At 35.0% G+C, this 72,089-nt stretch overlaps 3 protein-coding genes and 1 non-coding gene across 4 annotated transcripts; all 4 read left to right on the forward strand.

The window, feature by feature from the left end:
• The first annotated feature begins 1,085 nt into the window (after positions 1-1,085).
• On the forward strand, positions 1,086-7,154 carry LOC131596401 (cytosolic Fe-S cluster assembly factor NBP35). The gene is made up of 4 exons (XM_058869044.1): positions 1,086-1,219; positions 2,705-2,747; positions 2,833-2,934; positions 6,023-7,154. Exons 2-4 carry the CDS (start codon positions 2,711-2,713, stop codon positions 6,949-6,951), a joined length of 1,068 nt encoding a protein of 355 aa, XP_058725027.1. The 5' UTR covers positions 1,086-1,219; positions 2,705-2,710; the 3' UTR covers positions 6,952-7,154.
• Positions 1,099-41,972, forward strand: LOC131596402 (cytosolic Fe-S cluster assembly factor NBP35-like). Its single transcript, XM_058869045.1, has 4 exons — positions 1,099-1,219; positions 40,622-40,664; positions 40,750-40,851; positions 40,996-41,972. Exons 2-4 carry the CDS (start codon positions 40,628-40,630, stop codon positions 41,922-41,924), a joined length of 1,068 nt encoding a protein of 355 aa, XP_058725028.1. The 5' UTR covers positions 1,099-1,219; positions 40,622-40,627; the 3' UTR covers positions 41,925-41,972.
• Positions 41,973-44,371: 2,399 nt separating this feature from the next.
• Positions 44,372-46,872, forward strand: LOC131596403 (zinc transporter 4, chloroplastic-like). The gene is made up of 2 exons (XM_058869046.1): positions 44,372-45,327; positions 46,356-46,872. The coding sequence occupies exons 1-2, from the start codon at positions 44,608-44,610 to the stop codon at positions 46,809-46,811; spliced, it is 1,176 nt and encodes a 391-aa protein (XP_058725029.1). The 5' UTR covers positions 44,372-44,607; the 3' UTR covers positions 46,812-46,872.
• A 19,085-nt stretch (positions 46,873-65,957) lies between these two features.
• On the forward strand, positions 65,958-66,029 carry TRNAD-GUC (transfer RNA aspartic acid (anticodon GUC)). Its single transcript has one exon. It is a non-coding gene; the product is annotated as a tRNA-Asp (tRNA).
• Positions 66,030-72,089: the final 6,060 nt, after the last annotated feature.

Consider the following 72,089-nt stretch of genomic DNA (forward strand, 5'->3'; position numbering starts at 1 on the left):
ATATATATATATATATATAGCAAAAAACGAAAGGTCCAAGAGTAAAATGGAAGCATATAAGCGCGCATATTAAGTGAACGTATCCCCCTTCAGAGATAGACGATTCCACCCAAAAGAACTTTACTGGCCGCTCAAATCAATTTGATGGTTGATCGCGATCCACACCTCACTCCACTCTTTTAGTTGTGAACCGCTTCTCCTATTTAAGCAAAGGAAATGCGCCATTCTCATTTATTCAAATCAATTTTCATTCCCATACCACTTTTCACTCTCTTATTTACTTAACGTTGAAGTGCTAACATTGCAGGTCAATCTCTTTTTCACTCCATCAAAAGCACAATACCACCCCAAAAAAGCTTCGTCGTATTGTTTATCGATCATCTGTGGTTCCACTACGAAGCATTTACGTAGTTTCTCCATCACTTTCCCGAACTCAACTTCCTCTTCGTAAGTTATTTCATTAGATTCTTCAACTATGACAACCTCAAAAGCCACTCATTCTCCACCCAAATTATATATATATATATATATATATATATATATATATATATATATATATATATATATATATATATATATATATATATATATATATATATTATTTCTTACTCCCTGCGTCTCATAAAAGGTGTCTCATTTGTATTTTTTTCATATCTCAAAATAAATGTCCTTTTAGAATATTAATACAATATTTATTATTTTTTCCACTACTATATCCCTATTTATTAACTTTCTCGTTTTTCAACAACTTCACTAACTATAATAAATAGGGATATTTTAGTAAATATTATTAATTTTATGATTAAAAGCAACACATCTAATTATTTTCTTAAGAACCGCGCAGAGTTCACTAAGATATTTATTATGAGACGTGAGACGAAGGGAGTATTATTATATTAATGCATAGGTGTATTTAGAAATGTCCAATTTTCATTTCTTGTAGGTCAAGTCCAACCATAAATAAAAAACCCATTACTACGACCTGGTCCAAGAGATCGTCTCATATTATACTTCGACGCTCTCATCTATCGCTTATTTTCTTCCCTTTAAACCTCTGCCGGCAGCCTAACCACCGCCGGTCTACACCCACGACAAGACCACCATACCGTCCCGATTCTTTCTGCCTAACGCGCTACTTCCGGTCCACCGTTGCCCACAAAATCTCAACCGCCTTTCTCCAATCTACAAGAGACCATCACTCGACAGACCAGCAACACAGGTAACGAATCTCACATCCTTCATGCTCAGTTTTGAATTTAGGATGCATATTAAAGAATCATATTTCTTGATGCTTAATTTTTTGTTTGATTTTTGTATTTTATTGTGAGATTAATGATTAATGCCTTTAGGTTTTGAGAGTCAAATTTTTGGTTTCCTGGAAAAAATGGTGAAAATGCGGTCATATTTTGTATTGGAAAACACTTTTGCCTTTTCCAGTCTTGTAGAAGATGTGATAGCGCTTTTACTTCACCGATCATTTGTCGAGTTACAAAGTTTCTAAAATAACTTCACCATGTGTAAATTTGTTTGAATGTGTCTCCCGGTGATGGGTGCTTATGATATGAAGGATTACCAAAATACTAGGAAATGAACTTAATATGCTAGATTCCAGTCTGCTACTCTGTGTTAGTTGGTAAATAATTTATTTAGAAAATTGATGTTTCTCCTTCTGATTTCACTTTTAGATACAGTTATCTGTACAACTACATGCTTACTGTTGGAACTAATATTAGTATTGGAAGTGATAGCAATTATTTCAATTTATTATACCTAGTTAGCCATTTATCTAGGGATTACTCCGATTGATGCACTTTATCCAGGGATTATTAATATATCTTACTATATTTTGTGAAACTGCTATTGCATTACCTGCTTTCTTTGTTTAATATATCTTAGTATTGGTAGATTTTTAAGCCCATATTCTATTTGGGCTTTTTGGGCTCGACTCTGAAAAGCACGAGACCTGGGTCGTCCTCTTTAGGGCCGGATAGTCCGTTTTGACAGCTCTAGTTTCCACCCTTCTAACTGTGGGTGTATGACCACTATACAAATAAGGATTATTTTAATCTAAATCTTTATAATGTCTTTTTTGTTTCAGTTAACTATTAATATCTCATTAAAATTTTTAGTGGATATAATTAAATGATATGGCCTATTTGATTAAGCTGATGTCATACATATTCACTAATAATTATAATTATAATAATAAAAACAAGAGAGTTTTACAAAACCCTAAAACAAAAAGACTCAGCAGCTCCATAAAAAATCTTACCGCACAACTCAATTGCTCAGAAAGCACCGTCGGACTTGTCATTGGGCGCCATAAACTGTGAGAAACAATTCTAGGTTAACTTTTTTTCTCTTCCTCTCTCGCCCAGCACCCGAGGATGCAATTCCAGTGTGATCCGCGGCCTCTACAAAAGGCATCTCACAAGGGAATTGCTTCGCATAGTATGCTGCACAATTCTGCACTTAAGTTTTGCTATTGATAACATATGTGTTCTTTTTCTGTTAAATCATCAGTCGAGCAATAAAATCAGTGTTTTCTTTTCTCTATTTCCGTAGTTAGTTTAGACACGTATAAACCTATTTATGCTTGTTCATGGTGTTTCCTTTGATTCTTTTTATATTCTCTTTAATTGCGACAAAAATGTACCTCCTTTGTTAAAATAATTGATTTTTTCCTTTTTTTACACATGAGAAGAGCTTCATGGAGCAAGGAGATATACCCGAGGATGCTAACGAGCGTATGGATACATTTTATTATTATGTATTGGAAATTTTCTTTGATAATGCATATTCTAATGAATATGATTCTTGTGGCATTTACAGATTGCCCAGGTCCTCAGTCTGATTCTGCTGGAAAATCTGATGCATGTGAAGGATGCCCAAATCAGGAAATTTGTGCTACTGCCCCTAAAGGACCTGACCCTGGTACTTGCTACTTTTATCTTATGCTTTTACATTTCTGACCAACAAACAGTTTAATTAAGCCCTTGTTCGCTTATCATTTTAGTGCTTATATATACGCTATTTCTATAACATGAGATATAATGAAGTCAAACTGTTTTCATAAGCTAGTCTGAAGGTTTATGTAAATAAGTTGAAAACAACTTGTAGACGTGTCATAAACTGTTCCCGTAAGCTCTCTCAAATAGTCTCACTTGTCATAAGATAAAACTACCTCAGCGTGTGCTTGATGATTAAACGCACAGATGGAAGTTTTTCGTCCTTTTCAGGTTTTTCTAAAGCCGCAGTAACTGTGTCTTCCTGCTAAGCCGTGTACTGAGTACCGTCGTCACCCATTTCATCCTTGACCACTTCACTCATCAGCACTAAGAGAGCTTGAGTGGCTTCGTCATGGTTTAAATATTCCAGATTCTGGCATTTTGTATATTATATCACTATAAAGCCGCTTGTCAAATACTGGAGCCTAGATAATAAGTTTCCCTCTGATTGTTCTATGCAATCATAACCTATTTAGCAATCCAGCCCCAGTTTATTGGCTCGCTGCAACGCGACCGCAGTTACCTCCGTTACGTCTGTCTCAACATTCAACAAGCTTATCAGCCAGTTGCTGAACTTGAAGTTCTTCATGCTTATGTGTCTTTTCATCAGATGATTATACCACAGTATATCAGGAAGATATCTGAAGCCAACTCTAGATAACCCATCTTGACCTAATAAAACTTTTGCGAACCAGAACATCTGAGAGCTGTAGCTTTCATATACCTCACCTTTCTCTTTCAACTTAAGCCCCTCCTGTTCCGTCAGCAGTCATTCGTACTTCGTAGCAATCCTTAAACCTCTTTGCTTCTGATATGCTTTCTCGAATGCTAGCCAAAGTCGACTCTGTCAACATAGCCCTGGCGAAATGTCATATCATTGGATGCGTTGACATAGCTTTCCTCAGATTAATTAATCTAGAAAATAAGTGCTCTGTACATGCTCGCCAAACGTCATTCACCTCTTCATCATCTTTGTTGACAGGCCTTATCCCGTACAAAACCATAATAGGAACCAGAGTGGCCATGTTAGCTGATATGTAGTCCCTAGTGCTGTCCATACCACCCAACAAAGCAGCTTCCAACTTTCCTGCCCATGCCACATCTTGTAAGGCCATTATTTCTTCATCAGGCAGATATCTGACCCCTATAGATCTGCTGCCTGCGCTGAACAGACAGCATTTTAGCCGCAGTTAAGCCAACTTAACCAAATACGTCCATGTCTACAGTAGTAAACTCACCAGCACCTCCTCTAACAGGCATCAGTTTAAGAATATACCTGCAGAAGAAGCCTTCTACTTCACAGTTGAAGCTGAAGGTTTTGACTCTAGCAGCCGCTAGTGGCAATTTCATATAACCTACCATATTATGATGAAAGGCAATTGAATTTAGAGTATGCTTCAGGCTTAAAAATTCATGCTGTTGAGCTAAAAATGCTAGATTGCTTTCTAAGGCTAACCCATAGATAGCTCTCAGGTAACCAAGATACTCTCCCATGCTAAAAATCTCTACCATAGTATTGTGCGCATCCGACACTAGCGGCCTAATACTGTTCATTAGGGTCAAGCTTTTATGGTCACTCCATTCTGACCTCAGCTGGTTTCTTACGTCTTCTTTGACCGCTTTGTTAGTCAAAGGCTGCCTCATTAGTATTAATCTATCATTTTCTTTCTTGCCCACAATGGCGCTTTGAGAGTTGAATAAAATTTTAGAAAACAGTAAACACAGCTTCCAGCTTAAAGTTTTCTCGCATTTTATGTCAGTAGTATAGCTTTCCTAGGTTTCGCCGAAGGCAGTTCCTCTAACTGTTACCTTTTTCGGAAGCCAATCTCGCGCTTCTCAGTCCGTAGAATCCGTATCCTGAACTGACGAAATTTAACATGTTAGCTATTCTTGTCAATCTGTTCACTAGTGATTCAGCATGCAACAGTTTGATGTCACTGGAATTTCCTCTGGTCACCAATGCATCGAACTTGCGCATCTCAACCTGATCAGTCATTGAAGTAAGGTAATAAAAATTGGACTGGACTGTTCGGTTCATCTGGGAACCAAACCTACTGCCGGTTCAATTAAGACTGAAAGCCACTCTATCAGCAATTGGGATACAAACCATTAAACCGGTAAAAAGTCGGACAAGTCTGGCGGTTGACGTGGTTCCGTAGGTTGGCACCCATTTTGGTTTACCTCCAAAATTTTACACATCTGTTGCTTTTATAACAATGCTAAACTACTCATATTAACCGATGTGGGACCTTGACAGTCTCTTTTTTCCATATAGGCGGCTATCACAGCAGAACTAATATTACTTTGGTGCACAAAAATATGAAATGATTACACAAACAAGTCTAAAATCTAATAGAATACAAATGGATTAATCTGAAATAATCTAAAATTTTATATTACATCATAATGAATCACATCAAGCATGAGCTACAAGTGGATTAATCTGAAATAATCTCAGGAAGCATGGCTTGCACCAGAAAAGATAAATAGGAAGCATGGCTTAGCTGAATGTCATGGCACCAGAAATTCAGAGTAGCAGCATGCCAGCATCTATAAACCACCAATACATGAATTTCCTTTAACAAGTCTTCTCTTTTCTACCTGATAGTAGGCAACTCACTTTGTATTTTCTTTTTTCTCAGAGGAGTAGATGCTCTGGAGCTTCTCTGGGTGTTGCGTAGAGCTTATATGCAAAATTGGTTTCCAGAGAAAGACTCTTATTTTATTTGTTTTTAGGGCCAAGTCAAACTATACTAAAACTTTATAATTTCAGACTAAATTATAATTTTAATGTTATAGAATTACAAATACTTTATTATTATTTTTTAATATTAATTTTATGAATTATGAAAATATCTTTAACTACTACCTGTCGTGGTTCGGTACGATCATCGGTGTAGGCACCCGTTTAATGTCTAGACCGGTTTTGATTATCTTGGTTTAATGTTGAGTAATTGAGTTATCTTCACGTTTAAGAATATTGGTCACAGTATCTTTTACATTTATTGTTGCAGATTTGGTTGCCATTGCAGAAAGAATGGCCACTGTGAAACATAAGATATTGGTCTTATCAGGAAAAGGAGGTGTTGGCAAGAGCACATTTTCTGCCCAACTAGCATTTGCTTTAGCTGCAAGGGATTTTCAGGTTGGTCTTCTTGATATTGACATTTGTGGTCCAAGCATCCCAAAGATGCTTGGTCTAGAAGGTCAAGAGATACACCAGAGCAACCTTGGGTGGTCTCCTGTCTATGTGGAGTCTAATCTTGGGGTCATGTCGATTGGGTTCATGCTTCCTAATCCAGATGAAGCTGTTATATGGAGAGGTCCTCGCAAAAATGGGCTTATCAAGCAGTTTTTAAAAGATGTTTATTGGGGTGAACTTGATTTTCTAATTGTTGATGCTCCACCTGGAACATCTGATGAACACATTTCAATTGTTCAATGCCTAGATCCCAATAATGTAGATGGTGCAATCATAGTTACCACTCCTCAACAAGTCTCTCTCATTGATGTGAAAAAAGAAGTGAATTTTTGCAAGAAAGTTGGAGTGAAAGTTCTTGGGGTTGTAGAGAATATGAGTGGCCTGTCCCAGCCTATCTCAAATCTCAAGTTTATGAAGGTTACAGATAATGGTGAGATGAAAGATGTAACAGAGTGGATATCCGAATACATGAGAGAAAAAGCGCCTGAAATGCTGAATCTAATTGCCTGCAGTGAAGTATTTGATAGTAGTGGCGGTGGAGCGTTGAAGATGTGCAAGGAGATGGAGGTACCCTTTCTTGGTAAGGTTCCTTTAGACCCGCAGCTTTGCAAGGCAGCTGAAGAAGGTAGATCATGTTTTGCAGATAAAAATTGTGTTGTGAGTGCTCCAGCGTTACAAAAGATAATAGATAAGTTGATGGAAACTAGTGGGTTGTCAATGACGGTAAGCAATGGAGTGTAGGAGATTTACTTCATGTTCATCTTTGTAAATTGGAACCTTATAGACAGAAAATTCATTTTTCTGTCTTAAGCCTGGTAATATTAAATTATACTATGGAGTTAAGGCAATTTGCGAGCAGGGCTATTGTATTTTAGACAGCTATTTTACAATGTAGTTTACATTACTATTTACATTAAAATAATACCTTCAATTTGTTTTTTGCACTGTTGATTCTATTATATTGTTATTATACTTTAATGCCTTGAGTGTTTGAAAGAATATCAGTGTATTATAACTAAAAGCGATTCAATCTGTCACTAGCTGTTAACTATTGAATTTGTATATATAAAAAAAAGAAAAACCATTCAATTTGTCACTAGCTGCTAGGGATGGCAATGGGCAGGGTTTGGGCAGAACCCGTCCCCATACACGCAGTTTAAAAAAATCTCCGTACCCGAGCCCAAACCCGCGTGGGTATCAATATTAATGCCCGTATCCGTACCCTATGGGTACCTCAATGCCCATACCCGTACCCGTTTACCCGCATTTATAGTAAAATTAAATCGTTTAATTACAAAATATCATATAATTTAAGTCTTTTTAACAATATTAAAAAAATTATGTATGTTATTGTTGAGTTAAGAAACAAATAAACACTTTTATTAAAATGTGTAATGATTTAATAGCGATATATTTTTAAAAAAATTTAGAATCATGCATTTTTATATAACAATATAAATGACATTATAGAAATATGTAGTGTGGGTATGGGGCGGGTTGGGTAGTAAGGTACCCGTGCCCGCGCCCATACCCGCATATTTTAATGGGCAATTACCCGTGCCCGTGCCCATACCCATTTTTATGGGTATTTACCCTACCCAATATGAGGTTTTTTGTGGGTACCCACTGGGGATGGGCCAAATTGCCATCCCTACTAGCTGCTTTGTTGACGTTTGCTTCAATAGCTTTAAAGTTATTGGAAATGGATTCTGTGACTTTCATCTTCTATAATTTTGCAATAGCTCTAAAGTTATCGGAAATGGATAGACTTTTTTCTTCTATAATCTCGGTAACCTTAGTAGTTTCTTTTTGATGAGAGATTGTGGGTGTTACCTCATATTTTCGACGCAACTATAATCTTGGTAACTTTAGTAGTTTCTTTTTGATAAGAGATTGTGGGTGTTACCTCATATTTTCAGACGCAAGATAATTGTGAGGTGAGGATGAAAGACTCTTACAATCATGTGATGAATTGACTTGGGATATGTCACAGGCAAAATGGTCATTTTCAACCATAAATTTGAAATGTTTTTCGAAAACCTTGTGCAGTCGAGTTGTTCTGATAACCTTGTTCGAAATGCGTGTATCTTCAAGTTTTGAGATTCAATAGAAATTGAAGAACTTTCAATTTTGTATACTACTGTTGATAAAAGTTTTTGTCAAAACAAGGTGTAAATGGATAAGATTAAACACGTGTAAGCTTGTCAAAAGCGAAAGATGCATGAAAATGAAGATGTGTCAAGCTTTAGTAAATCGACCGTTTCTGATGGTTATGTTTGAACTAGTATATAAGTAGTTTGTGTTTGTAGGATATGAGATCCGCAATTTTACAAGTTCAAACATTTCTACAACACCTAAACGATTAGCAACGAACATATATCACAACCTTCAATGTCGAAAATGATAACGTTCATATTCATTCAATTTAATTAATTAGACCAACCAATTAAATATTTAATGACCCATGAGTTCTTTCCTTTCTTGGTGATTCCAACTACTATATAAAGGCAGACCTGCCTAACTTGAAATCACACTATTTTCCAACGATTTCATTTTTGTTTGGAATTTATCTCTCTAAGTTCTCTCCTTCTCCCTCTAAAAAAATATGGATACGTAAAGTTAAGACCTAATCCTTCTTTTGCAGGAAAGCTTTACAACCTCAGACACTAAATGATATCTTGTTAGCAGATGTTCAAAGCATATGACAGGTGACAAAACATTATTTTCACGTTCTTCATAAAAGAATGATGATATGTCTTACATGGAGATAATAATAAGGGAAATATATTAGGTTATGAAACCATTGGTAAGAACCCTAATTCAAATATTGGGGAAGTCCTCTTGGTAAAAGGACTAAAACATAATTTACTCAGTATTAGTCAACTGTGTGATAAAGGTAACAATGTAACATTTATTTTTTCTAGTTGCAAGGTTATAAAATCAAAATCAAATGAAACTTCATTTATTAGCTTAAGAAGTGGAAACACCTACACATTAAATTTAAACAAAATTCCTTCAAATGATGCATGTCTCTTCAGCAACAAAGACGAGTCTTGACTATGGTATAGGAGAGTAACACATCTACATATGCACCACTTAAATAAACTGGTCCGAAAAGAGCTTGTAGAAGGACTGCCAAACTTACACTTTGAAAAGAACATATTATGTGATGCGTGCCAAAAGGAAAGCAAGCGAGGGTCTCTTTTAAACCTAAAAGCGTAGTTTCTACTGACCGGCCCTTGCAATTGCTTCACATGGATCTTTTCCCTTCAATTAAGAAATGCAAGTTTAGGCAGAAGTGTTTACGCTCTGGTAAATACGGATGACTAATCTTGATATACCTTGACAAAATTCTTATATCAGAAAAGAGACATGTTTTCGCCTTTCGAAAATTAGCCAAAGTTATTCAAAACGAAAAAGGAACAAGCTTTGCATCAAACAGAAGCGATCATGGAGGAGAATTCCAAAATGAGGAATTCGAAAAATTCTATAATGAGATTGGTATTCGAAAAACTTTCTCCACTGCTAGAACTCCCCAACAAAATGGGGTAGCAGAAAGAAAAAATTAGATCTCTAATAGATCTAGCAAGGACGATGCTCAATGAAACAAATCTTCCCGAATATCTATGGACCAATGCTGTAAGTACTACTTGCTATGTAATGAATCATATCTTGATACGACCCATTCTAAAGCTAACTCCCTATGAATTATACAAGGGAAGAAATTCGAATGTCTCTCACTTCCACGTCTTTGGGTACGAATGCTACATCCATAATAATGAAAAAGATAACTTAAGGAGAATTTGACGCAAAAGCTGATAAAGACATATTTATAGGATATTTCACTTCTTGCAAAACTTTTCGAATTTATAACATAAAAAAATAGAACAACAGAAGAATCAATCCATGTTACCTTTGATGAAACTAACCCTAAAACTATAGAAGTAGAAGTTATTGATTGTGCAAGTAATCTCGAAAAAACAAATCTGGAAGACAATTCAGAACCAATGCAGAATGACAATAATGATGAAGTCATAACTAAAGACCCAAATCAAGAACAAAATTCAATTACTCAACCTGAAAGTCAAGAGTCTAAAACAGAATGGAGACTAACAAAATGTCATCCAATACATTATCTAATTGGGGAATGTCCATAGGAGTTACTACTAGACGATCACTCAACAAGGTATGTAATTTTGTGGCTTTTGTTTCACAATTTGAGCCAAAAGAAGTCGACGAAGCTATCGCCTTTGAACATTGGTCGCATGCTATGCAAGAAAATTTAAATCAATTTGAGCGAAACACCGTTTGGGAACTTGTTCCCAAAGATTCAGCTAATCTGGTAATTGGAACTTGATGGGTCTTTTGCAACAAACTAGATGAAGAACAAAATGTTTTATAACGTTAATTTATTAGAAATATCTTATATCTATCTCAGGGAGAGCTAAAAATATTCCAAAAATATATTTTCTTTACTGATTTATACCACACTTATTGAGAGATGCATTGTCATCATTGTAAAGGGGAATAATGTGGATCTATGTGCTTGCAGGTAACAACCAAGTTTTAATGACAAAAACACATCTACAAACATGAAGTACTCAAAATCAACTGCCAACAAAAATTAAAAAACTCAAAATAAATTAAACAACTCAACAGAAGTCCTAAAAGTCTTTTCAAAAATAAAAATATGGAAGTTCGCCAGGTCTTGTTAGTCAGTCTGAGTAATTTAAGTATTGTAAAAATAAGATAGTAGCTTAAAAGTACTAAGGCAACTCTCACACACACACACACACACACACACACACACACACACACACTAAAAACACTTTTCCTAAATGAAAAACATTTAAAAATGACTTGGAAGCTGTGCCAAATAACTTAGGAGCTCTAGAAATGATTAAAAGGAAAATTTGGTCTAATCAAACCGATTAGCCTAATCGATTAGAAAAGATCAAACTTACGTCCCAAGACATTTCTACAGCAGCTAAACGATTGACAATAGAAATATATCACAATCTTCCATTTTGAGAATGATAACAACCATATTCATTCAATTTAGTTGATTAGACCAATCAATTAAATAGTTAACGAGGCCCATGGATTCTTTCCTTTCTTGGTGATTCGAACTACTATATAAAGGGAGGCCCCCTCACTTGAAATCACGCCACTTTCTAATGAATTCATTTTTGTTTGGAATTTATCTCTCTAAGTTCTCTCATTCTTTCTCTAGAAATTTTCTTTCTTCATTTTTGGTTGCCTTGGTGCTTTGGAGTGAAATTTTATTTGTGAGAAGAATTTTTGTAAGTGGTTGTGTTGGTCTTTGATAAATTTAAAGGTACAATACCTTTAAAAAAATTAAGTTTATTCGTTTAAAATCAACCATAAATCTCTGTTGTTGGTTTATGAAGCTTAGACGGCTAAAAGCTTTGATCTTGGGTGATAGCCGTCCATAGGTTGAGAACATGTTTGTTCAAAATTCAAAAGGTTAAATTGTATTAAGGTTCATGGGCATAACCGATAAAAGCTCACAAGACTATAGTGAAAAATCTTAAGAAAAATGCTTGGGGGTAGGACTAAGCCTACATTTGGCCGAACCTGATAACTTTCTAGTGCATTCTTTCTATCCTTATCTTTAATTTTCTACAATATAATTTATTTGCTTTACTTCTATTATGCTTTATTAATCAAAAACATTACTAACACGATCTTAATCGAGAAAGGGAATAATATCCACAATTTTCTAAAAGCATAATTCACCCCTCTTGTGCTTGAGATCACTTGTTCAACATATTTGTTCTGATATTTTTGAGTTTAATCCCTTATGTGAAATCAAACTTGTCTTTATTTATCAAAATTACCATTACACAAATTGGCACAGCCGATAGGACCTTTATGTGGAAATTTTACTTTTATTCAGATATTTATCCGTCCTAAGTTCTTCATTTATGAAACTTCTCAATGTCCTAAGTGTGTATAAGATCGAAAAGTGGTAAAATAACCAAAAAACACATCAACAAAACAACTAAACGGCACGTTAGAAAGATTTGTCAGAGAAATAACAATATTAATGAAAAGCAACCATCTGTTACTACAGATGGAGGCACGGTCGCTACGACTTCGACCGGAGAAAATGCCTCCACAACGAGAACGACGACCACATCGTCGATTGTGCAAGAAGGGGCAATAAATTTCCCGTCAATAGCGGCGAGTCTCCATACGACTCCGAGAACAATCATGACAAGTGATTTCAGGCCTTGTGCCCTAAGTTTCTCATTTCGCATGTTTAATCGTGATAACGCGATAATTGTGTATTCGTCAACTAACCCTCAATTGGCATCGGAGGTGGAATTACGTTTGGACTAAGGGGGGCCACGGCCATACCAATATTTTTTAAACTTTTGTATTTAAGTAAAACTACTAAAATACCCCCACGAAAAGTGTAAATTAAAATTACTACTCTTTCCACTCAACTTTAATCAATTAAACGATTTTCTCATTCTTATCCTCGCCTTTGTTTTGAAGCGCCTCCTTCTCTCTCAAACTGATCTCTTCCATTTTTGAACTCTCTCAAGCCCACTTTAATTTCAGAGTCTCCACATTGGCTACCATATTTTTTTTTACCGTGGACCAAGGAAGGCTCTTTCATATCCATTGGTACAAATCTTGGTCAAGTTCAGTACCTTATTAGCTAGCCATTAGCTTACTTATATTTTGTTTTAACCTTCCATCAATGATCTATTCGATGATTCAGAATAATTATAAGAGACCATTTAGGCTTATGACAACAAATTTGGGAGGATAATAACAAGAACTGGTGTCTTGGCAGGTATAGAAAATTGACAAATGATGTTTTATAAGGTTAATTTTATGTAAGTAGAGAATTTTTTGGCAATTATTATTCTATAATTTGACATGTTTTTGGATTGAAATGGTCTTGTGATGATAGAGAACTTGCTTTTGTGATGACAGGGTCAGCTTTTGGTGTGATATATATTAGTATTGGTAAATTTTGTTGTTGTGAAAAACGATACCAATAACAAAGTATAATAGGGAATTAGGGAAGAGAATAAGAACACAAGAATTGGTTATAACTGTTATTCTTTTACTTTCTCTTAAAACAAGATTACAAGTTTACAAGAATAACAAATAACCTCTCTCACCCTAAATTAGGATTTGCAGCTTAGCAATGATGAGAGACTAGTATGCTATTTATAATAAAACCTAACATACTAACTAATGGGCTTTTTCAGCAAGGCCCATTACACAAGCCAACTTAATACACAAGCTAACTTAACAAATTAGGGTTTAAACACTAAAACCTAATTTAACATGCTAACAACTCTAGCATCTTCGACATCTGCATGCTAGACCCATCTTCGACTACAGCATGCACACTTCGACACCAGCATGTGAACAATCCTTCGACTTCATGCTTAACTCTGTCGAACTGTCGAACCAAGAAGCTACCCTTCGACAATACTAGAGTTCGATCCAATATCTCACAAATCTCCACCTTGGACCTAACTCTACAACGTCAAGGGAACAAACTAGCTTTCTTCATGCAGCTTTATCAACTCCATACAGTGGAAAAACTTGCAACTCGACAATGTCTTGGTGATCATATCAGCAGCATTGTCTTCAGTCGAAACCTTCAGCACTTGGACTTCTCCACGCTCGATTACTCCTCTGACGAAATGAAGCCTCACATCAATGTGCTTAGTTCGCTCATGATAGGCTGAATTCTTCGACAGGTGTATTGCACTTTGACTATCACATTTAACAGTGATACCTCGACCTTGAAGTTTCAGCTCCTTTGCAAAACCTTCAAGCCACAATGCTTCTTTCACAGCTTCAGTTAGGGCAATATACTCCGCTTCAGTGGTTGATAGAGCAACAACCTTCTGAAGTGTTGCTTTCCAACTAATTGCAGTGCCAAACATAGTGAAAACATATCCAGAAATAGATTTTCTGGAATCCATACAACCTGCATAATCAGAGTCGACATATCCTTCTATTACTGCTTTACTATTTTCACCCAAGGCTCCACCATAAATTAGGACTCTATTCAGAGACCCATTTATGTACCTTAAAATCCACTTCAATGCTTGCCAGTGAGCCTTTCCAGGATTCGCCATGTACCTGCTTACAAGACTTAGTGCGTATGCTATGTCGGGTCTAGTACAGACCATAGCATACATCAAAGAACCAACTATATTAGCATATGGGATGCTATTCATATAGGCTCTTTCGACATCAGTACTGGGACACTGATCAATACTCAGCTTGAATTGAGGGTTTGTTGGAGTCACAACTGGCTTCGAATTCGACATACCAAACTTTTCAAGAATCTTCCGTAGATATGCCTCTTGAGATAGACATAACTTCGACTTCTTTCTATCTCTTCGAATGTCAATTCCAAGAATCCTGGAAGCAGCTCCCAGATCCTTCATATCGAACTCCTTATTGAGTTCAGCCTTCACCCTCATCACATCTTCAACATTGTTGCTTGCTATGAGAATATCATCCACATAAAGCAACAAAATAACAAATGAATTACCAGGTCGAAATCTGAAGTAAACGCAGTGGTCGAACTGACTTCTAATGAAACTTATGCGTGCCATGAACTTGTCGAATCTCTTATTCCACTGTCGAGGAGATTGTTTCAGCCCATACAAAGATTTCTTTAACTTGCACACATAATCTTCCTTCCCCGTTTCGACATACCCTTCAGGTTGCCTCATCAGGATCGTTTCATCTAGATCACCATACAAGAACGCAGTCTTCACATCCATCTGTTCCAGTTCAAGATCGAACTGTGCCACCATGGCAAGCAACATTCGAATGGACCTATGCTTCACAACAGGAGAAAACACATCATTGAAGTCGACACCTTCTTTCTGAGTGAAACCCCTTGCAACTAACCTTGCCTTGTATCTTTTCGACGTCACTCCTTCAATTCCTTCCTTAACTTTGAAAATCCATTTACAGCTGACTAACCTTGCCCTGACAGGTTTCTTGATCAGTTCCCAAGTATGATTATCATGAAGAGATTTCATCTCATCATCCATGGCCTTCAGCCATTCAGTCTTATTTCGACTCCTCATAACTTCCTTATAGTCTCTAGGTTCTTCGTCTAGAACCTCACTTGCAGAGATTAAGGCATAAGCTATAAGATCTGCATATCCAAGTCTTTGAGGTGGCTTGATGACTCTTCTCGACCTATCTCTCGACAATAGGTAGTCATCGTCAGTTTCCTCAACTTCAGCATCTTCTACTTCTTCTTCGACTTCATCTGGGATATGCAATTGAGCATCAACATGCTCCACCTCAACAGGAATCTCTACCTGTTCCAGCTCTTCTGCACTTCGATCATCATCATCAGTTTTCTTAAAAGCCATTTCAGCTTCATTGAAAACTACATCTCGACTGGTGATACACCTCCTGTGACCTGGCTCTAGGCACCATAGCCTATAAGCTTTGACTCCTTCAGGGTATCCCATGAACATGCATTTCAGAGCTCTAGGTTCGACCTTGTCTTGCCTAATGTGAGCATAGGCTATGCAGCCAAATACTCTCAGTTTGTCGAGATCTGGTGGATGTCCCGACCAAACTTCTTCAGGTGTCTTCATATCTAACGCTGTCGAAGGACATCTGTTTATCAGATATGTTGCTGTCGAAACAGCCTCAGCCCAGAACACCTTCTTTAAACCGGCACTAGTCAACATGCATCTGACTCTCTCCAAAATAGTTCGATTAAACCTTTCAGCCAAACCATTTTGCTGTGGAGTACCTGCAGTAGTTCTATGCCTTGCAATACCAGAGGCAGCACAAAAACTGTCGAATGCCTCATTGCAAAATTCAAGGCCATTGTCGGTTCTCAACCTCTTGACCTTTCTGCCAGTCTGATTTTCAACCAGAGTCTTCCAACTTTTGAAATTCTCAAAAGTTTCATCCTTAGTCTTCTGGATGAATACCCATAATTTTCTGGAATAATCATCTACTATGGATAGAAAATACCTTGCTCCTGAATGTGATGGACACCTTGCAGGCCCCCAAAGATCAGCATGGATGTAATCAAGGGATCCATGTGTTCTTTGTTTGCCTTTGTTGAACTTCACTCTGCAAGATTTTCCAAGTACACAGGGTTCACAAAACTTCAGCTTTTCGATTTTGTCTCCACCAAGCAGATTTTGTTTCCCTAATTCGACCAGACCCCTTTCACTGACATGGCCCAATCTCATGTGCCAGATTTCTGTTTTCGACAAAGATTTCGTGGATGCAACATTTGTCGAACCACTTATAACTTCAGCCTCAAGGGTATACAAGCCTTGTTTCTTCACGCCTCTCAAGACTTCCTTCGAACCCTTCATGACTCTTAGGATACTTTTCTCTCCTTGGAAAACATATCCTTTCTTGTCGAATTCACCAAGAGAAAGCAGATTTCTCTTCAAATCAGGAACATACCTGACTTCAGTCAACAACCTTATTGACTCATCATGGAGCTTGAATCTCACAGATCCAACACCTGCAATCTTGCAAGCCTTGTTGTTTCCCAGCAATACTGATCCACCATCTTGATCACATAATTCCTCGAACAAATCTTTGTTTGGAGTCATGTGCCAAGTGCAACCTGAATCCATAATCCACTCCTTCTTAGAGTCACTGCTTGAAACCACAAGAACATCAGATGATTCGAAATCATCTTGAACAATGGCAGCGTTGCCATTATCCTTACCTCCATGATATTTCAAGCGTTCAGGGCACACCTTTCTTGTGTGACCCTCCTTCTTACAATGGTAGCATCGAATGCCAGATGCTTCGCCACTGTAAGTCTTCGACTGGCTTTTGCCTTTCTTCTTGTCGAACTTACCATCCTTTCGTAAGAGTTTTCCTTTAACGGCCAAACCTTCGCCAACAGTCGAAGGTTTATGCTCCTTTCGTTCATTCAAGTCCTTAGAGTACAAGGCTGATTGTCATACCCCAAAATTTGCCCTCATATATTTGCAAATGTCAATTTATTTTGAATAAATGATATGACACAATTGGTAAGGAGGTAAGGTTTGCAAGTATGCAGTCCCGAATTCGAATTCCACTACTGACATGTTGCCCATGTTATTTGTCTCTAACTTTGGTTTCGATTTTATTTTAAATTTATATTTATATTCAAAAATCACAAAAAAGTATTTTTTTTATTATTTAAATATTATTTTCGTATTTATTTATTAGACATTTTAAAAATATTTATTTTTTACTTTTTTCTATTTTTATCATAAAAATATACAAAAAATCACAAAATAAAAAAAGGAATTTGAAAAGATTTTATTCACTTTTATAGTTTTAGAAATAATGTGATTTGATTGATTAAAATAGTCACAAAATCAAAATCAATTTAATTGAATTTTGAATTTTTGATTATTGAGATTTATCAAATTAATTTACTTCCCTTTTTTATTTACCTAATATTTTTCCTATATAAACTGACAATTTATCACATTCTAACCTAGACAAAAAACCTTTTTTCAAACCCTTATTTCTTCATTCTCTCCACTCACGTATATACATTTTTTTTTTCTATCTTTTTCAGGAACCAATTCTAAAAGTTACCCCAAGAGGCCATGAATTAACATAACAATATAGAATTTTCATATAGAATTTCTATAGTGAATTTCTATCACACTAACTATAACATAAAAAATTAACACTTGTACCAGTTTTATTGTTTTATTGATTGTTGCAGAAAAGAGAACCAGTAAAGAGGAGGACTTGGCACCAAAGGACGCTAACAGAATCACAAAAACCGTGCCATTCCAGATTTCTACAGACTGAGAATTCGATCAATTCAAGCCATTCAAAGCATCGAGGAAGATTTCTCGGTACCCGCTGAAGTGATTTCGATCTTTACAAGCAGCCAAGGAATCCAATACCATCAACAGAGCATTCACGGTTTACCAATTTATGGCTTGTATCAATTTATGTCGTTTATGCCTCATGAATGATATTTGGTTGCATAACCATGTTTATGTTGATGTACATAGCGTTTGTGGACTGTTTAATTAGAGTTTATACGCGAGTGTAATGTTTCACCATTGTTAGGTCTCAGAGCTTTCAATTGGGGTTTTTAGTTTGAAGCAAAATTGAATCAAATTAATGGCTCCATCACGTTCAGAACCTGATTCCGGTTTGAATCCTGGGTTTATGTTTTATTTATTCTTTATATTTTATGAGTAAAGATGGTGCAGGAATTAGATGGAACCGGAAGAGCAAACGAAGAAGATGATGGGCGTACGGCACGATGGTTTCAGTTTAATTTTTATTTTTTTTCCAGTTTTCTGTTTAATTATATTGATCGTTACTTATATTATAAACAGATGATAATTGCAGCTTGGTTGGTAAAGAGTCTATGATGGTGACCGCCGTGTTATGGGCTCGAATCCCTTCAGCGACAATTTAATTTTTACAAAATTTTCTTACAAGATTCAACGTAGCTGTCCCCACGAATGACCACGATGCACTCGCACGCAGAGTCCCTTGGATCGTCCTAGTGCCAAATCTAACGTCCCAGCATACGCGGCAACACCATACACCCTCATGGCCAAACCACGCCAGATTATAAGCTGAGTTTTTTTCTACATTTTTTTTTACTTTTAATTATATAACTTGTTTATTTTTATATATTGTTTCTAAAACAAAAACTCTTTTTCAATATTTCTCTTTTCATAAATTTGTTTTAATTTTATTCTTTTTTTCATAAAAACAAAAAAAATGATAAATATTTGTTATTAATAATATCTTTTATTAAATGGATTAATTTAATTGTTTAATTATTTAACTAACTATCATGGTTTTTATTAAATGATAAAAAAATACATATTGGAGTCAGATGACTTAAACGATACCCCATTTTCATCGATTTAATTAATTAGGTTGAAAAACCAATAATTAATTAAATTGATTTTATTTATTCTATTAACTATAGCTAACTTGCCCCCAATCAAGGTTTGCGAGAATCAGTCATACACTGAAAATCTTTTCTTGGTACCTTGAATGGTTTCTTCCGACTGCGCGCCACGCCTCTCATAAAGCTAAGTTTTTTATTTTTTTTCTGTTTTAATATCATTTTATTTCCATTTTATTTTATCTTGTTTTGCCTTTTAATAAGGTTTGCCTCGAATTGTCATACACTCACTACTTTCTCTTTCTTCTAACAACTCTTTAATGGTCAGGGTCAATGCTTCATGCTCAAGGCAAACCTCTGCCTATCAACCTTCATCAATCGAAGCTAAAGGTTTGTCAAGTCGCCAAAGCTACGAGTTTGGTAACCCTAAACCTTGATATTTTTCTTTGTTCATTATTACTTATGTCAAACCCTATTAAGGGATCCGCTGGTTTCATTGTCCCCTTCCCCATATTATGTAATTGTTCCCTAGTTGTATTGTGTGGCCTTGAAGGCACTTAAAACTGTTACTTTATTTTACTGCGTGGTTAGTAATATAGGGAGTGACAAGACTAATTAATCAAACGTTAGATCACTAACTATACAAGATAAATATAACTGAATTCAAACCACGTGATTGTTGCACCCACACACCTTTAGGGTAATCCCTCTGGTTGCCTTTGTTGCCTGTTGCCCTTGTGTTTTTGCAGAATAAGCCACGTCCCTCGAATTCGAAGATACCTCAGCCATGTTGCCTCGATAAAAAGGTCACGACCCTAATGATGCTGCCTTCGATACACAAATGACCTCGACCCTCGGATGTTGCCTACGAAAAAGGCTGAGGTATCTTCTGGCTGCCTACGAAAATGGTTTATTCTGATCCTTGCTTTAGACTACCTGCCCTTCTATGGCATGGGATAGTCTTATGGCAAAGGATGCTTCGATGACCCTTCAACCTCCAAACGAAAGGCTTCCTGCCCTCTTATGGCAAGGATAGACCCTTTCATTCTGAAAGGCAAAAAGAGACCTATCATCTGAGTTTAAGGTAATTGCCCCTAATTGCCTTGCAATGCTCAAACCTTTTTATTATATTCTTTCTCATAATTTTTCAAAAGGGCAACGCTTATTCACAAGCTAAAGTCCCTATCTCTTTCATCTATTTTTTTCTAAACAAACGAGCAAGCAAAGCAATTAAGAGCCCATGGAAAACCATGGATGCAAAGGGTGCCTTACACCTTCCCTTTGCATAAATTACCCCCCGAACTTAGATTTCTTTAAAAAGGTTTTTTTTCTGTTTCTTTTTGCCTTTCCGAATTTGTTTGGATAAAATAAAAGTCGGTGGCGACTCTTGCTTACCGCGACATTTCGATCGATAAAAAGTCAGTTCACCGTATTACAGAACTGGCGACTCTGCTGGGGATTTTTCGATTAAAAGAGGGGTTACCTTAAAAGTTTAGGAATCACTTAAATGTTTTCTATTGTTTGCTTTGCTTGTTTTATTTTTCAGGGCTATTTTGGGAAAATTGAAGGACGAATCCTATTCCCGGATTCAAGAACACTTAAGATTAGGAGCGGCATAGTCATGGAGACCCCCCTTGTGCATGCTTGGGGTTGGTCAAAATGAAGTTCGCGCTTGAGTTAGGCCTCCACTGGTTATTGTGTACCTCTTTTGCATGAGAGAGGTTTATGCATGTATCTTTGGGTGCGTCGGAGCTCAAGGACCTTTAGTCACCTTTAACCCATCCTGACTTTTAGGAACGTAGTGGGAGGGCTATTCTTGGTGCATGCCAAGTTATGGTCGCTACCCGATACTACAGCTCAGATAGGTTTCTTCCTAAAGTATCATTGCGTGGTATACATGTACCATGTTCGAGGGTGCTTTAGAGGGGGCTGACAATTCTGAGTCACTTGGTAGAACCTGTTGCTGAAATCTCCTTATCCATAGAAATACCCTTGGGAAGGACACCTGATCAGACCCCATGCAAGCCTTAAGCCAAAAATTGGGTGAATTGTGTGACTTGTGTGACTTACGTGACTTGTCTACGTGTACTAATAACCTTCGTTTCCTTGCAAGTTTCGTTAAAATGACTTGTTTGTCCTTACTATCTCACACTATGCCTAATGAACTACATTCGCATAACATCATGACATCATGACATCATAAGCATAACATAATTAACTAATCCTTTCAAGGATCTTAGGAATTTAGGGCGCACAATTTCAGGTGCTCTTATCAAAGACTGATCTCCCATCAAGGGGCAAGAGGATTTATTTCCCTCTGGCCACGTACCTTCCAATTCAAAGACACAGTACCAATCAAGGGGCAAGAGGATTTATTTTCCTCTAGCCATGCATGTTCAAATTCAGAAGTATCCCGAATCAGAGGCGATGACCCACTCGATATGGTGAGCTTGATTCTCAAAGAAGAACGACCAAAGACAAAATTTGGAATCCTTCAGACAAAGACGTGACCAACTCATTTTCTAATGCTGCTAACTAGATTCTTAAAGATCCTTGAAAACATTTCATTTGCATTCATGACATTGCATATTTCTAACTTTGTTTTCAGGTTTCGCCTCGACAATCATTCCTCTCAGATATAATCGAGCTGGAGATTCATTCTGACAAGCCCTTTTACATTCCAAAACTTCGTCAAATAACTCATCGACTCTAACAAGCAAGCATTCTCTATCAGATATGGTCTAATGTATGACCCGCTCCGGTATTTCTTAATCAGATATGGTCTAATGTATGACCCGGTCCGCTATTTCTCAACCAGATATGGTCTAATGTATGACCCGTTCCGGTATTCCTCTTCAGCTATGGTCTAATGAATGACTCGTTCTGAAATCCTTCATCAGATATGGTCTAAATGTATGACTCGTTCTGACATTCTCCTTCAGATATGGTTTAAGGAATAACTCGTTCTGACGTCCTACTTCCAGATATGGTCTAATGTACGACTCGTTCTGGTATCCTTCCTTAGATATGGTCCAATGTGTGACTCGTTCTGACACTCTCCGACGGATATGGTCTAATGGACGATTCGTTCTGATATTCCTCCTCAGATATGGTCCAATGTATGACTCGTTCTGACATCCTTCAAAGGTCTAAATGTATGACCCGTTTCTCTCGTCACGAACAATGTTGTGCACAATCTGAAAGGTCGCAATGGACACAACCAATCTGTGGGGACAATTCTGATCTCTACACCAATTCCACAGCAAAGACGCAAGTCAGATGTACTTAAGCGTCAATTCACAAAGATCAATATGTCATTGGCTCAAGCATTACAACACCTACTGAAGTCGGAGTTGATCACTTTAAAGGACCCCCCTAAGAATCCTAGTACTTCTACTCGTAGCTATAATCCTAATGTAAGGTGTGCATATCACTCTGATAGTCATGGTCATGATACAAATAGTTGCTGGTCATTGAAAAACAAGATTCAAGACATGATCAATGCTGGAGAAATTGAATTCAACCATCCGAGAACTCCTGTGGTGATCACCGCTCCTATGCCTAGTCACGACAAGACTGATTAATGTCTAAGTGGATGAACTTTTAATCGTTAGGTTTACTTTCATGCGCAAATTTTATTCTGTTTACTTAAACATTCAAATCATGATAGACATTATCTGTTTTAATAATCATCATCAGTGCATTGCATATGTTTGTCTTGAACAAATCATTTCGCTATCACTCACTTTAAATTGCGTCTTTACTTTGCATATGTTTTGTGATACTCGATTCCTGCTAAAACTGTAAGCCTTTTAAGGGAGGATGACGAGAACGATACCGCAACCTCATATAGTATGCTTTTGAACAGACTATGCTGACGATGTACAGGCATTATTTCAATTCCTAAACAGTGGAGATATAAGGATGTTAATCCCTCGTTAACCCCTTTGAGCCTAAGAAGTAGAAGTTTTCTTTCTTGTACTAATTAAAACCTTTGATTATAACCTGGGGCAGGGTAGTTCTCAGTTAATTTGGCTATGCATTCTATTTTAAGAGAATCATTTAGTACACCTTTCAACAAAGGTTTCAATCACAAGCGTTCATCCGCACACATCAAAGAAGTGTTGGAGATGTCAACCAAAAGACAATGACGGTTCATCAATCATCAAACAAGGCAGTCAGTATCTTTCAAAAAGAAAAATGATGGAAAAAACATATATACAAAGAAAAGCCTGCTAAGTCAAAAATCAAAAAGATGACTTAGGCAAAAAATCAAGGCATCCCGCTGACTGTAAACTCAAAATAAACAGTTCAGGCAAAAGTTAGGGATATCAAAAAGACGAAAAAAGAGAAGTCAATAAATTCCTGAACAACACAATGCTGTGACTACTAAAAGAAGGAAGTGACTGCCGTCTCAAAAGTTCTCTTTGCTCGTGAACCATCGTCATTACCAAAGGTGTAAATCCAAAAGTCTCTTGGAATCTGAATGCATAAGACAAATCAACCGAGCTTAGGACTGAAGAACATCACGAAGAAGGGAATGGGTATAATTAAATTTTGAGCCACTATCCCTTGCTTCTTAAACCGTGAACCAAGCCACGTTACAACCCTTGAAAGTCCTAACTGAAGCATGGTTAGTTTGAAAGCATACTGTCATAACAAAGGTATCCCGACTCCTTAAGGTTTACCTAAAATGCTGAGTTGATATTTCTCTTTTACAAACATCACATTGTTACAAATAGCATGTTTTTACAAATATCACGCTTATACATCTTCGGTTTTAATGTTTTTTTCAAAAAAACTCGAGACAAACGTATGCATTGCATCTCACGAATACATTATTAAACATATCCTGCTACATAATTTCAAATGTTAGCATCAGAAAGAACTTGCACAGAGTACAACTAATGACTGAAAGTTATCCCGACAAAACAAAATTACTCCAAGAAGCCATGTCTCTTACGTATACAAGGGGCATGACGCGTTTGGCCCAATCAATCTGAGGCAATCAAGTCGAGATTCCGAGACTCCCTCATGGATGGTCGAACAATCAGAGGCATGCATCCAAGCATATCTAAAGCTACTCCCCAATCAACGCGAGACATTGTCATGAACCTATGATTACTGGGGGCATATTGCCCAGAGTGTACATCTCACAAAGACCTCGTGAGGCGAATCTTTCCAAAGTTCCTGTTAACTGGGGTAAATCTATGCAAGTCCAGTTCAACATTTCGATCAATACTCAGTAGCGTGTCCTGAACCGAGTAGTAAATAACTATGATACTGGGGGCAACTTTCAAGACACCCACATCTCCCCACAGAGCCAGAAGATCATATCCCCTCAGAGTAATCATTAAGAAGATATCTTCAAATGTGCCCGTCCCGACAAAGACATGACTCCCCAACAGATTTTACATCTTCGACACTATTATTTCTCCAACAAGTTGCTCTTCTCCAACATGGCTTACTAATATCTCTAATCCCCAATCAGGGTACATCAAGTTATTGATCGTCCCCAAGCAGAAATCATAAATCCCCAGCTGAGCATCTTCGAGATAAGATCAAACATCAAAATTACAATGACATGGAGATCCACCTTCTCGATCAAGATGTGTCAAATAGCATAAATCATAGTCATACGTCATAAATCATAAACCTATTCATACAATCACATACATGTTCGTACAAAATACATAATGCATCGCGACAAATGCGTACATAATATGCAAGGTTCTCATTTATTTTGAGAATCCCGTCACGTAAACACATTACATGCATCATGACATGGCATAAAAAAATAACTTTGATTTTTTTCAGGTTACAACTGCAGTCAAATAAACAACTTTAAAACCTTTCAGATCTAAGTCGATACCTTTGACGGTTCCTTAATGATCTACCTTCGGATCTAAGTCGATACCTTTGACGGTTCCTTAATGATCTACCTTCAGAGTTAAGTCGATACCTTGGACGGTTCCTTAACAATCTACCTTCATATCTAAGTCGATACCTTTGACGGTGCCTTAATGATATGCTTCGAATATTAAGTCGATACCTTTGACGGTTCCTTAATGATCTACCTTTGGAAGTTAAGTCGATACCTTTGACGGTTCCTTAATGATCCACCTTCATATCTAAGTCGATACCTTTGACGGTGCCTTAATGATATGCTTCGAATATTAAGTCGATACCTTTGACGGTTCCTTAATGATCTACCTTTGGAAGTTAAGTCGATACCTTTGACGGTTCCTTAATGATCCACCTTCATATCTAAGTCGATACCTTTGACGGTGCCTTAATGATATGCTTCGAATATTAAGTCGATACCTTTGACGGTTCCTTAATGATCTACCTTTGACGATTCCTTAATGATCCACCTTCATATCTAAGTCGATACCTTTGACGGTGCCTTAATGATATGGTGCGAATATTAAGTCGGTACCTTTGACGGTAATCCAATTCAGACTTGAGTCGATACCTCAGACGGTTCCTCAACATTCAAAGACTAAAAACAGAAACCTCGCAACAATCAATACTCCAACAACCACCAGATGGCATCTACAAGCCCATCTCCGACAAAAGTCCCTCCTTCAGCTAGGGCAAATTTCTTAGTATTCTAGTGTTCAATCACCTTCTACCTTCAGATACCGACTGGCATACAAACCACTCTACATCTTCAGGTCTAAGATAATTGAACAGGGGCAGCTGTCATACCCCAAAATTTGCCCTCATATATTTGCAAATGTCAATTTATTTTGAATAAATGATATGACACAATTGGTAAGGAGGTAAGGTTTGCAAGTATGCAGTCCCGAATTCGAATTCCACTACTGACATGTTGCCCATGTTATTTGTCTCTAACTTTGGTTTCGATTTTATTTTAAATTTATATTTATATTCAAAAATCACAAAAAAGTATTTTTTTTTATTATTTAAATATTATTTTCGTATTTATTTATTAGACATTTTAAAAATATTTATTTTTTACTTTTTTCTATTTTTATCATAAAAATATACAAAAAATCACAAAATAAAAAAAGGAATTTGAAAAGATTTTATTCACTTTTATAGTTTTAGAAATAATGTGATTTGATTGATTAAAATAGTCACAAAATCAAAATCAATTTAATTGAATTTTGAATTTTTGATTATTGAGATTTATCAAATTAATTTACTTCCCTTTTTTATTTACCTAATATTTTTCCTATATAAACTGACAATTTATCACATTCTAACCTAGACAAAAAACCTTTTTTCAAACCCTTATTTCTTCATTCTCTCCACTCACGTATATACATTTTTTTTTTCTATCTTTTTCAGGAACCAATTCTAAAAGTTACCCCAAGAGGCCATGAATTAACATAACAATATAGAATTTTCATATAGAATTTCTATAGTGAATTTCTATCACACTAACTATAACATAAAAAATTAACACTTGTACCAGTTTTATTGTTTTATTGATTGTTGCAGAAAAGAGAACCAGTAAAGAGGAGGACTTGGCACCAAAGGACGCTAACAGAATCACAAAAACCGTGCCATTCCAGATTTCTACAGACTGAGAATTCGATCAATTCAAGCCATTCAAAGCATCGAGGAAGATTTCTCGGTACCCGCTGAAGTGATTTCGATCTTTACAAGCAGCCAAGGAATCCAATACCATCAACAGAGCATTCACGGTTTACCAATTTATGGCTTGTATCAATTTATGTCGTTTATGCCTCATGAATGATATTTGGTTGCATAACCATGTTTATGTTGATGTACATAGCGTTTGTGGACTGTTTAATTAGAGTTTATACGCGAGTGTAATGTTTCACCATTGTTAGGTCTCAGAGCTTTCAATTGGGGTTTTTAGTTTGAAGCAAAATTGAATCAAATTAATGGCTCCATCACGTTCAGAACCTGATTCCGGTTTGAATCCTGGGTTTATGTTTTATTTATTCTTTATATTTTATGAGTAAAGATGGTGCAGGAATTAGATGGAACCGGAAGAGCAAACGAAGAAGATGATGGGCGTACGGCACGATGGTTTCAGTTTAATTTTTATTTTTTTTCCAGTTTTCTGTTTAATTATATTGATCGTTACTTATATTATAAACAGATGATAATTGCAGCTTGGTTGGTAAAGAGTCTATGATGGTGACCGCCGTGTTATGGGCTCGAATCCCTTCAGCGACAATTTAATTTTTACAAAATTTTCTTACAAGATTCAACGTAGCTGTCCCCACGAATGACCACGATGCACTCGCACGCAGAGTCCCTTGGATCGTCCTAGTGCCAAATCTAACGTCCCAGCATACGCGGCAACACCATACACCCTCATGGCCAAACCACGCCAGATTATAAGCTGAGTTTTTTTCTACATTTTTTTTTACTTTTAATTATATAACTTGTTTATTTTTATATATTGTTTCTAAAACAAAAACTCTTTTTCAATATTTCTCTTTTCATAAATTTGTTTTAATTTTATTCTTTTTTTCATAAAAACAAAAAAAATGATAAATATTTGTTATTAATAATATCTTTTATTAAATGGATTAATTTAATTGTTTAATTATTTAACTAACTATCATGGTTTTTATTAAATGATAAAAAAATACATATTGGAGTCAGATGACTTAAACGATACCCCATTTTCATCGATTTAATTAATTAGGTTGAAAAACCAATAATTAATTAAATTGATTTTATTTATTCTATTAACTATAGCTAACTTGCCCCCAATCAAGGTTTGCGAGAATCAGTCATACACTGAAAATCTTTTCTTGGTACCTTTTCAAGGTTAGCAACATGGTTTCTTCCGACTGCGCGCCACGCCTCTCATAAAGCTAAGTTTTTTATTTTTTTTCTGTTTTAATATCATTTTATTTCCATTTTATTTTATCTTGTTTTGCCTTTTAATAAGGTTTGCCTCGAATTGTCATACACTCACTACTTTCTCTTTCTTCTAACAACTCTTTAATGGTCAGGGTCAATGCTTCATGCTCAAGGCAAACCTCTGCCTATCAACCTTCATCAATCGAAGCTAAAGGTTTGTCAAGTCGCCAAAGCTACGAGTTTGGTAACCCTAAACCTTGATATTTTTCTTTGTTCATTATTACTTATGTCAAACCCTATTAAGGGATCCGCTGGTTTCATTGTCCCCTTCCCCATATTATGTAATTGTTCCCTAGTTGTATTGTGTGGCCTTGAAGGCACTTAAAACTGTTACTTTATTTTACTGCGTGGTTAGTAATATAGGGAGTGACAAGACTAATTAATCAAACGTTAGATCACTAACTATACAAGATAAATATAACTGAATTCAAACCACGTGATTGTTGCACCCACACACCTTTAGGGTAATCCCTCTGGTTGCCTTTGTTGCCTGTTGCCCTTGTGTTTTTGCAGAATAAGCCACGTCCCTCGAATTCGAAGATACCTCAGCCATGTTGCCTCGATAAAAAGGTCACGACCCTAATGATGCTGCCTTCGATACACAAATGACCTCGACCCTCGGATGTTGCCTACGAAAAAGGCTGAGGTATCTTCTGGCTGCCTACGAAAATGGTTTATTCTGATCCTTGCTTTAGACTACCTGCCCTTCTATGGCATGGGATAGTCTTATGGCAAAGGATGCTTCGATGACCCTTCAACCTCCAAACGAAAGGCTTCCTGCCCTCTTATGGCAAGGATAGACCCTTTCATTCTGAAAGGCAAAAAGAGACCTATCATCTGAGTTTAAGGTAATTGCCCCTAATTGCCTTGCAATGCTCAAACCTTTTTATTATATTCTTTCTCATAATTTTTCAAAAGGGCAACGCTTATTCACAAGCTAAAGTCCCTATCTCTTTCATCTATTTTTTTCTAAACAAACGAGCAAGCAAAGCAATTAAGAGCCCATGGAAAACCATGGATGCAAAGGGTGCCTTACACCTTCCCTTTGCATAAATTACCCCCCGAACTTAGATTTCTTTAAAAAGGTTTTTTTTCTGTTTCTTTTTGCCTTTCCGAATTTGTTTGGATAAAATAAAAGTCGGTGGCGACTCTTGCTTACCGCGACATTTCGATCGATAAAAAGTCAGTTCACCGTATTACAGAACTGGCGACTCTGCTGGGGATTTTTCGATTAAAAGAGGGGTTACCTTAAAAGTTTAGGAATCACTTAAATGTTTTCTATTGTTTGCTTTGCTTGTTTTATTTTTCAGGGCTATTTTGGGAAAATTGAAGGACGAATCCTATTCCCGGATTCAAGAACACTTAAGATTAGGAGCGGCATAGTCATGGAGACCCCCCTTGTGCATGCTTGGGGTTGGTCAAAATGAAGTTCGCGCTTGAGTTAGGCCTCCACTGGTTATTGTGTACCTCTTTTGCATGAGAGAGGTTTATGCATGTATCTTTGGGTGCGTCGGAGCTCAAGGACCTTTAGTCACCTTTAACCCATCCTGACTTTTAGGAACGTAGTGGGAGGGCTATTCTTGGTGCATGCCAAGTTATGGTCGCTACCCGATACTACAGCTCAGATAGGTTTCTTCCTAAAGTATCATTGCGTGGTATACATGTACCATGTTCGAGGGTGCTTTAGAGGGGGCTGACAATTCTGAGTCACTTGGTAGAACCTGTTGCTGAAATCTCCTTATCCATAGAAATACCCTTGGGAAGGACACCTGATCAGACCCCATGCAAGCCTTAAGCCAAAAATTGGGTGAATTGTGTGACTTGTGTGACTTACGTGACTTGTCTACGTGTACTAATAACCTTCGTTTCCTTGCAAGTTTCGTTAAAATGACTTGTTTGTCCTTACTATCTCACACTATGCCTAATGAACTACATTCGCATAACATCATGACATCATGACATCATAAGCATAACATAATTAACTAATCCTTTCAAGGATCTTAGGAATTTAGGGCGCACAATTTCAGGTGCTCTTATCAAAGACTGATCTCCCATCAAGGGGCAAGAGGATTTATTTCCCTCTGGCCACGTACCTTCCAATTCAAAGACACAGTACCAATCAAGGGGCAAGAGGATTTATTTTCCTCTAGCCATGCATGTTCAAATTCAGAAGTATCCCGAATCAGAGGCGATGACCCACTCGATATGGTGAGCTTGATTCTCAAAGAAGAACGACCAAAGACAAAATTTGGAATCCTTCAGACAAAGACGTGACCAACTCATTTTCTAATGCTGCTAACTAGATTCTTAAAGATCCTTGAAAACATTTCATTTGCATTCATGACATTGCATATTTCTAACTTTGTTTTCAGGTTTCGCCTCGACAATCATTCCTCTCAGATATAATCGAGCTGGAGATTCATTCTGACAAGCCCTTTTACATTCCAAAACTTCGTCAAATAACTCATCGACTCTAACAAGCAAGCATTCTCTATCAGATATGGTCTAATGTATGACCCGCTCCGGTATTTCTTAATCAGATATGGTCTAATGTATGACCCGGTCCGCTATTTCTCAACCAGATATGGTCTAATGTATGACCCGTTCCGGTATTCCTCTTCAGCTATGGTCTAATGAATGACTCGTTCTGAAATCCTTCATCAGATATGGTCTAAATGTATGACTCGTTCTGACATTCTCCTTCAGATATGGTTTAAGGAATAACTCGTTCTGACGTCCTACTTCCAGATATGGTCTAATGTACGACTCGTTCTGGTATCCTTCCTTAGATATGGTCCAATGTGTGACTCGTTCTGACACTCTCCGACGGATATGGTCTAATGGACGATTCGTTCTGATATTCCTCCTCAGATATGGTCCAATGTATGACTCGTTCTGACATCCTTCAAAGGTCTAAATGTATGACCCGTTTCTCTCGTCACGAACAATGTTGTGCACAATCTGAAAGGTCGCAATGGACACAACCAATCTGTGGGGACAATTCTGATCTCTACACCAATTCCACAGCAAAGACGCAAGTCAGATGTACTTAAGCGTCAATTCACAAAGATCAATATGTCATTGGCTCAAGCATTACAACACCTACTGAAGTCGGAGTTGATCACTTTAAAGGACCCCCCTAAGAATCCTAGTACTTCTACTCGTAGCTATAATCCTAATGTAAGGTGTGCATATCACTCTGATAGTCATGGTCATGATACAAATAGTTGCTGGTCATTGAAAAACAAGATTCAAGACATGATCAATGCTGGAGAAATTGAATTCAACCATCCGAGAACTCCTGTGGTGATCACCGCTCCTATGCCTAGTCACGACAAGACTGATTAATGTCTAAGTGGATGAACTTTTAATCGTTAGGTTTACTTTCATGCGCAAATTTTATTCTGTTTACTTAAACATTCAAATCATGATAGACATTATCTGTTTTAATAATCATCATCAGTGCATTGCATATGTTTGTCTTGAACAAATCATTTCGCTATCACTCACTTTAAATTGCGTCTTTACTTTGCATATGTTTTGTGATACTCGATTCCTGCTAAAACTGTAAGCCTTTTAAGGGAGGATGACGAGAACGATACCGCAACCTCATATAGTATGCTTTTGAACAGACTATGCTGACGATGTACAGGCATTATTTCAATTCCTAAACAGTGGAGATATAAGGATGTTAATCCCTCGTTAACCCCTTTGAGCCTAAGAAGTAGAAGTTTTCTTTCTTGTACTAATTAAAACCTTTGATTATAACCTGGGGCAGGGTAGTTCTCAGTTAATTTGGCTATGCATTCTATTTTAAGAGAATCATTTAGTACACCTTTCAACAAAGGTTTCAATCACAAGCGTTCATCCGCACACATCAAAGAAGTGTTGGAGATGTCAACCAAAAGACAATGACGGTTCATCAATCATCAAACAAGGCAGTCAGTATCTTTCAAAAAGAAAAATGATGGAAAAAACATATATACAAAGAAAAGCCTGCTAAGTCAAAAATCAAAAAGATGACTTAGGCAAAAAATCAAGGCATCCCGCTGACTGTAAACTCAAAATAAACAGTTCAGGCAAAAGTTAGGGATATCAAAAAGACGAAAAAAGAGAAGTCAATAAATTCCTGAACAACACAATGCTGTGACTACTAAAAGAAGGAAGTGACTGCCGTCTCAAAAGTTCTCTTTGCTCGTGAACCATCGTCATTACCAAAGGTGTAAATCCAAAAGTCTCTTGGAATCTGAATGCATAAGACAAATCAACCGAGCTTAGGACTGAAGAACATCACGAAGAAGGGAATGGGTATAATTAAATTTTGAGCCACTATCCCTTGCTTCTTAAACCGTGAACCAAGCCACGTTACAACCCTTGAAAGTCCTAACTGAAGCATGGTTAGTTTGAAAGCATACTGTCATAACAAAGGTATCCCGACTCCTTAAGGTTTACCTAAAATGCTGAGTTGATATTTCTCTTTTACAAACATCACATTGTTACAAATAGCATGTTTTTACAAATATCACGCTTATACATCTTCGGTTTTAATGTTTTTTTCAAAAAAACTCGAGACAAACGTATGCATTGCATCTCACGAATACATTATTAAACATATCCTGCTACATAATTTCAAATGTTAGCATCAGAAAGAACTTGCACAGAGTACAACTAATGACTGAAAGTTATCCCGACAAAACAAAATTACTCCAAGAAGCCATGTCTCTTACGTATACAAGGGGCATGACGCGTTTGGCCCAATCAATCTGAGGCAATCAAGTCGAGATTCCGAGACTCCCTCATGGATGGTCGAACAATCAGAGGCATGCATCCAAGCATATCTAAAGCTACTCCCCAATCAACGCGAGACATTGTCATGAACCTATGATTACTGGGGGCATATTGCCCAGAGTGTACATCTCACAAAGACCTCGTGAGGCGAATCTTTCCAAAGTTCCTGTTAACTGGGGTAAATCTATGCAAGTCCAGTTCAACATTTCGATCAATACTCAGTAGCGTGTCCTGAACCGAGTAGTAAATAACTATGATACTGGGGGCAACTTTCAAGACACCCACATCTCCCCACAGAGCCAGAAGATCATATCCCCTCAGAGTAATCATTAAGAAGATATCTTCAAATGTGCCCGTCCCGACAAAGACATGACTCCCCAACAGATTTTACATCTTCGACACTATTATTTCTCCAACAAGTTGCTCTTCTCCAACATGGCTTACTAATATCTCTAATCCCCAATCAGGGTACATCAAGTTATTGATCGTCCCCAAGCAGAAATCATAAATCCCCAGCTGAGCATCTTCGAGATAAGATCAAACATCAAAATTACAATGACATGGAGATCCACCTTCTCGATCAAGATGTGTCAAATAGCATAAATCATAGTCATACGTCATAAATCATAAACCTATTCATACAATCACATACATGTTCGTACAAAATACATAATGCATCGCGACAAATGCGTACATAATATGCAAGGTTCTCATTTATTTTGAGAATCCCGTCACGTAAACACATTACATGCATCATGACATGGCATAAAAAAATAACTTTGATTTTTTTCAGGTTACAACTGCAGTCAAATAAACAACTTTAAAACCTTTCAGATCTAAGTCGATACCTTTGACGGTTCCTTAATGATCTACCTTCGGATCTAAGTCGATACCTTTGACGGTTCCTTAATGATCTACCTTCAGAGTTAAGTCGATACCTTGGACGGTTCCTTAACAATCTACCTTCATATCTAAGTCGATACCTTTGACGGTGCCTTAATGATATGCTTCGAATATTAAGTCGATACCTTTGACGGTTCCTTAATGATCTACCTTTGGAAGTTAAGTCGATACCTTTGACGGTTCCTTAATGATCCACCTTCATATCTAAGTCGATACCTTTGACGGTGCCTTAATGATATGCTTCGAATATTAAGTCGATACCTTTGACGGTTCCTTAATGATCTACCTTTGGAAGTTAAGTCGATACCTTTGACGGTTCCTTAATGATCCACCTTCATATCTAAGTCGATACCTTTGACGGTGCCTTAATGATATGCTTCGAATATTAAGTCGATACCTTTGACGGTTCCTTAATGATCTACCTTTGACGATTCCTTAATGATCCACCTTCATATCTAAGTCGATACCTTTGACGGTGCCTTAATGATATGGTGCGAATATTAAGTCGGTACCTTTGACGGTAATCCAATTCAGACTTGAGTCGATACCTCAGACGGTTCCTCAACATTCAAAGACTAAAAACAGAAACCTCGCAACAATCAATACTCCAACAACCACCAGATGGCATCTACAAGCCCATCTCCGACAAAAGTCCCTCCTTCAGCTAGGGCAAATTTCTTAGTATTCTAGTGTTCAATCACCTTCTACCTTCAGATACCGACTGGCATACAAACCACTCTACATCTTCAGGTCTAAGATAATTGAACAGGGGCAGCTGTCATACCCCAAAATTTGCCCTCATATATTTGCAAATGTCAATTTATTTTGAATAAATGATATGACACAATTGGTAAGGAGGTAAGGTTTGCAAGTATGCAGTCCCGAATTCGAATTCCACTACTGACATGTTGCCCATGTTATTTGTCTCTAACTTTGGTTTCGATTTTATTTTAAATTTATATTTATATTCAAAAATCACAAAAAAGTATTTTTTTTTATTATTTAAATATTATTTTCGTATTTATTTATTAGACATTTTAAAAATATTTATTTTTTACTTTTTTCTATTTTTATCATAAAAATATACAAAAAATCACAAAATAAAAAAAGGAATTTGAAAAGATTTTATTCACTTTTATAGTTTTAGAAATAATGTGATTTGATTGATTAAAATAGTCACAAAATCAAAATCAATTTAATTGAATTTTGAATTTTTGATTATTGAGATTTATCAAATTAATTTACTTCCCTTTTTTATTTACCTAATATTTTTCCTATATAAACTGACAATTTATCACATTCTAACCTAGACAAAAAACCTTTTTTCAAACCCTTATTTCTTCATTCTCTCCACTCACGTATATACATTTTTTTTTTCTATCTTTTTCAGGAACCAATTCTAAAAGTTACCCCAAGAGGCCATGAATTAACATAACAATATAGAATTTTCATATAGAATTTCTATAGTGAATTTCTATCACACTAACTATAACATAAAAAATTAACACTTGTACCAGTTTTATTGTTTTATTGATTGTTGCAGAAAAGAGAACCAGTAAAGAGGAGGACTTGGCACCAAAGGACGCTAACAGAATCACAAAAACCGTGCCATTCCAGATTTCTACAGACTGAGAATTCGATCAATTCAAGCCATTCAAAGCATCGAGGAAGATTTCTCGGTACCCGCTGAAGTGATTTCGATCTTTACAAGCAGCCAAGGAATCCAATACCATCAACAGAGCATTCACGGTTTACCAATTTATGGCTTGTATCAATTTATGTCGTTTATGCCTCATGAATGATATTTGGTTGCATAACCATGTTTATGTTGATGTACATAGCGTTTGTGGACTGTTTAATTAGAGTTTATACGCGAGTGTAATGTTTCACCATTGTTAGGTCTCAGAGCTTTCAATTGGGGTTTTTAGTTTGAAGCAAAATTGAATCAAATTAATGGCTCCATCACGTTCAGAACCTGATTCCGGTTTGAATCCTGGGTTTATGTTTTATTTATTCTTTATATTTTATGAGTAAAGATGGTGCAGGAATTAGATGGAACCGGAAGAGCAAACGAAGAAGATGATGGGCGTACGGCACGATGGTTTCAGTTTAATTTTTATTTTTTTTCCAGTTTTCTGTTTAATTATATTGATCGTTACTTATATTATAAACAGATGATAATTGCAGCTTGGTTGGTAAAGAGTCTATGATGGTGACCGCCGTGTTATGGGCTCGAATCCCTTCAGCGACAATTTAATTTTTACAAAATTTTCTTACAAGATTCAACGTAGCTGTCCCCACGAATGACCACGATGCACTCGCACGCAGAGTCCCTTGGATCGTCCTAGTGCCAAATCTAACGTCCCAGCATACGCGGCAACACCATACACCCTCATGGCCAAACCACGCCAGATTATAAGCTGAGTTTTTTTCTACATTTTTTTTTACTTTTAATTATATAACTTGTTTATTTTTATATATTGTTTCTAAAACAAAAACTCTTTTTCAATATTTCTCTTTTCATAAATTTGTTTTAATTTTATTCTTTTTTTCATAAAAACAAAAAAAATGATAAATATTTGTTATTAATAATATCTTTTATTAAATGGATTAATTTAATTGTTTAATTATTTAACTAACTATCATGGTTTTTATTAAATGATAAAAAAATACATATTGGAGTCAGATGACTTAAACGATACCCCATTTTCATCGATTTAATTAATTAGGTTGAAAAACCAATAATTAATTAAATTGATTTTATTTATTCTATTAACTATAGCTAACTTGCCCCCAATCAAGGTTTGCGAGAATCAGTCATACACTGAAAATCTTTTCTTGGTACCTTTTCAAGGTTAGCAACATGGTTTCTTCCGACTGCGCGCCACGCCTCTCATAAAGCTAAGTTTTTTATTTTTTTTCTGTTTTAATATCATTTTATTTCCATTTTATTTTATCTTGTTTTGCCTTTTAATAAGGTTTGCCTCGAATTGTCATACACTCACTACTTTCTCTTTCTTCTAACAACTCTTTAATGGTCAGGGTCAATGCTTCATGCTCAAGGCAAACCTCTGCCTATCAACCTTCATCAATCGAAGCTAAAGGTTTGTCAAGTCGCCAAAGCTACGAGTTTGGTAACCCTAAACCTTGATATTTTTCTTTGTTCATTATTACTTATGTCAAACCCTATTAAGGGATCCGCTGGTTTCATTGTCCCCTTCCCCATATTATGTAATTGTTCCCTAGTTGTATTGTGTGGCCTTGAAGGCACTTAAAACTGTTACTTTATTTTACTGCGTGGTTAGTAATATAGGGAGTGACAAGACTAATTAATCAAACGTTAGATCACTAACTATACAAGATAAATATAACTGAATTCAAACCACGTGATTGTTGCACCCACACACCTTTAGGGTAATCCCTCTGGTTGCCTTTGTTGCCTGTTGCCCTTGTGTTTTTGCAGAATAAGCCACGTCCCTCGAATTCGAAGATACCTCAGCCATGTTGCCTCGATAAAAAGGTCACGACCCTAATGATGCTGCCTTCGATACACAAATGACCTCGACCCTCGGATGTTGCCTACGAAAAAGGCTGAGGTATCTTCTGGCTGCCTACGAAAATGGTTTATTCTGATCCTTGCTTTAGACTACCTGCCCTTCTATGGCATGGGATAGTCTTATGGCAAAGGATGCTTCGATGACCCTTCAACCTCCAAACGAAAGGCTTCCTGCCCTCTTATGGCAAGGATAGACCCTTTCATTCTGAAAGGCAAAAAGAGACCTATCATCTGAGTTTAAGGTAATTGCCCCTAATTGCCTTGCAATGCTCAAACCTTTTTATTATATTCTTTCTCATAATTTTTCAAAAGGGCAACGCTTATTCACAAGCTAAAGTCCCTATCTCTTTCATCTATTTTTTTCTAAACAAACGAGCAAGCAAAGCAATTAAGAGCCCATGGAAAACCATGGATGCAAAGGGTGCCTTACACCTTCCCTTTGCATAAATTACCCCCCGAACTTAGATTTCTTTAAAAAGGTTTTTTTTCTGTTTCTTTTTGCCTTTCCGAATTTGTTTGGATAAAATAAAAGTCGGTGGCGACTCTTGCTTACCGCGACATTTCGATCGATAAAAAGTCAGTTCACCGTATTACACTGATTGAACTTCTTCAAACGTCAGGGACTCCCTTCCATACAAGAGAGTTTCTTTGAAATGAGCATGTGATCGAGGCAAAGCGCACAATAGTAACAGCGCTTGATCTTCATCATCAATCTTCACATCAATATTTTCAAGATCAAGAATCAGCTTGTTGAACATATCCAACTGCTCAGCCAACACTTTGTCTTCAATCATCTTGAATGAATACAAAGCTTGCTTCAGGTAGAGTCGATTTACCAGCGATTTGGTCATGTACAAACTTTCAAGTTTCACCCATAACCCTGATGCCGTCGTCTCCTTTGATACCTGCCTGAGAACCTTATCACCAAGGCTCAACAAAATTGCGCTGTGTGCCTTCTCAATCATAGTCGTCTTCTCCGCTGCCGTCAATTCTGCATTCATGGCTGCCTCTCCCTTCAACGCTTCCAAACAACCCTGCTGAACCAGTAGAGCTTTCATCTTCAAGCGCCACAGACCGAAATCATTCACTCCGGTGAACTTTTCAATCTCATACTTTGTTGAAGGCATCTTCTCCACGCTCACCGCACCAATTTGTTGTGAAAAACGATACCAATAACAAAGTATAATAGGGAATTAGGGAAGAGAATAAGAACACAAGAATTGGTTATAACTGTTATTCTTTTACTTTCTCTTAAAACAAGATTACAAGTTTACAAGAATAACAAATAACCTCTCTCACCCTAAATTAGGATTTGCAGCTTAGCAATGATGAGAGACTAGTATGCTATTTATAATAAAACCTAACATACTAACTAATGGGCTTTTTCAGCAAGGCCCATTACACAAGCCAACTTAATACACAAGCTAACTTAACAAATTAGGGTTTAAACACTAAAACCTAATTTAACATGCTAACAACTCTAGCATCTTCGACATCTGCATGCTAGACCCATCTTCGACTACAGCATGCACACTTCGACACCAGCATGTGAACAATCCTTCGACTTCATGCTTAACTCTGTCGAACTGTCGAACCAAGAAGCTACCCTTCGACAATACTAGAGTTCGATCCAATATCTCACATTTGTTTTACTCTATTTTAGTGTGATATATGAGACTATTTGACTTATTTTATTTTGGTAAAGCATAATCTTATTTGGTGAACGGTTTCAGTATTCTTGAGTTTAGTTGGGTATCAGTATACTTAGCCAATCAAATATTATGATTCAATGCCACATCATTTTTTATTTTATTTATTTTTGAAATAAATTAAAATTTTAACACAAATTATACTAAAGGTACCAGTACCCAATTTAAACTCAAGGGTACTAAAGAATTTACCATTCCGAAAATGAACACTCCGGTACCCTTGAGTTTAGTTGGATACCAATACCCTTAGCCAATCAAACATTATATTTCAATGCCACATCACTTTTAAAATTACAATTCATATTCAGTTTCGATTTTCTTGGTTATGTAGCCCGCTGCCTAGATAGGACGAAATAAAATTAAAATTCATATTCAGTTTCGGTTTTATTGGTTCGACCCTAAAATTACAAAATTCAATTAAAGTCAGATAATCAGATAATCAGTTTTAATAGTTTTAATTTCCACCATTCTAACTATACGTAACTTGTATAACCTTTAATACTTTAATCTAAACCTTTATAACTTCTTTTTTTAGTCCGGACAGGACCAGCCGGTTGGACTGGTTGAATCGGAAACCGACCAATTAATCGGTCTAATTCGATTGCTGGATTGGATATGTCATTGAACCTGTGTGAACCGATAAAACCGGAAAAACCGACGGTTTTTCAAAACTGGTAGTTTAAATGCATTTTTAATTTTTTTTAATTTTAAAAACTTAAAACAACATCATTTTAATTATTTTAATAAAAAATAAAATAAAAAATAAAATAAAAAAATAAAATAAAAAAATAAAAATAAAGATGTTTCAGATGCGGTTGATTTTGTTGCAGATTATTTAATATAATTTAATCAATTAGATTATATTGTAATTAAATTTGTTTGCAAATATATATTTTGTAATTTTGTACTACTTTATTAGGTGTGATATCTATTTTTAAAATTTAAATTTAAATTATGAACTTGTGAATATATTTAGGATATAATATTTTAAAAAATTTAAGTGACAATTATATATTGTAGAGACTGAATCATCATATTCGACATGTTTTATACATATAGTTTTGTTATAACAACCTGTTTATTTAATCGAGTTATCCGATTTAATCCGGTTTAGTCATGCGGTTCGACCAATGACCTAGTGGTTCGACCAATAAACTAGTGACCCAGTACCCTCACCAGTTTGATGTCCGGTCCGATTTTTAAAACACTAGTTAAAACATTTTGTGATTTAATTAAATGATATGGCCTATTTGATTATGCTGACGTTATACTTATTCATTAATAATAACAATAATAATAAATATTGTGATAAACAAAAAAGGGTTTTATAAAACCCTAAAACAAAAAGACTCAGCAGCTCCATAACAAACCAAGAGAAAAAAAATGACAAGCCTGTTACACTGTGAACCAAAGACTATAAATACCATTGAATCACAAAACTACTTTACACTCTCAAAAAAAAAACCAAACCGCCCAACTCAATTGATCAGAAAACGCAGTAGGACTTGTCATCGGCCGCCATAAACTGTGAGAGAAACACTTCCAGGTTAACCTCTTTTCTCTATTTCCATAATTAGTTCAAACACTTATAAACCTATTTATGTTTGTTCATGCTGTTCCTGTTTCCTTTGTTAAAATAATTGATTTTTTTTTTTTCCTTTTTCTGTTACACATTAGAAGAGCTTCATGGAACAAGGAGATATACCCGAGGATGCTAACGAGCGTATGGATACATTTTATTATTATGTGTTGGAATTTTTCTTTGATAATGCATATTCTAATGAATATGATTCTTGTGGCATTTACAGATTGCCCAGGTCCTCAGTCTGATTCTGCTGGAAAATCTGATGCATGTGAAGGATGCCCAAGTCAGGAAATTTGTGCCACTGCCCCTAAAGGACCTGACCCTGGTAATCTCTTGCTTTAATGTCTAGACTGCTTTTGGTTATCTTGCTTTAATGTCTTAATATTATAGAATTGAGAATGTTAAGTAATTGAGTTACTTGGACGTTTAAGAATGTTGGTCTCATTGTCTTTTACATTTATTTTTGCAGATTTGGTTGCCATTGCAGAAAGAATGGCGACTGTGAAACATAAGATATTGGTCTTATCAGGAAAAGGAGGTGTTGGCAAGAGCACATTTTCCGCACAGCTAGCATTTGCTTTAGCTGCAAGGGATTTTCAAGTTGGTCTTCTTGATATTGACATTTGTGGTCCAAGCATCCCAAAGATGCTTGGTCTAGAAGGTCAACAGGTACACCAGAGCAACCTTGGGTGGTCTCCTGTCTATGTGGAGTCTAATCTTGCAGTCATGTCGATTGGGTTCTTGCTTTCTCATCCAGATGAAGCTGTTATATGGAAAGGTCTTCGCAAAACTCGGATTATCAAGCAGTTTTTGAAAGATGTTTATTGGGATGAACTTGACTTTCTAATTGTTGATGCCCCACCTGGAACATCTGATGAACAAATTTCAATTGTTCAATGCCTAGATCCAAATAATGTAGATGGTGCAATCATAGTTACCACTCCTCAACAAGTCTCTCTCATTGATGTGAAAAAAGAAGTGAATTTTTGCAAGAAAGTTGGAGTGAAAGTTCTAGGGGTTGTAGAGAATATGAGTGGCCTGTTCCAGCCTATCTCAAATCTCAAGTTTATGAAGATTACAGATAATGGTGAGATGAAAGATGTTACAGAGTGGATATCGGAATACATGAGAGAAAAAGCTCCTGAAATGCTGAATCTAATTGCCTGCAGTGAAGTATTTGATAGTAGTGGCGGGGGAGCGTTGAAGATGTGCAAGGAGATGAAGGTACCCTTTCTTGGTAAGGTTCCTTTAGATCCGCAGCTTTGCAAGGCAGCTGAAGAAGGTAGATCATGTTTTGCCGATAAAGATTGTGCTGTGAGTGCTCCGGCGTTACAAAAGATAATAGATAAGTTGATGGAAACTATTGGGTTGTCAATGACAGTAAGTAATGGAATGTAGGAGATTTACTTCATGTTCATCTTTGTAAATTGGAACCTTTTTGACAGAAGATTCCCTTTTCTGTCTTGAGCCTTGGAATATTAAGTTATACTCTGAGGTTAAGGCAATTTAGGACTAGACAGCTAAAATAACTGGTTTAATTTGTTTTTTGCAATGTTTATTCTATTATATTGTTATTATGCTTTAATGCCTTGAATTGATTGTTTGAAAGAATATCAGTGTATTAAAACTTAAAGCCATATAAGGAGAACAATGAACATGGCCATTTGCATGCTTCTGTTATCTATTGAATTTGTATATGAAAAAAGGAAAAGAAATATTATTCAATTTGTCACTAGCTGCTGCTTTGTTGACGTTGGAAGATAGTCTATCGTTTGCTTAAATAGCACTAAAGCTTTCCGCCTATATTCGTGTTGGAAATAAAGCCTTTGTAACGAGGGAAATTGTTTAAAAATATAGGAGACTTGAATAGAAGTTTGAGAAGTAAGAGAATTCTTTATGGAAGAGAAGACTTTGTATTTTTGCTTGATACAAATGTGTAAGATTACATCTCTATTTATACTACTCTAAGGAGAATTCTAGACACACTAATTCTAGAGAGTTCTCCATCCTAGAAATTCAAAGAGTATTCTAGGGAATATTACAATATTAAGAAATATCAAGACTCTCCGAATAATACAAGAATTCTATAAAAAATTTACTCAAAATTACTTAAGCCCAAAATACCAAATAATTAATTTAGGCCTAAAACAAATTTATATTTCAACAATTCACAGGACAGAACAGAAACATTAAGAATGTTAAATTTTAAGTCAAATTATAAACAACATTTTAGTAACAAGTGTTTATAAGCAAAAGTGTAAAATTTTAATTAAATAGTATGAATATTTATGTTAGTAGATGTCCATCCATCTCCTAGTTTTTCATCTTCCTATCCCATACTTAATATGTGTTTAATATGTGTGATTTTCTATCTCACTTGAGTCCTATAATAGAGACCCATATTACAATGTAAAACACACTTGAAAAAAATGATATAATACTATTTTTCTCTTCTATACCTCTCTTTGATCTTTATTATTTTAGTTAGTTTTATAACAAATAGCACGTAGTTGCTGACATTTAAAATTATGTATGCCACAAGAAAATTTCTCGCATAAATTTTTAGCCAAATAAAACATTCAGATTATAGCGAGGTGCTAGTAATTTTTTTTAATATAAAGGGGTATTTTGTCTTTATAGAAAACATAGGTGTGAAAAGAATATAGAATTACATTATATTATTGAAGAGTGTTTTTGAGAGACAGAGATGAGAACGTCGCTTTCAAGTCTAGATTTAAATCATAAGAGTCTCTTGGGTTCGATTTAGAGGAAAGGAGAAAGGAAAATTTTTATTAAGGGAAGGAGAGGTAAACGGAAAGAAGGAGAGAAATTTTAATTATATATATATATATATATATATATATATATATAAAATTATCGAATACACAAAAATATAACAAAAATGATTATAAATAAAAAATATTTTGATAATTAAAAAGTAATATTAAACTATAAAAATAAAATAAAAAATTTAAATACATATAATTATAATAAGATGAAGATATAAAAATGCAAAAAATGTAAATGAAGATAAATTATTTTTAAAATATAACATTTAACATTTTAATAAGTTAAATTTATATTTAAATAAATAAATGAAAGTAAATATGTAAATATAATTTTAATAAAAATAAAACACCTTTCTTTTCTCCCCCTCCAAATTACACCAAATCTGGAAAAGTAAGAATTGGTTGAGGAGAAATTTTGGTCTATGTCATCTATTTCTCTTTATTTTTAAAAAAAATTTGAATTAAACACATAAGCTATTAAGTATTCTCTCTCCTTCATATACTTCCAACCAAACTGACCCTAAAAATATTATAAATTTAATATATTTTATAAAAAATGTGGTAAAAGAAAATATAAATATACAAAGTGGATAAAAAAGTTACAACTAAGAGTATTTACTTGAAAAAAGTTATATATTTCAAAAGAGTTTAATTGCTCTGTATTGTGGATATAAATTTTTTTTCATTATTAATAAATTATAATCATTCAATTATATTATTTTAAAAATTATTAAAATAAAAATTAAATATTTAAAATTAATTAACGGATGTGATTTATTGAAAGTGTAAATTTCTTTATACCCTGAATATATTTTAATTAAATTCATTTAAAAAATATGTTACATTCCAAATTATTGACATTTTAAATTACACTGTATTCTAATTAGTATTATTACATTGTATCTTTTATCTATGCAAATTTTCTAAATATATAAAAGAAAAACATGAAAAATAATAACATAAGGTTGGATAAGGAAATAAATACACCAAGTGTCGAAATAATGTCGACATTCAATGCGGTTGTCCTATTGCACCAAATATGTCATAAACCATGACTCCACTCATGCCATGTCCTTTCTCCCCTTCCATAACCCACCCTCAATGAAAATCCCAACTATAAAGACATGCTATATGACATCATATGTACTCATTTTAATACATTTCACTTGGTACTTTTTAACATTAAAATAATTTTATGATTCTCTAACACCTTTGTTTTATATTTCTTTCTTCTCTTCCATGCCCACACTCAACCCAATACAATTCCATCTTCCTAGACCATCTTCCTTCCCATGTTTCTAATCGAGGTTCTACAATCCGTACGCGAGTTCACCACGAACTCGAGCTGCAAAATCAGTGAGTCAGAGCTATGTCGCGACGAGTCAACCGCGTTGATTCTAAAATTCGTGGCGATGGCATCGATTCTAGTAGCAGGATTTTCCGGAATCGCGATACCGCTATTAGGAAAGCGGCGGGGTTTGTTACGGTCCGACGGAGAGATTTTACCGGCGGCGAAAGCTTTTGCGGCGGGAGTGATATTAGCGACGGGGTTTGTTCACATGCTTAAGGACGCGTGGGAAGCACTGAACCATAGTTGTTTGAAATCTTACTCGCACGTGTGGTCCAAGTTTCCATTTGCCGGTTTTTTCGCGATGATGGCGGCGTTGTTTACTCTTTTAGTTGACTTTGTTGGGACGCAATACTATGAGAGGAAACAAGGGGTGACACGTGGCGGTGTGGCCGCGAAACACGGAGAGGTTGTTGATGAGTTGGAGGAGGAATTGTTGGGAGAGGGAATCGTGGAGGTTAAGGAAGAGAGTAGTAGTAGTGGCGGTGGTGGTGGTGGGATGCATATTGTGGGGATGCATGCACATGCGTCGAACCATGGACATTCCCATCAGAACCATCATCATGATGATGAACTACAACATGGACATGGTCATGGTCATGGTCATTCTTTCGGAGATAATGATGAGGTGGAAGGTAGTATCCGCCATGTGGTTATTTCGCAGGTAACTGACAATATTCTCTACTTTCTTCCTTGCGTTGCTAGCACGTCACGTAACTGCTTAAATTTATGATATTTGCTTTTTATAACATTATTTTTATGAAACAATGTTTACGTTTTTACTAGTAACTCATAAAGAAAAAGGAAATTAAGTTTTTGTTTTTGTTAATTTTGTGAAATTATGTTACAAGACACCTTAGTTATATTATCCTAATATGAAGACAAGAATATATGAATGTATAAAATTCGAACTTCATTGAAAAAATGCCCATATTTATAATAATTTGAATAGGCTCATTTCAAGTGAATGAAATCTATATAGGATATTCATTAAACTTTTTAAGAAAATATCCAAATTATTAGAGAATAGATATTTGAACGGAACAATTTGTTAAATAATTGAACAGTTATTTTTATTTTTTGAATTTTTTTAATAAAAAGTTTGAGACTTGTTTTTACCATAGTTATAAAAAAGAGTCTGTGACGGCGAAATCAGTCGCGGCAAAACTTTATTTTGACAAATATTGATAGATACTGTTATCAACATTTTTATTATTAAAGAAAAATTGTAGTTTATTCCCGCGAAAAATCGCAATTAGCTTTTGCAACACCTGTATTGAATTACCATTTTTCATTTTTAATTTCAATTTGGTTTCAGTTTCGGTTTAGTTTATTTACAATGGTTTAATTTGATTTTGATTCGCTTTGCGGTTATTTTGAACCGTTCTACATGGAATATATTGGTTGCTTTGTCTCTGTCTGAACAATTGCGTGATCTATAGGAACCATCCATTTTTTTATTTACTTTTTGAAATTTTTGATCAATTGATGGAGTAGCTCAGCTTATGATCTAAGTGGGACCTATCACTTTTTCCAACAGACTTGATCTGAACTAACTTTGTTAAAGTGTTTGAAAGTGTCATCTATATGACAAAAATGTGTGCATGGAATATAGCTTACTTGAACTTGAAGTTATGTGATCGATTAGTAAAAGCAGTATAGTAACAATTTTCTGATATATTTTTTATATAGGTATTGGAACTTGGAATAGTTTCACATTCCATGATAATTGGGCTATCACTAGGAGTTTCACAAAGTCCATGCACAATGAGACCCTTAATTGCAGCACTGTCCTTCCACCAATTCTTTGAAGGATTTGCGCTTGGTGGATGCATTTCAGAAGCCAAATTTAAGACATCATCAGCAACAATAATGGCATGTTTTTTTGCACTAACAACACCACTTGGCGTTGCAATCGGGACATTAATTGCCTCAAATTTCAATCCTTATAGTCCAGGTGCTCTTATAACGGAGGGAATATTGGATTCTTTTTCTGCTGGAATTTTAGTGTATATGGCTTTGGTCGATTTAATAGCTGCTGATTTTCTTAGTAAGAGAATGCGTTGTAGTTTTAGGCTTCAGATTTTGTGTTTTTGTTTGCTTTTTCTTGGGGCGGGATTTATGTCATCACTTGCACTTTGGGCCTGATTCAATTTATTTTTCTTGTATTTTGATTATAAGGAAATGGAAATAGTTTTCTTAACTTCAATATTTTGTATACAATGCACTGCTCTTATTGGCAGCTACTCCTCCAGCAAGACTTATAGGTCTTAAGGATATTAATGAGACCTTGTGAGTTGCATTACCTGAGAGTGAAACATCTTAGATGATAAAAGCTATGTTGGATTTCCAGTGAATCTTGAGATTATTGAATCTGGTTTGGTTTATAGCATATCATATGGAATTTATAGAGTGGATGATCCAAGAATCACCACAATTTTACACTGAGGGGACTATGACTGTTGGGATGTTCCAACAATCATCTAGGGATGTGATTCTGCTAGGAACAATAATAATGTTGGTGAACCAAGACCAGATAGGCAAAGCATATTGACAATCAAACAAGAGATGTTCTGTGTTTTCCATAGCTTTAAAGCATAAGCTAATAATCGAGAGCAGGTTCTTTGGTTCTATTAGTTGTGCAGATTATAATACTATTAGCGGTTTTGATGATAAAAAAGGAACAAAGCTAAATTAATCATGAGCATCATCAAAGTAGAAAAAGATTGAAGTTATAAAAAAGCAAAGTTAAAGAGGTTTCGATGTTAAAGAAGAGATAAAGTCAATTACAAAGGGCAAACTACAAAAAGAATTGAAGTTATAAAAGTTTGTCTAATCATGTGATTTAATTTGTATTTTTTATGTTTTGGATCAGTATTCTGCAATTAAGTAACAATAACTCTCAAGATACTAAGAAAATGCATATACTCATTTAAAAATGCTTTACAAACTTCATCTATTTCAAAATCCTTCTTAATACCATTTATGGCCTTTGACTAATTGATTAGGAAGTGTCCTAACAAATTAGGAAAGAGAAATCTTGCTCTCTAATCAATTAAAATGTATTTAAGATCAAACAAGTATAGCACTACAACAAATAATATATTCTATTGACAAAAGTTTCACGTCAACCATCAAATAACGGAGGTATATTTTTTGGGCACGTCATGTTTAATTATTTTTAGGGTTGATACCTATTTTCACCCCTGCCATATGAGGTTGGTTTGAAAAATCCCCTGCCAAAAAAATTGCAAGAATTCTACTAATAATTAAAGATTCTCTCGTTTTAAACCTTGTAAAAAATTTATTTTTAAAACCAACCTTGCCACTTAAAGAACTTTATCATTTTTAACCCCGTCATATTCTCGAGGGTTTAAAATGACATAATCTACAATATTATAGGGTTTAAAATAACCGAATCTTCAAATAGCAATGTTGATTTTAAAAACAAATTTTTTATAAGGTTTAAAACGAGAGAATCTTCAAGTGTTAAGGGAATTCTTGCAACTTTTGTTTTGGAAGGGGATTTTCAAACCAACCCCATATGGCAGAGGTGAAAATAGGTATTAACTCCTGTTTTTATTTAGGGTTAAATAAGTTTTTGGTCCCTATAAATATCTCAATTTCAGTTTTTAGTCCCTATAAAAAAAAACAACTTTTAGTCCTATAAAATTACTTTTGCACTTACTTTTAATCCCTGTAGAGGGACTAAAAGTGAGTGCAAAAGTAATTTTATAGGGACTAAAAATCAACTTTTTTTTTATAAGGGCTAAAAGTAATTTTTAGTAATTTTATAGGGACTAAAAACATATTTAACCCTTTTATTTATTTTAAAAGTACTATCTTCTCTCGGTGTTTTGAACCAACCAAGGGAATAGCTGTATCATGGTTCACACTTGGATTATTAGTTATTGCCTTTTCTGTTTTCTATTTATTTTTTTAATTGGTTTAGGGGCCAAACATTATATTATTTAAGTTGACGCCTTTTTGTTTTTTTATTTCTTTTAAATTATCAAATTAATCTTTCTTGGATGAAAAAGAAATACTTAATACAAAAAATTAAAGAAATTTTTTATAAACAAAAATATTCATTTATTTCAACTAATTACTTAAACCTCCCATTGTTTCGATGTCCCTCATATATATATATATATATATATATATATATATATATATATATATATATATATATATATATATATATATATATATATATATATATATATATATATATATATATATAATATATATATATATATATATATATATATATTTAAATATATTTTTGAATATGCATCATTTCTCATTTTTGAAACTATTAAACTTTCTTATCTTTAAAATATTTATGAAAATCTTAAAATGCACCTAATTGAAATATATATTTTATAGTAATACTTTAGAGGGCATATAGTCCTTTTGACACATGAGCCAATGTATCTTCCGCGTAATGATTGTAAACATGTATAGAAAAGAATCACATAGAAATATATTTACATGTATACTAGTAAGGTAATCAATTAAATTGTAGTGGGGGCCAGTGCACCCACATGATGGGCTTTAGGTCCGTCCCTGTCGGTTAGATTACCCAACTGAAGGGAAATATCTTTTGCATGAATTTTTCGAATATGACGTTTTTCTATAATTTTAAATTTACCTATTCACTCAGTAAGCTCTAATACCCGACATGAAAGATCTTTTGTATGTATACTTCACATAACTTGACTCTAATTTTTCATTTATCTTTCAACACTCATTTCATCTCCCCTCTCTTGTGAAACAGAACGCCCTAACATATTTATCTTAAAAAAAACTTAGGCAATTTTCATCTTCATCAAAATGCCCTGACATATTTCTAAACTCAAATTCCATCATTGTTTTCGAAACATAATCTCTTCCAACACATATACGTGTTTGAATTAGGAGTGTTCGCGGTGCGGTTTGGGCGGTTTTGACGAAAAAAATCATCCGAACCGCAAGAGAAAAAATCGTGCGGTTTGGTTTGGTTCGGTTGGCTTTTAAAAAAAATCCGAACCAAACCAAACTAACGCGGTTTGGTTCGGTTCGGTTGGCTCGGTTTTTTACAAATATTTTATTGAGCCATAATACACATATAGATGACAACATAATTTTGTATTTAGACATTCATACACTATCAAATAACAACAAAACTCGTCATATTTTGGTAACAACTTTTCATTTAATATGTAAAAATTAAATTAGACAAAAGTGGAATATTAAATATAAAATAATAATATAAAACAATATAAAAAAATGTATAATGAAACAAAATAATATAAGAGACAAGAGATTAGTGAAGGTGAAAAATAAAAAAAAGTGTTGAGAGATTAGAGAAGAAAATGTGCGATAAAAATGAAATTGAAATACGGAACATTTACATAAAAATAGAAGGTGAAAAAGAAAGAATATAAGAGAGTGGAGATTATAGAAGAATAAGGAAGATGAATGTGACAAAGAAGGTGCGATAATGTTATTAGAGATTTAAGAAGATCGGGACTGAATTTATATGTGTAAGGATGTGAAAATTGTTGGTAATCATAAGGCTAAGGTATAATAGGTTTAAGTTTGGGTTGGATGTTAGTTAAGTAAAATTTATGTTGTAAAATAATGCGGTTTGATTCGGTTTGATTCGGTTTACAAAATACAGACCGCAAATCGAACCAATCCGTGCGGTTTTGTTAAAAGATGACCCAAACTAATCCGAACCAAATGCGGTTTTTTGCGGTTTCGGTTTGGTTTAGTTTGGTTTGCGGTTTTCTATTGGGTTGGTTTGGTTTTGATCACTCCTAGTTTGAATATCTAATCTTTCAACACTCATACATTTCCTCCCTTCGAACGCCATTAACACCATTGAAAGAAACTTGAAATGAAGGAAAGACAATCAAACTCAAACGAAGCTTCTTCAACCATTGTCCTACTTTCTTTATCACGTTTTCGATACTTATAACTCACTTTATCCATGTACATGACTTAGAAATTTTAATTTATGTTGTTGTGAATTGCTTATTGCTTATAGATTTTGTTAAGAGAAGTTATTTTGATTATGTTGATAAAAATGGAAATAGAATTTTCCATTTTAGTGTTGTTGTTGACAAAAGTTCATTTGTACCATGAGTAGTAAAGTTTATATGCATGAGTTAAGTAAAATAGATTTTTGTTAGTGTTGTTTCAAGTTAAATGTTATGAGACTATTCTTATGAAGTTGTTAGCATGAATATTTTAGTTTAGCATTTCAACATGAAAGTTGTTGGGTGAGAATATGAAGTAAGAAAATAGTATAGAAGGGGAGGGGTGAATTTACTTAAAACAAAAATTCAACCAATTTTTCTAAAAATGAATTATCAGAGGTTTTTTAGAGTTTGCGCACAGAAGATTTAGAGTGAAAATATGAGAATTATACTTGTATTGAAACTTGATTACGTTAACAGTTAATCACTTCACAAATATCAAAGATTTTCTAAAGATGATACACAAGGTATTCAATTGATTTAGTTGTATACTTCACGAGGTGTGTTTATACAATGATTCAACTTTAACAAATTGTAAACTTAACAATTTTCTAAGATTTTAATCAACACTAAAGCTCAATTAGGTTTCAATTCTAACAAAATCTAATCTTACGTAATAAATTGCTACCAATTGATTAAACGATAAATTACTCTAAGAATTGAAAACCTAAGCATACAATATCCTATGAAAAGTAAATTCGAGAGTAAAAGAGAGATAAGACACCGAGATTTATGGTGCTTTAGTATTCGTCCTAGCTTTGCCTATGTGCACTCTTCAATGGTTTCCCATTGGAACCTTCATTATTATTTTTTATTTTGACAAATATTACAAAATTTCATACAATCACTAGTCTAGAATAATGCTGAAGAAGATAAATCTTCTAATTGGATCTTGACTTGTATATGCCAAACTCTTCTACATAATCTTCACTCAATTAACACTTATGAATCTTTCAATATCACCAATATGCTCTAAGACTTCGTGTGTAGAATCGTCCCTTGATTCCACTGATTCTTTGAGCGGTAATTTGTTTGAAGATTTGAGAAGAATTTCGTCTTGTCTGTAGCCTTCTAAACAATCAAAACCTCAATCTTGAAAAAAAAACATAAAAATATTTACCTAATCTTTAAGAACAATTAGTTTCAAGATATCGTCTCCCTCAATCAATTAAAATATCTCATTATTAAGATCTAAAATCAAAACAAAGGTTAAAGAAGAAAGAAATTCATTTGAAAGAGTTATAATCTTTTCAAAAGTGAGAGGTAGTTGATTTTACATAAAATCAAAATGTTGATTATGAAATTCTTAGAAATTGTGTTTGGAAAATGATGACAAAATGATTTTATATGAGCTTGAGATTAAGCACAAAAATGAGTAGAAAAATTCGGTTAGATTTGAATCAAGAACATTTCATGGTTTGAGTCAAATGAGTAAATGAAGTGGAATAAGAAGGAAAAATATTTTTGAACCATTTTTCATTTGATTTGAAACAAGAACAACACATGATTCAAATCAAAGGCCACGTGATTCGAGTCAAAGGTGTTGATTGCAGTATAGGGCAAGCAACAAAAGAAAGATTTGGAAATATTGATCCGGGAATTATCGTCCTCAGAGATGGAGAGATGCCATTCAACAGTTTCTACGGTTTCGAACTCGGGATTGAATGAGCAAAAAGTAAACAAAGATATAAACAGGAAAAGAATAAACACATTCTTAGAAGAGAAATAACTTATCAGGAATGTAAATATATTCACTCTTCACAAACATACACTTACCAACCCATTATACTCAACCTACGATATTCATCTATGTCATCACGTATCTCTCACATAAGCGTCCATCTCTGGAGCACAAACGAGTTCATCTCACAACTAAGGTTATCTCTAACGCGAAGTCGCGAGAACATCCGTATTCTCGCGTCGGCGATCTCTCGCGCGCCGCTCAAACACGAAAGCATTAAGAACAGATACAAACAGTGAATGCTAGCTCTAAATCTATCTCTAGAGTTCAGAACCAACAGATAATCATCCTAGATAAGGATTCAAGAAGTTTATCTCTAAAGCACCCAAATCCCCAGCATAGAGCAAAAATCCAGGATAATATCAACACAGATTTGTAAAGCAAGTTAAATATAACATTATAATCGGTAAATATACATAAGATTCAAGTAAATATACAAACAAAACCCAACCAAAGAGAAATACACAAAGAAGAAGAGAAATGAACCGAAGATCTCCCGGTTTGTCAGCTTCGTTCGACGCTCAATCCACCCCCGATCATCCTTATGCAACCTCTGAAGTTGTTTTCTAAGCTAATTTTGATCTAAGAATGAAAATGATGGAGTTGGGACTCAAAAATACCCAACCCATGACCTAAAAATGTGATTTTGGCCCCTTTTAACGAGCTGCTGTCTTAGCAGATCCGCTTAGCGGACCCCCTCCGCTCAGCGGACTCAAAATTTCTTCCAGACGCTGATTTGCTCCGCTGGAGCTCCGCTCAGCGGACCACCTCCGCTTAGCGGAGTCTGCTAAAAATCAGATTTTGTTTTCGCCATAACTCGAGAACCGTAACTCCGAATTGCGCCCGGTTCGAAGCGTTGGAAAGCTTATTCAATGCTCTATCCAATAATGAATGAATGGAAACCAAATTGATGATTTTGATCATCCTTATTTTGAGTCTTTGGAAGTCCGCTTGATGGTGGCTAAGCGGGCTTTCACCAAAATTGCGAAATCGAAGTCGTGCCTTTGACACTTTATTCCTCAAGGCTCCAATAAGCATGAATACCTATAAAAACAAAGGAAAAACTATCAAATGGTATAAAAGTATATGAAAATACAATTACTCACAAAGTATACGTATTTATACACAAAACGGGGAATTATTCAAACGGTATTAACAAAAGTATCGATAAGTGCCACTATTTACATACACAAAATAAGTACATTTTGGCACTTATCAAACTCTCCCCAACTTGAAACTTTGTTTGTCCTCAAACAATGTCAAATAAATCAAAGAATCAAAAGTAATAAACCAAAGAATTGTGAACCAACAAGTTTTGAAAACCAAAAACAAATGTATGGCTCACACAAAAATGTATAGACAAAGTAAATACTTACCACTATACTACAACGACAACATGTAAACGAAACGAATCCTAAGCACAAAAAGCATACCAAACATTCTAACACAATACATGCTCACATCATGAATCACACCTAGCAAAATTTCATCAATGGATGAAGAACACACAAAGGTGGAGGACTTTTAACACTCATCCAACAATCTTGCAAACAAAAGATTAAATTATGCATTCATCCAAAAATCACATTGAAGATATAAAAGCAAGATCACAAGGACTTTTCAAGGTTGTAATGTGGCTTGGTTAACAAACAAGGGATATGTCCTAAGGCTAATCGAAACAAAAACTTGCCTAAACCTAAGGGAGTGATCAATCCACAAAGTTCTAAGCAACAAAATCTCGATTAAACTTCTTCCTTAACCACAAGTTTCTCAAACCAATGACAATACTTATTAGCACAATTATTCACTTCTCTTTTCTTTTTCTTTTTCAAAACTTTTTCTCTTTTTTTTTTCTTCTTTTCTTTTCTTTTCACATTTTTTTATTTTCTTTTTTTTCTTTCTTTTCAACCTCATAGAAACAACCAAATAAGTAGCAACCATTTCTCTCCCCAACTTGAATTCAACCACACCATCATGTGAATACTCCCTACTTTCTAAGACAAGGTAAAAATTCATAACAAAAATCATGGTTGAGGGTTCAAGAAAACAAAGAATCAATCATCCATGCAAAAATGACAACTAAACACTCAAAGATAAGCATTTAGCAAAAACAACATGGACATTGACAAAAAGGCTCAAAAGGGTTAACAAATGATCACACACTCACAAGGTGAATTGACTATTTGATTATGGTGGTTGTGCTCAAAATGAAACAAAATGCCTTGATCCTTTTCATGCTTTCATAAAATCAACATAAACAAAAGATTAAGCATAATAAAATCTAGTTAAAACAAAGATTGTGGCCTCCAGCATATGTGAATAATGGAAAGCTTCCTCACATTTATGGTTTGGGAACTAAAGTGATTCAATCAACAAGCAAGTAATGCAAAAGAATGAATTGTATGGTAATTGTACAAATGAAAAGTTTCTTAAACATGTTATGCTATAGAAAGCGATAAATGAGTACCTTGAATGATACAACTTCAAAAACAATACCCTACCATACATCAGCAGGTTGAAACACAAGCTTTGGAAAATCACCTCAAAAATCTTCGAATTACCGAACAAAATTTGAGTACAAACAACCAATAAAAGAATTAGAGAAATAAACCTAGTATCTACTACTAAATAGCCTTGGTGAAAGTGGGAAAAATGAGTGAACCAAGTGGAATGGGAACCCCACTGGTACAGAGCATAAAAACAAATATCTGCTATGCTCGCTTAGCGGAGCTGAGCTCGCTTAGCGGGCACATCAGAACTCAGAAAAATCAGAATTGCACCAGCTGTTTCAATCACTCGCCACTTCACCTAAATACCTCATAAACAAAAATATAAACAACATTTAGAACCGTTGGGGTGCCTCCCAACAAGCGCTTGTTTTACGTCGTTAGCTCGACGCCTTTATTGTTTCGGTGTTTGGAAAGTAGCCTCCTCTCGTCATGCCATGGTGACGTCTCACCGCACAAGCCTATAGAAAGTGTCCTAACCAACCACTCAACAAACGTTACGGGTACAAATATATACAACAATTAAACGAACATAAAAACAAAAGTATACAACTATATACACAAACAAACACATATGTACAAGTTTGGAACAAATACAATTATTATCATACAAAAAGAGAAAATTGGTGAATGTTGGATTCACAAGTTGAAAAGTGAAGATTTGTTATTAAAGAGCTCATCCGAGATCAACATGTTTCACCAACATTCACCAATAAAAGTATACTTATATGTAACATATACAAGTAAACTTATATGGTGAACATAAACAAGTAAACATGTACAAGTAAATATATTTACAAGTGAAACTATACAATATATACAAAGATCAAGACCACAGAAACTATTGCGATGCAATTCAAACAACCATCCCCGGCAACGGCGCCATTTTGTTGATTGCAGTATAGGGCAAGCAACAAAAGAAAGATTTGGAAATATTGATCCGGGAATTATCGTCCTCAGAGATGGAGAGATGCCATTCAACAGTTTCTACGGTTTCGAACTCGGGATTGAATGAGCAAAAAGTAAACAAAGATATAAACAGGAAAAGAATAAACACATTCTTAGAAGAGAAATAACTTATCAGGAATGTAAATATATTCACTCTTCACAAACATACACTTACCAACCCATTATACTCAACCTACGATATTCATCTATGTCATCACGTATCTCTCACATAAGCGTCCATCTCTGGAGCACAAACGAGTTCATCTCACAACTAAGGTTATCTCTAACGCGAAGTCGCGAGAACATCCGTATTCTCGCGTCGGCGATCTCTCGCGCGCCGCTCAAACACGAAAGCATTAAGAACAGATACAAACAGTGAATGCTAGCTCTAAATCTATCTATAGAGTTCAGAACCAACAGATAATCATCCTAGATAAGGATTCAAGAAGTTTATCTCTAAAGCACCCTAAATCCCCAGCATAGAGCAAAAATCCAGGATAATATCAACACAGATTTGTAAAGCAAGTTAAATATAACATTATAATCGGTAAATATACATAAGATTCAAGTAAATATACAAACAAAACCCAACCAAAGAGAAATACACAAAGAAGAAGAGAAATGAACCGAAGATCTCCCGGTTTGTCAGCTTCGTTCGACGCTCAATCCACCCCCGATCATCCTTATGCAACCTCTGAAGTTGTTTTCTAAGCTAATTTTGATCTAAGAATGAAAATGATGGAGTTGGGACTCAAAAATACCCAACCCATGACCTAAAAATGTGATTTTGGCCCCTTTTAACGAGCTGCTGTCTTAGCAGATCCGCTTAGCGGACCCCCTCCGCTCAGCGGACTCAAAATTTCTTCCAGACGCTGATTTGCTCCGCTGGAGCTCCGCTCAGCGGACCACCTCCGCTTAGCGGAGTCTGCTAAAAATCAGATTTTGTTTTCGCCATAACTCGAGAACCGTAACTCCGAATTGCGCCCGGTTCGAAGCGTTGGAAAGCTTATTCAATGCTCTATCCAATAATGAATGAATGGAAACAAAATTGATGATTTTGATCATCCTTATTTTGAGTCTTTGGAAGTCCGCTTGATGGTGGCTAAGCGGGCTTTCACCAAAATTGCGAAATCGAAGTCGTGCCTTTGACACTTTATTCCTCAAGGCTCCAATAAGCATGAATACCTATAAAAACAAAGGAAAAACTATCAAATGGTATAAAAGTATATGAAAATACAATTACTCACAAAGTATACGTATTTATACACAAAACGGGGAATTATTCAAACGGTATTAACAAAAGTATCGATAAGTGCCACTATTTACATACACAAAATAAGTACATTTTGGCACTTATCAAAAGGCCCCGTGATTCGAATCCAATGCAAATTCTGATTCAAATCAAATGCAACAAAGCCAAATAGAAAATGCAGAAAAAATTGACTGATTTAAATCTGGTGTAAAGTCAGATTCGAATCAAATCAAGAAGAGGTGACTAGAAGGAGCTTAATTCTAATTCTAATTACTGGTTTGCCTTTGTCCAATTTGATTTGAATCATAATGTGTGCTTGATTTGATTGATTCAAATCAAACACACAAAATCTCAATTTTTCATAGTCATCAAAAAACTATTAGAATCACTCTCTCTTTAAAATATGTTCAGAATCTCGAAAAGGTTTGTAGTGATTTGACATATGCCATAGGAGTGGGGGTATGAGATAAATACACCGTCTAAAACACAAGTAGCTCAATCATGTTTTGACACCAAAATTACAAGTAGTTAATAGGAAACAAATTGATTCTCGAGAGGGCAGTTAGAAGACTTGAAGATATTTTTCGATATAAGCAGTAAAGAGACTTAAGGGAAGTTGTTGTCATTGGCACCAATTTGTAGCAGTTCAAAAAACTGAAGACAAACAGAAGAAAAGCAGAGGGTAAAAGCCATGTATTAGTGTATGTGTCGAGTGATAGGGAGTTGGAGGTTGTCGACGATTATGAGTGTGTATAGTACATAAGTAGTTTTCATCTCTGTAATAAGGGTTCATAAATATTCATTGTTATTCTCTATAAAAATCACACATCCAAATTATAGAGATAAAAATTTGTGAGAAATGTATGAATCTGCATCTCACCTTTAATTTTAGCATTTTTACTTAACTGTTGTTTATGATTTTTCTTCGTTTGTTTTACCTTGTTATGCATTTTTACTTGTTATTTTTGAACAATCCTATTCACTTATTCTAAACTCAAACATCAAACCTTCGAGCAAACACACATTTTCTCAAACTTTCTGCACAAATTGTCCATAATTTTTTTTTGAGTTTAATCCCTTAAGTGAACAAAAAATTGTGATTTAATTTACTAAAATCACCATTAAACAAAAGTATTCTTAGGAGGTGTTGATGTTGTATTAAATAAAATGTACCATATGTACCATGAATCTCACATTAGGTGCCTTTGTTGACTTGTGTTAAGTAAAATGTTTATTAGTTCTTGTTTAAACAGAGATGGGTGATTCAACCAAAACCTCTCCTACATATTTTACCTCTCATACAATTTCATCTAAGAAAAAAATTACAATTAAGATCTAGAGGTGGCATGATGATGACCAACTTGACAAAATCCCACCAAAGCGGTATTAGGTACCTGATTGACTTTTGTCTAAAAACTGCTAACCGTTATGGTGAAAATACAGAGAATTTTAAGAGTTACGTGGTAGTACTTAGTAGAAGCATAGTCATCATTTTGATAGATCATTGGAGCCAAGTTTCTAGGGATTTGAAATAAAAAAATATGGACTGGTGTTGGGGTATTTATTTTAACTTTCATGATTTGTTTACAAGTATATATGACAATTTTTTTGTTTAATACTAGTACCAACCTTATTATGTAAAAGTAAGAAGTGTTTGTTGTTTCAGACGATGATAAATCGGCAAAGAGATGGATTTTAGATGCTGGTGAGCATTGGTGGGGTTTTAAGACACATCTCAAACGAGATTATATTATACATACAAAGCCTAACTAAAAACCTCCATATAAGATGTATAAATTTATTGATAAGGACATTTGGAAGAAGTTTGTCAAGTCTCGCAACACTCATGAATTCTTGGTTAAGAGCCAAAGAGGAAAGAAGAATATGACAAGAAATATCTAGCCACAGAGATTGTCTCGTCTCGTGGAGGATATGATAAACTAGAACAATTAATGATTAAATAAAAAAGAAAACAAAGAGAACTAGAACTGAGAGATCCTTTTAGAACTAGAACGAGAACATAGATTGTCTCGTCTCGCCGGTTTTCCTGATTTTTACGGTTTACACTGGTTTTGACCGGTTTACACCGATTCAATGACATTTCCGATCCAACTATTGAACCAGACCGGTTACCTGTCCGGTTCCCGGTTCGACCGATCTAGTTTTTAAAACACTGCTACTAAGTCAAAATTAATAAAAGAATATAATTTCTCATAAATAAAATATATAGTAGAATAAAATCAATTAATTTCCCTAAAATAAAATCAATTAATATATCCATAATTTTAGCAATTAAAGGAAGTAGCGTCTCGATTCGAGGGTTTCAATTGTGGTGTTTTAGGAATCGGAGGAGTTGATCTTTAACAAGTGTTTCCAAAGGGATCCTGCATGGTTATCACTCAAACGCCCAAGTCAGTTAGGGTTCATGATAATCGTAGTGAAATTGGAGATTAGAGAGATTGCGTACACGAAAACACCTTGTAAAGGTATTTATACCACGAAACACTTAGCGCATATATCTCTTCACTTATCATTGTATTATTCCATAAAATTATTTTTCTTCTTATTCCATAGTACTCTTCTCTTTAACACTCTTGTACGCTTTCTCTCCCCCAAACCTCTAGGGTTTGACGGCTACTCCCCACCTTCATTGTGGTTTTTTCCCTCCACCTTCAAGGTTGTCTCCTCCCCTTCTCTATGGAGAGTAGTACTCCCTATCACCAGTTAACCCTTTTCACCTGCCTGCCCCTTTCACTATCCTGAATCATCGCAAAACCCGTATTCCTTCTAAAGTGGCCTCCACCGTAGCCCCACCAACGACTACTTTCACACCCTCAAAGTTTTCAACCGATGGTTCATCTCCAAAGCTCTTTCTGCTGACCCCGACGCCCTTGGAGGCACTACCGTCTGCTCCCACAACTTCGACGGTATAGGCCGTTTGACCAATTCCTAAGCCACCATGGTTTACCTACGATTTACGTTTTCTTCCTCCTTTCTATTTATCTAATTTTAGTTTTGTGCGTATTGGCTTGTGTTCTTGTCTTTTTTATAATACAAATAACACAACTATATATCTTACGGTTTACGTTTTTTATATAATGATTTAATTAAAACAATACTAATATTATTATAACTTTTATATGATTATAAAATAACACAACTATATATATATATATATTTCCATATAAAAACTAATAATAAATTGAATACATATAAAACTGCGTTATATTTTATCATAAAAGTTTAACAGTTTAAAGGTAGTGCACTGTAAATTAACTTTACATATACATCCAATCATATTCCTTACATTTGTCAAATTATATTAATTTTTTAAAATTAAAATTGTGTTTTAATTGGTTACATGGTTGTGATTGATTGACAGTAAAAAAAATATGCATATTCCTACGTCCTGAAGTTGATAGCAGAGGATTAAAACCACTGCGCTACACCTTGAATGGTGGAAATAAATTCAACTCAGAGTGTATATAACAACTTAATTAGTAATTTCTAAAGCCTAAACCAAAAAATTATGAGCCCCTAATTTTGATAATTTCTTTATAGACCCTTATGCTTCGAAGATGCATCTCTGAAGTCATTATTTTCTCTATTTTTTAGAATTCGGAGATACATCTCCGAAATAATTCATTTTTTGGGATTTTCAGATATTCATCTCCGAAATAATCCATTTTTTAATGTTTTCGAAAATGCATTTTCGAAAACAAAAATCCTCCAAACTTCTTCTCCGAAACAAAAACCCATTTTTTGTTTTTCTGTTATCTTCTCTCTTTCATTATGGTGGTTCAATCAAATTGATCCTTTTTCTATTATCTTCTCTCTTCCACACTCATCAATGCACTTTCACACTCATCATCAAATAGAATTCCATTCTTTTCAAAAATGGAAGCATATGAAACATTAGGAAATATTAGTTTTTTAAAAATGGAAGCATATGAATCATTACAAAAACCGAAGCCTTATGCTATGATGGGACTTTAATCACTCCATTGCATCTTCGGTTTAAATTTGGTCCGTCTTCTCCTCCACTGTGCTTTCAGAAAAATGGACTTTGTGAGGATATTTTGAAAGTGTATTTTCGAAATATAGTGTTTTCGGAAATTTATCTCCAAAATCATCTTTTTTCAGAAAAAATGTATTTTCGGAGATGCACTTCCGTAATATAAGGACATTTTAGAAATTTTGCCGCGAATATCCAAAAAGGTTTGGGGTCCATAAATTTTTTTTCCTAATTTTGAAGACCATGGGCTGTGAACCTGGTTGTTCTGGCCCAAGGTGGTTCCTGTTAGACAATATTTTTGATGCTGATGAATCCTTATATATATATATATATATATATATATATATATATATATATATATATATATATATATATATATATATATATATATATATATATATATATATATATATATATATATATATATATATATATATTTAGGGGGTTATATTTACTCCAGGAGTAAGTTATTATAACTTACTCCAAATCTAAATAGCCGACTGCTTAATTGATATAGGGAACCTGTATAATTACTTATGTCATTTCTTTTTCTGCACTAAAAGTTTCTGCACTAATTTTTTTTGCATAACATCCTTCTAAGCAAAGTGCAATACATTACTTATTTCCACTAAAGTAAAAAAGAAAAGAAATTTGCATAAAATATAAGAAAAATCTAGCCAGTCTAATCCCAACCCTCTTAAATTGCACTCTAAACTTACATAGCCTTTTTCATATCAGCGGATTCTAAAAACTAATTTTTTTTGTGTAACACTCTCTAATTCAACACGTTGAAGATTTTATTTAATTTAAATTGACTTGTTATTTTTTTATTAAATTTTGCCTCAGTTAAAGATTACAAGAAATAATCATTAAGACAAAACTTTACCTCAGGATCCATTATGAATTTTAAAAAATTATTTTAAAAAAATCATTTGTCATTTGAAAATATAAAAGGAAATTAATAAATTAAGATTTACTAAAATTATAAAATTAAAATATAAAATATAAAATTATGTTGTCTTTAAAGAATTGTATTAAAAAAATTCATTAAAAAATATAAAATAAATTGAGTGCATTTAAAAAACTTATAAAAATGAAATTATTATAAAACTATAAAATCAAACTGTAAAAATTAAACTATAAAAATAAAATTAATGCATTTTGTAAAATGATAAAATCAAACCGTAAAATTGAATGATATCTTATTAGGATCATTTGACCTCACTTGTCATCAAGTTTTCTTCTCAATTGATCTGACACATGTCTATGGGCTATAGATTCAAATACCTTCAGATGACTCAAGCTAGGCTTTACACCAGACCAACATTCTTCTGGAGTAATTCCTATTAACTTCTTCGTCGGACGTCTGTTCAGAATATATGTTGCAGTTGACACAGCTTCACCCCAAAATTCTTTAGGTAAATTCTTGCCTTTCAACATACTTCTCACCATATTCATGATGGTTTGATTCTTTCTTTCGACAGTTCCATTCTGCTGTAGAGTGTAGGGTGGCACCACCTCATGCACAATCCCTTCTTTCTCACATAACATGTCGAAGTCTTTCGATACATATTCTCCACCACCATCAGTTCTTAAAACTTTGAGCTTTCGACCACTTTGTCTTTCGACAATCGATTTAAACTTGACAAATACCTCGATCACTTCACTTTTCTTCTTGATCAGATAAGTCTATAGTTTTCGACTAAAATCATCTATGAATGTAACAAAGTATTTGTTACCTCCATTCGAATCCACCTGAATATGAACACATACATCAGAGAGTATATGATTTCGAGAATAGCCTTCGACTTACTTCCTGCATCCTTGTTGAAGCTATTATTGTGCTGCTTCGCCTGCACACATTCCTCACATACCTCGTTTGGAATGTCAATTTCTGGAAGTCCTGAAACCATACTCTTTATTTTCAAATCTCTGATGTCTCTGAAGTTGAGATGACCTAGTCGATAGTGCCACATCCATTCATCTCTGCTAGCTGCAATCGAAAGGCACTTGTGCTCCATTACATCTAGTTCGATCTTGAAGGTTCTATTTTGAGACATAGGAGCCTTCAAGATTAACCTTCTACTTGCGTCAACGAATCTCATCATCTTGTCTTCGATCGACACTTTATAGTTCTTTTCGACCAATTGCCCAATGCTGAGCAAGTTGTTCTTCATGCCTGGTATGTACAACACATTGGAAATTACTGACCTCTTACCATCTTTCCTCATAATTAGAACGTCTCCAATACCTTCAGCTTCTAGAGTATTGTCATTTGCGAATTTCACCATTTTCTTTATCGAGGGCTTTATGTTGACAAACCAATCTTTCCTTCCAGACATGTGTGATGAGCATCCTGAATCCAAGTACCATTGGTCCCTGAATTTATCTTCATCTTTTGTTGTGACCATCAACATCATCTCTTCTTCTTCTTCTTCTTCTTCTTGTTTTGCTATGTGACTCTTGTCAGGCTTTCGACCACCACCTCTTCCTCTACCAGCAACACCATCTCTTTGGTATGAGGATTTTTTCTGATTCGACCAGTTTCCTTCTTGCTGACTTTGACCAGTCGAATTGTTGTAGCCACTTATACCTTTATTTCCATTCCAACTTCCTTTTCCTTTGTTTGCCGACTGAGCCGGCAAAGCCACATCACTCATCGACTTGCTTACTGCTCTTTCAGCCATTCGTTATTCATGAGATTCAAGCGTCCCTTGAAGCTCTTCCTTTGTTAATTTCGACAAATTCTTTGACTCTTGTGTGGCTTCCACCACGTGGTCGAATTTAGGGGCCAAAGACCTCAAGATCTTTGAAACAACAACTATTGTTGTTAACGTTTATCCATATATCTTGATTTGATTCACTAGTTTTATAACCCTAATGAAGAAATCAGTTATGCTTTCACTATCTTCCATTTGAAGCACTTCATACGTTCTTTTGTGAGTTTGTAACCTCACCTTTTTCACCTTCCCAACGTCTCCAAAAGATTTTTCCAGAATCTCCCAAGCTTCTTTTGCAGATTATGAATCACTAACCTTTTTGAAGTTATCTGGACTCAGACATTGATGAATTATAAAGAGTGATTTATAACTCTTCTTCTTCTTCTTCTTCTTCTTCTTCTTCTTCTTTAATTCTTCGTGTTCTTTCTTTTCTTCTTCTAAAGCATATTCTTTAAGCTCTTATACTCCATCCTTTACAAGATCCCAAAGACCTTGACACCTGAATAAAACTTTCATCTCTTTGCACCAATTCTCATAGTTATCTACTTTCAGAATTGGTAGACTTGCTGGATAATTTCCATTTCCATAATTCACCGCCATCGTGATTTTCTTCTTCTTCCATTGATCGATAAATCGGAGCTCTTGATACCAGATGTTGGAAATCCACTATGATGAATTTCTATCAATCTTGATGAACAAGATTGTTACCACCACACGATAACAATGAAAATAAGAAAAGAAATTTAAAAAAGAAAAGAGATTAGGGTTTCTGCTGAGTAACTCTCTGCCCACAAACTGTTGAAAACTTTGTTATTCACTTGCAACTGCAAATTCTGTGATTACAACTTTTGACTTGATTACAAAATAATGAGGGTTACCACCCATTTATAGATTTAGGTTAGCTTTCTCCCTAAGGCAAAGCCCAAAACTATAATAGCCCAAAATACCTATTTTGGAACTAAATCAAATTTAATCTATTTTAAATCTAAATTAAATCTATCTAAAAAGTTGTATTCACAGAGTGGAAGAAACATTAGAAAAAGGAACGGGAGAGGATGACTTAGGAGGTGCGTGAGAGTATGTCTCAGGAGGAACGAGAAAGGGTGATCCAGGAGGAGTGGGGGAAGGTTTATCGGAGGAGCAGTATAGGTTGATTCAGGAGGTGCGAGAGAGGTTGATCCAGGCGAAACGAGAGAGAGAGAGAGAGAGAGAGAGAGAGAGAGAGAGAGAGAGAGAGAGAGAGAGAGAGAGAGAGAGAGAGAGAGAGAGAGAGAGAGAGAGAGAGAGAGAGAGAAAGAGAGAGAGAGAGCGCGCATCAAGAGGAGCAAGAGAGATTGAGCGAGGAGGAACAAGAGAAATTAACCGATGAGATGCGGGAGAAGTGTATCTCAGAATATGATTAAGTTAAGTATAAGTTTGGTTAAAAAAAATATGTGTTGAGAGTTATTAACTGATTTTTTTTATTAACTTTTTTGAAAGTAAATTATAATTTTATTTCTCACAAAAAAATAATTATATTTATGTAAAATTGTCAAAATAACTTAAAATTAAAACAGGTAAATTTTTGACTAAAAGAAAGTAAATTCTTTAGTACTAATGAATTTTGATTGGATACTTCGTGAAATTTGATTTAAAAGTTTAGTTTATTTTATAATAAAAAAAATATTACAAAAGAAACAGTATTGATTAACATTATTTAATTGGATGATAAATACCTATCTAAGAATTAAAAAAAGTATGAGAGTGTTCACGATTTTAAAAAATAAAATAAAAATCATCCTCATATATAGAGAATTAAATAAAATGTAAAAGGCCCACGCTGTGATTAAATCAACCCCATGTGTAAACGAATTAAAAATGTCAAACTATGAGCTTTTCAAAAATGAGATTATAATGATTGAACTCTTTTGAAAACCAATAATTTCAGTATAACAATGTATAAGAAATGAGAACTAAAAAACATATCATTGCAAGAGAAGTTTGAAAGTGAAACCCACATGACCAGACAATAGTTAACACTAGAATAAACAATAGATAACAATGGATATTGTCAAAAGAAAACACAAACCACCATACCACAACTGAGTCGTTGTAGTATAGTGGTAAGTATTCCCGCCTGTCACGCGGGTGACCCGGGTTCGATCCCCGGCAACGGCGAGATTTTAGTATTTTTCATATTTTCCTGTTTCATTTTCATGTTGGGGTGACCCGGGTTCGATCCCCGGCAACGGCGAGATTTATCTGCAACAAATCATGTAAAGATTAATAAAAAAATATTAAACATCATTTTCATATTACAAATATACTATTTTTTATTTTATTTTTAATCTTTCTATTTTAAAAGTTTTCCAGAAAATATTTTCATCACAATATTCAAATTAATTAAATATGATAGTGTAGAGAGAGACTACAAACAAATGACCTTATATTTATGCATAAAACGGATGAATAAAAAATAGTCAAATATATTCTCCTATCTTTTTAAGTTAAAAAATCATAAGGGGTTCGTTTTTTATATTTTTTTACCTTGTTAATCATTTAAATCACATAACAAATGTAAAAGGTTAGTTTTTTTTTTCCCATCCAACTCGTTAAAAATATCCATGTGGCAATTTAAATGTTGATGTAGCAAGTTTAAATTAATGAAGGTATTATTTAAATAAATTCTAATACAAGTAAAATATATAAATAAAAATTATAGTTTTGTTTACCTACATCTTTTTCATCTTTCTCATCTTCATCCACATCAACCTTAACCACCTTCATTAAATTGAAAAGCAATTCTAACATAAAATTAATTTTTTAAATTATTTATTCTATAAAGAATAGATAAATAAAACTATAATTAGGTTTGATTTATTTTGGTTTATAATTTGTTCTTGTTTTCTTTTATTTGATCATTCCTATGATTTTTTGGTTACATGATCATTCCTATGATTACTGTTACTGTTTAGTTAAAAAACGGTCGCGGTTTAATTTTTTTGGCCTACGGTTCACATATAATTTGTTTGTGGTTTCTTATACCCATTTTGATTATAGAGAAGAAGGATCTAAAAAATTGTTTCATTAAGGCTATAAAGGGATTTATTTAAAAATACATACCATATGCACATGAAGGCCAGAGGAGGTTTCATATATTCTTCTTCCTTTAGGTCTCTATAAAGGAATGCAATGTTAATGTCTAATGGAGATGCCAATTGAGGGAAGAGGCCATGGATAATAACATATGAATGATAATCATTTTAATAACAAGCTAAAAGTTTCTAAGTAATATAATCCTTCAGCTTGGTTAAAGCCCTTGGTAACAAGTATGACCTTATATCTCTCAATGGTACGTACCATTAGGCTTAAAATTTAATTTGAATATCCATTTGCATTCAATGACTTTTTTATTTGGGGGGAAGGGGTGTGATGTCCCAAGTATGGGTATCCTTGAGAGAGTTAAGTTCGTTTTGAATGACTTATTGCCAATTGGGATTAGTGATAGCAGATGAATATGAATTAGTTTCAGTGATGGTTGAGATATTTAAATTAAAAAAACATATGTTTATGAGATAAGTTATCATATGACAAATAATTAGATAAAGGATAAAGAGTAATACATGTGCATGAACATGGTAAGGAGGTACCTGAAAGAAGATTGTAATGAAAATCTTGCAAATATGATGATAGTTTGGATAGGAAAGTATACTTTTTAACTATAATGAGTATGACAGTGGTTGAAGGTATGATAGGAGAGGGGATGAGAGGTGTGGATAGCGTCTCTGACAGCTCCCCTGAAATATTTAGGCGCGCTAGGAGCTATGGGAATTTGATTTCTGTAGTCGGACATGAAAAGCATATATGATAGCTGTAGCAACCTGCCTAAAAATTTCAGCTTTCGAGTCGCCACCTATTCTGAAGGGCGAATAGGAAACCCTACACAGATAAGAGATTGAGGGTAAGTTATTATAATCAGGCTGAGGGAAGGTGTTAGGCACCCTCAGCCCTTTCCTAAAGGCTAATGTTCAAAGATTAGGGTTGCATGGCAGGGTTTGTAAAGAAATGTGGCAAACAGAATTTTAATGACATGATTGAGATTTTGAAGAGGGGGACTCGCCTTGTTGCCAAGTGCCTACGTACCTCCTTAGGGAGGATCAGAGTCTACGTAGTTCGGGAAGGGTTGTACGCCATTTAGAGTTTGAATTTGATTTGATATGGTTTTTTAGAGGCTTTTTGAATGGCCTATCGTAGTTTGATAATTTGTAATTTTGGATGGACTTTAGAATTATTTTAGGGTTTGGGCGTACAACCCTGATTTGGCACAATTAACCGCAATGATCAATAGGTTTGATCACCATAGTTAAAAGATTTGGAGTTTGGCACCATTACCAATTCAAATCGATTGATTCGATTATCACTAATAATGAATTAATGTGTTTTATTACTTATTTTATAAATTTTATTTTGTATCGTTACCCCTCATAACCGATTAATACGATTACAAATAATAACAAATTAATTATATAACGAGGCAAGATTAATCATCACAATCAATAAGATAATTGCAACCATTTAATCGAATATAGTTTGAATTTTATTTTAATTAAATAGTATTTTAATTAAAATCATTGTTAACCATAGCGATCAATCGATTTGATCGGCACGAATAACAAATTGAAAATTTCCAATATAATCATTATGTATTTATTTTATTAAAGAAATAATTATAACATAATTAATATATATTAAAAATAAGTATTTTAATTAAAATAAAACAAATAATTAAAATTTATTTTAGTTTTATTAAGGTTTTGGTTTTATATGGTTGTTAATAGGGTGTATAGTATGGGGATTTGATTAGAGGCGTCAGATCTGGTTGGGAGAAGAGTCAAAGGTCAGATTATGAGGGTACATGGTGAGGTCTATAGACATGGGCGCATGCAATCAAGAACTTAGAAATTCAGAAAAAATAATGTGGGAGCTGGGTATCGAACCCTTGCCCCTGGGGATAAACATAATCCACCTTTACCACTCAACTGGGGGCTAGTACGCGTTTAACAAGCGCTTTCACAACAATATGTAAAATGATTAAACGTAACTAAGAAACGCGCGCGCAATTTTAAAACAGCCAACCAGACGATGACACACCATCGTCTTCCCCAAGAAGACACAAAAAATCTGCAGATATAGCTACGTTTTAGCTACGATTTCCTTCGTAGCAATCGAGACCAGGAAAATAACGATTAAGGCATACAAGCATACAAATATGGCGCGACCCCCTCAAATTCCTCGTCTACCTCATACGAACCTGTACACGTTATTATCTTGCCCTAATTTAACCTCTACACGAAACCCCCAAAAAAAACCTAGAAAGCTTCGTTCGGCCTCTTATGGCGTATCACGTTTGAGGCACACAAACTTCATGTAATCAACCCAGAAACAACCATGACAATCATACAAAGCATAATACGACAATAATTCAACAGATAAATGCAAGAATGATGCTAATCGATAGAAAGTTCAGAGCGACCTACCTTGAACAATTGGAGACAATTCTGGGGGTGTTGATGTAGAGTAGCGATCCAGACACGTTCCAAATCTCCTGAGGAAACTTTTGAAACCTTTAGATCTTGTTGAAAGCCTCCAATTCTCTAAAACCGAGTTTGAGTTTCTCACTGAATTTTTGATTCTTGCAAGTCTGCCTCTCTCTGAATTTTGCGTCCCCTAATCCCATGCTTTAGGTTCAGTACTTATAGGAGAACGCATTAGGTTTAAAAAAGGGCCCAAAGAATCCTTGAATCCAATCTTGCCATGTTTGAAAAATTGATTTTAAAACTTGATTGGAAGCTTTCTAATTTTGTCAAACATTATACCAATTCTTTCCTAATCAATTATGCACGAAAATATCTTACAATTTGGACATAATTGTGATTGGATTTAGTCAATATGAATCTTTCCCACATAATACTTGATTTTCCATTAATTATATTATTTTAAATCATTATTAAATGAAATAAAAATCATATAAAAATAAATAAAAAGGTGAAATTCGTGGCACATGGTTTGGATAACTTATGGATCAGGTTTGAGTCATAAAATATAGGCCCACTTGCAAGAAACTCAATTTGGACCTCCTTTATTTCACATTTGGTCCTCTAAAAATTGCCCAACTTTGACCAAGCATATCTCACTCAATTTTTAAGTTATGAGGGATTCCTAAGACTTTTGGGAAACCTCAAGAGGTCCTCTATAAGCCACTTTGGAATATATTTTTTATTTGGAGCTTTTATCTTGACCATATCCTCTTTAACAAAAAACTGCTTTTGAAGGATGCCTGAAAGTGACCTGTAATCTTTTGCACTGTATCTCTCAAATGAAGCATTTCTAGCCCTAGCTTGTGAGAGACAAAGTTGTAGAGAATCCAATTTCCTTCAAAATAGGCTTTGAGTGGGGCATTTTTGATGTTCCATGTGAAAGTTATGCCCAGTCAAAGTTGGATTGACCTTTTCCTGAAGAAACCCTAATTTGAACCTTTTTGTATTTGTTCATCTCTGAGTTTCTATTAATGGAATCATGATCAATTCTTGATCAAATGATGATTATGCATCCTACACTTGATGTTTGCCTGATGATCATGGTTTGAATCATGCTTTGATTGTAATCAACCCTCCAGTTTGAATCAGTTGACTGTGAATTATCTTGATCATTTGAGTGAGCAAGGTTTTGGAGTTTGCTTTTAAACCTTGTTATGAGAGAAGTGTGGGAGGTAAATTTTGGGGTATGACAGCTGCCCCTATTTAATTACCTTGGATCGAATGACAAGAGTGTATGGACCTCGCGTCGTTCAGATCGAAGAGTTATTAAATACTGGAAGACCCCTAAATTTGCCTTGAGTTTGAGTATGAGTGAAGTGAAATGTCCTGCTAAGGCCTGAGTCTTACATAGCGAGGACTTTTTGTTGGTTGTGTAATTGGCTTGCCATGGTCAGCAAGCCTCCGCAGTTTGTGAACCCCCACTTACTATAGTTCTAGTAAGTTTCCGTAGTTTGTGGACCCCAATAGGATTGCTTGCTATAATTCTAGCAAGTTCACCTGCACTGACAGGGTTATCTGCGAATATCATCGCAGAATTTACCTGTGTCACCAGGGTTATCTGCGAGTGTTATCGCAGAATTTACCTGTACCACCAATAGGGTTATTCGCGAGCGTTGTCGCGAAATTTTACCTATGTCACCAGGGTTATCTGCGAGTGTTATCGCAGAATTTACTTGTACCACCAATAGGGTTATTCGCGAGTGTTATCGCGAAATTTACCTATGTTACCAGGGTTATCTGCGAGTGTTATCTCAGAATTTACCTGTACCACCAATAGGGTTATTCGCGAGTGTTATCGCGAAATTTACCTATGTCACCAGGGTTATCTGCGAGTGTTATCGCAGAATTTACCTGTACCACCAATAGGGTTATCCGCGAGTGTTATCGCGAAATTTACCTATGTTACCAGGGTTATCTGCGAGTGTTATCGCAGAATTTACCTGTACCACCAATAGGGTTATTCGCGAGTGTTATCGCGAAATTTACCTATGTCACCAGGGTTATCTGCGAGTGTTATCGCAGAATTTACCTGTACCACCAATAGGGTTATCCGCGAGTGTTATCGCGAAATTTACCTATGTAGAATTTTGTTTTGTAAATGCGTATGTATCATGCTTATGCGTTGTGCACATGCCCCTATTGTTTGTATAATGCGTATGTGTGAATGCTTACACATGTATATGTTGTATGTATACTGATGAATGTATGCAATGATGTATGTATGATAACCCTGACACCTTATCTCCTTATCACTCATCTCCTTATCACCCATTGCCTTGGTTTAACCTCTTTTGAATTGTTTGTGAACTCCGGCTCAGTTCGTATTCGAATGACTTGCCGACCCCTTTTTTTTGTGAAAGGATCAACCTGGGGTAACACCAGTGCAAGGTGTGTGTAGCCTTACGGAGATTTTGTCTTTTTGCTTTTGTGTTGCAAGTTTGCAAGTTTCTCATGTTAAATCCATGTTAAAGTTTATAAAAATAAATTATCCTTTGCAAATGGTACTGAAATTAGAAATGAAGCGTAATATGCAAAAAAGGAAATTTTATTGATATTGCCTTGAATTGGCGAGTGTACAGAAATGCGAAGAAAGAAAATGACAAATAGAAATGATATTAATACTGCCGTTGCTTTTTTGTTA

This window comes from Vicia villosa, linkage group LG4 (assembly GCF_029867415.1).
Source record: "Vicia villosa cultivar HV-30 ecotype Madison, WI linkage group LG4, Vvil1.0, whole genome shotgun sequence".
NCBI classification, from domain to species: Eukaryota; Viridiplantae; Streptophyta; class Magnoliopsida; order Fabales; family Fabaceae; genus Vicia; species Vicia villosa.

Coding starts and splice junctions, on each gene's coding strand:
- LOC131596401 (XM_058869044.1), top strand. CDS start 2,711: ATGGAGCAAGGAGATATACCCGAGGATGCTAACGAGC. Junction 2,748..2,832: donor ACCCGAGGATGCTAACGAGC/GTATGGATACAT, acceptor TGGCATTTACAG/ATTGCCCAGGTCCTCAGTCT. Junction 2,935..6,022: donor CCCTAAAGGACCTGACCCTG/GTACTTGCTACT, acceptor TTATTGTTGCAG/ATTTGGTTGCCATTGCAGAA.
- LOC131596402 (XM_058869045.1), top strand. CDS start 40,628: ATGGAACAAGGAGATATACCCGAGGATGCTAACGAGC. Junction 40,665..40,749: donor ACCCGAGGATGCTAACGAGC/GTATGGATACAT, acceptor TGGCATTTACAG/ATTGCCCAGGTCCTCAGTCT. Junction 40,852..40,995: donor CCCTAAAGGACCTGACCCTG/GTAATCTCTTGC, acceptor TTATTTTTGCAG/ATTTGGTTGCCATTGCAGAA.
- LOC131596403 (XM_058869046.1), top strand. CDS start 44,608: ATGTTTCTAATCGAGGTTCTACAATCCGTACGCGAGTTCACCACGAAC. Junction 45,328..46,355: donor GCCATGTGGTTATTTCGCAG/GTAACTGACAAT, acceptor TTTTTTATATAG/GTATTGGAACTTGGAATAGT.